The sequence below is a fragment of the Bombina bombina genome, chromosome 8, assembly GCF_027579735.1.
Source record: "Bombina bombina isolate aBomBom1 chromosome 8, aBomBom1.pri, whole genome shotgun sequence".
NCBI classification, from domain to species: domain Eukaryota; kingdom Metazoa; phylum Chordata; class Amphibia; order Anura; family Bombinatoridae; genus Bombina; species Bombina bombina.
The window spans coordinates 265,236,305-265,308,393 of record NC_069506.1 but is presented as its reverse complement, the minus strand read 5'-3'; the positions used below and the strand labels follow the sequence as shown (position 1 = coordinate 265,308,393).

Below are 72,089 nucleotides of genomic sequence, written 5' to 3'. Positions count from 1 at the left end.
TTGAGTTTGGGTAGCGATGACCAAATTCCTTACACAAAGATGCTGCAGATAATTTATTTAGAGGCCTTAAGGGCTGTATATATTTTTTACTTGTTTAATACCCATAGATTTATGTTTCTAAAAACGCCCAGGGGCACAAATTCAGGTTTAGGCAGAGTTGCAGGATACACTCTGTATGTTGTTTTTCTCTCTAAACAGCTTTTTTGAGTTGTGGCAACCTTGTTTAACCCTTTTCTATAAATCCCCAAAGCACCCATTTTTAGTTCTAATTTTTCTCCAGGGGCCACAAAGTCTAATGCAGAGGGCCACATGTGGCCTAAGGGCTGTCAGTTGGTCATCCTTGAGTTAGGGCATTCTTTGAGCTGTCAGAAGGTCTGTAGATAAGGATATGTAGTTTTGGGTGTAAATAGGTATTTCTGGGTTGGATTTATGACTTTATTAGGGGAATAGAGGACAGCACAACTGACTCACAAACCAAGCTGCATATGGTTTGCATACAGAATATAATCATGTGAACTCATAAAAATATTATTATTAGCCTTTCAGAACAGTCCGGGGTTACACTCTTTTTAAACCCAATTGTGTATGTTTAACTGGCATCCTTCCTCTGGCCTATCAGAGGCCATATGTAAATGAGCTTGTGCATCACTCTAAGCAATCACTGAGTAGTACCAGGGTCAGGTAAACTGCAGCATATTAACCCTTTCGTGACAGGGTTCAAGTGCCTACATCGGAACAACTGTTGTTCAACGATGTAGACAAATTGAAACTACGCGATCGTACATACGATCGCGAGATTTCAATTATTGGATCGCATCTGGGGGGCGTCCCTACAATCCTAGGAACGCCCTCCAGACCTTGATTAAATCCTTGAAGCACAGAAGGCTTCAGGACAGCCGTTAGCTATGACATTCTATTCCGTCATAACGGCTTTAAAAGGTTAAAATATACTAGACAACTTGCTGAGGTAAATACAGGAAACCCAAGCAAAACAAATAACACAATCACACTGTGTTATCACTAGGAGATTAACTCACTGTGGAGACATAGAAAGAGGAAGGAGCAGAGATAGGACAGGAATAAAGAGGAAGTGACATCAGAGACTGGTGGGTGAAGGAGAGGGAAAATAGCTAGAGAAAGGAGAGAGACCTTTGTGGCAGGAAGGAAGAACCCAAGCTTGAAGGAGAAAGTAGATGGTTGACAGAAGAGAGGCTGTTTGGGGAAAGGGAGAGTGAGCGAGAGGGGAAAAGTGTTATTGAAAGGACAGACAGCCAGGAAGGTGTCAGCCATGAAAAGAACAATAAGCCAATCAGAGAAGGGGGTGAGAGACGGGAAGATGCGTAAAGAGAATCAGTAAAGCCGCAATACAACCAGATGCAGGAGAGACTCTAGTAATGCTCAGCAATTTCAGAAAACATTTTTGAGAAACTGTTTATGAACTTTCTAAGAAATGTATTTAGGTGCCTGGCTGTGCAATACTGTTGTGTTTCTCACCTTACTCTCTTCTCTTTGTTATTATAATATCCCAAGTCATGTAATGTTAATATCCCAAGTCATGTAATGTTAATATCCCAAGTCATGTAATGTTAATATCCCAAGTCAAGTAATGTTAATATCCCAAGTCAAGTAATGTTAATATCCCAAGTCATGTAATGTTAATATCCCAAGTCAAGTAATGTTAATATCCCAAGTCAAGTAATGTTAATATCCCAAGTCATGTAATGTTAATATCCCAAGTCAAGTAATGTTAATATCCCAAGTCAAGTAATGTTAATATCCCAAGTCATGTAATGTTAATATCCCAAGTCAAGTAATGTTAATATCCCAAGTCATGTAATGTTAATATCCCAAGTCATGTAATGTTAATATCCCAAGTCAAGTAATGTCCTGTCTCTTCTTCCCTTGATGTCTTACACTCTGGTTCTCCTCCTTCCCTTCTTGTACCTCCCACAGCTTGTGACTCCTCAGTCCATCTTCTCTTTTATGCTCCTTATGCGCATCTCCTCCTCATCTCTTCTGCCAGTTAGTGACTCCCTCCTATGCACCCCCTCTTCTTTCATTACCCTCTATGTTATCCCAATGGCCTGTTTTATCCTTTGTGTTCTCATTCCCCACTTCCCTAGTTTTGCTTTTCTGCCCTTCCACTTCTCACCCTAGCTATATTTCCACTACCCGTCCCTTCCATTGTCAGTGTGTCTAACCCCCTTCTTATTTTATCCCATATTTATTATCCCCATGTCTGTGTTTTCATCCTCTAATCTGTCTTCCCTTCCAGTCTCTTCCACTGTACTCACAATTTATCTTCCTCTCCACACTCTTTCCTTCCCGTCTCTTACTGTCTCTCTCACTATCTTCTTGTGCGAAACAGAAGTAAAGTAAATATTTATAACTTTTATTACATATCTGTACATTTTTGTTCCTCATTTTTATAAAACAGGAAGATAAATGACATTGGGGAAATGTTGTCTTTGGCAAACAGACCTTGTTCAGTGCTAACAGGTGCCTGAAAGTATCAATACTTAACTGATTTGTGCTTTATTGCCCTGGTAATATCAATGTTACTGATCACCCCACAAAGTATCACTGTGCTATTTCATTGTACTGACCAAGCTCATTGGTATCTTAATACCCTGGCATTATCTGTGCACCATGTAACTTGTGTGACCATCTTCTGGGGGTCCAAATGCCCTGGCATTATCAATGTCATGCTACTGGTGCCCTGCAGCCGTCTAGCAGATTCAGTGCCAATTGACAACCATGACTAACCCCTTTGACCCAGACACACAAAGTACTGATTCAATCCTTCCTGCCAGTCACACAGAAAGTTGTTTCCTGCCAGGCGAATATAGAGCAGTAATTAACCCCTTCGTACCATGCATAATCAGAGCACTGATTAACCCCTTCTAAATGACATACAGAGAAATTATTAACTTCTCTCTTTCATACAGAACATTAATCAACCTCTTCCATAGAGCGGTACTTGGTACTTTCTTAGCAGAGATTATCCGTGTATGATCAAGGTACTAACTAAATAGTAAATATATAAAACACAGGGTTTAGCTTTGTGCAGTGGTTGCAGTCTGATTATTTATATCATACGTAAGATAGATCACTAATTAAACATGTTATCATTTATTTATTTTTTGCAAATGTTTTTGAAAATGAAGAGCATGTTTGTGCACAATTCATTGCGAAGAATAGATTGCTCACAATCTGTAAAAGGACAGATCTACTGGTGGAAAACAATACACCCCTCAAACATAAAAACAAAATCTTTCTTTTTTTTATACCATCTTATCAAAAATGACAAACACTTTAATTTGTTTTGAATTCTCTTCTGATAAAGATCAGTAAAAAGCAGTGTGACTGGGCTACAGAATGTTTTTCTTTAAGAAACCATTTAAATGTTGTGCTGATTACAGATTATGGTGTAGACCAGTGGATACAAAAATGAGTGGGAACAAAGGACTGTATATATTGTAGTATTAACCATTTGAGTGCTAGGCTGGATTTATTTATTTTTTTGTTTCCCCCCCCCCCAGATCCCCATGACCTATACTGTTGGTTAGGCGATTACCGTTCCAACGGTGGGTCTTGGGAGTCTGTAGCTGCTTAGATTACTGAGATACAGATTCTAAGCAGCATGCCCCCTTTCCCTATCCTGTCCATTGTAATTTTTTAATAAAGTTGTGCGGTGATGTCATCACATCATTGCGCGTCACGTCACCACACGTAACAGGAAGCGATACAGGCCCGATTGCCGGGGTGGGAGTTGATGGGAGCCCCCAGATTGCTCTGAGCCGTTGTTAGCACTCAAGGGGTTTTAAAGGGACACTGAACCCAAATTTTTATCATTCATGATTCATATAGCGCATGCAATTTTAAGCAACTTTCTAATTTACTATTATCATATTTTCTTCATTCTCTTGGTATCTTTATTTGAAAAGCAAGAATGTAAGTTTAGATGCCGGCCCATTTTTGGTAAACAACCTCAGTTGTTCTTGCTGATTGGTGGATAAATTCACCCACCAATAAACAAGTGCTGTCCATGGACTGAACCATACATTGGCTGGCTCCTTAGCTTAGATGCCTTCTTTTTCAAATAAAGATAGCAAGAGAACAAAGAAAAATTGATAATAGGAGTAAATTAGAAAATGCTCTATCTGAATCACGAAAGAAAAAAATTTGGGTTCAGTGTCCCTTTAAGGCATTGCAGCAGAATATTCCACACTTTTGTAGCTTCCTCCTTTTTAGAGTATGATTCACTATGCATTTAAATAATGGTGTCACAAAGAGAAAGTAAAGTCAAAATGAAAGATATCTAGAGAACAAAGCAAATTTGATAACGGAAGTAAACTGGAAATAACATGCTCTATCCGAATCATGAAGGTTTAATTTTGACTTTACTGTCCCTTTAAAGGGACATTGTACAGCATTTTCTTCTCCAAAGGGACATAAAACCCCAACATTTTCTTTGTATGATTCAGATAGAGCATACAGTTTTAAACAACTTGCCAATTTACTTAGTTTTCCTGTTATCCTTTGTTGAAAAGCAGGGATGCAAGTTTAGGAGTGTGCACATGTCTGCAGTACTATATGGCAGCAGGTTTGCAACTATGTTATACATTAACAAGAGAGCTAGATGGCAGCACTAGTTCCTGTTGTGTAGTTCCTTAGGCATGTACACGCTACCTACCTAGGCATCTCTTCAACAAAGAATAACATGAGAACGAAGCAAATTTGATCATAGAAGTAAACTGGAAAGTTTTTTTAAATTGTATTATCTATTTGAATCATGAAAGAAAAAATTGGGTTTAATGTCCCTTTAAACGTGGTCCAAATTATCCGTCTTACTTGTTGTAGTGCATTACATTGTTTACAAATAGCTCCATTACCTCATTGCAACTGGCTGCTTTTGACTGTTGTAAACAGCACCTATACTGAAGTTTATTCTCTATAGAAAAGCTATCTGAGGCAGCAGCAGAAGTCTGTGAATAGTCTCAGTGCTGTGAATACAATAAACTCGTATCAGCTCCTTGTTCATTTAGTACATTGTCCCTTTAATGTTTCCCATTGCATTGTTATACCAGCCACATGTATTGGAAGTCACACAAATATTGGTTTTGTATATATAGAGATAAAGTAAGCTGGTTTGCTCTTCCTGCAGGCTCAGCCCATTTCAATTGGCATGTTGTTGGGGACAATAGATTGTGGTTTCAATGAGCTAAATAGCTTTTTTAAAGGGACAGTCTAGCGCAAAAATAAAATGTAATGATTTAGATGGGGCATGCAATTTTAAACAACTGTCAAATGTACTTTTATTATCAATTTAGCTTTGTTCTCTTGGTATTCTTAGTTGAAAGCTAAGCCTAAGTAGGCTTATATGCTAATTCCTTGAAGACTGCCTCTTATCTGAATGCATTTTGTCATTTTTTTTCACAACTAGAGGGCATTAGTTCACGTGTGCCATATTGATAATATTGTGCTCACGCCTGTGATGTTACCTAGGAGTCAGCTCTGATTGGCTAAAACGCAAGAACTGAGATAAGGAGGCAGGCAGCAGAAACTTAGATACAAGGTAATTACAGAGGTAAAAAGTATATTTATATAACAGTGTTGGTTATGCAAAATTGGGGAATGGGTAATAAAGGGATTATATATCCTTTTAAAATATAGAAATTATTATCGGTTATTTGTAGAGGGCCAACAGATTTGCAGCGCTAAATTCTAGAGTAGGCTGTCCCTTTTACAGTAAAGGGCTGCAGAATCAGTGGTTTTATCTGGTGTGGGTAAGTGGCTGGCAAATTGGTTGAAGGCCCAAGAGTCTGATCTAAAGTGGGGTCCTATTGAAGTTGTGAAGCGAGTATAGGGCTGAAAGTAGCTGCATCTTTAGGTGATGTGGGCATGTGACTTACAATGGAACTATAGCGCCAGGGAACTTTTCTTAAGGTATTTTGTGAGCATGTGGCTTACAGATGGGTTGTAAGGCCAAAGGGTCGGATGAGGGGTCTTATCTGCTCATGTGGTTGAGAGAGGGGCTACCAGGTCATGTTGTCTGATCTAAGATCTGATGCTGACAGCTGGCCTGGGGTCTGATCTGAGATCATATGTAGACATGTGGCTGATGTAAAGGCTGGACATTCCAGAGTCTGATATCATGTTGAATCACAACCCTATATGCCATCACCTACTGGTGCTCTAGTGTTTATTGAGGACAGCTAGTGGCTCTGCATAGAGCTAGCTACATCCGTGTGCCACACCACAACAGGAAATCAACCACTGGATGTATAAAAATTAGCAATATCAGAGTGCCATTCTACTGCTGTGGTAGTGTTGCCAGCTGACCCACGAGCACATAGCTCCTGCCATCCATATGTTATTGTGCCCTTACATCAAACCACACTGCTTGCAGCCCCTCTCAGTTATATGCCCATATCACAACTTCAGGCCAGTAACTGCATATCAGATATATGCCCATCTCATACCCAATCAATTAAGAGTCCAGATTTTTACATTTAATTTTACTGGACAGACAATACTGGACACCAGCTGAACACAGCGTAGATCAACTCCTGGGCACCTTTGTAGACTTGCAATGTCAATGTACCATACTACTGCAGTGCTCTAATTCCTTGGTACCATACCTTAGCAGTGTAAATGTACCATATTACTGCTCTAAGATCGTAAGTATCTTATTGCCCTTGCAGTGCCATGGTTCCATCAAAACCCTGAATATAATCATAAGTAATAATAATTACCTGCTTAAAGGGACAGTATACACTCATTTTCATATAACTGCATGTAATAGACACTACTATAAAGAATAAGATGCACAGATACTGATATAAAAATCCAGTATAAAACTGTTTAAAAACTTACTTAGAAGCTGTCAGTTTGGCTCTGTTGAAAAGGTAGCTGGAAAGCCCACTGCAAGTGGGAAATAAGACACTCCCCCCTCCCCCTTCTTTTGCATATGAAAAGACCCTTTACACAAACAGGAGCAAGCTGGAGAAGGTAGCTGACGGTATTCACATAAAACTTTGGGGCTTGGTTAGGAGTCTGAAAATCAGAGCAATGTTATTTAAAAATAAGCAAAACTATACATTATTTAAAAAAAACAACTTTATGGGCTATATAAATAGATCATCTAAAAAACATTTATGCAAAGAAAAAATGTGTATAATGTCCCTTTAAATGCAATTGTAACTTCCCACTCCTCTGACACTAAATGCAGCTACTACTTTGCTGGTCATATTTAGGGTATCATTTTTCATGGCACTTACTATAAATACATGCAGTGCTCACGGTACAGCACATGGATACATACACAAAATACACAGATCTCATAGAGGAAGTGATTTTATGGGGTTTAATACAGGACCATTTCCTGCATGTCACAACATGTCTAAGCCTCTCATGCAAGTGTTTACCTTCAGTAATTACTTAAATACTTAAAGGGACAGTCAACACCAGAATTTTTGTTGTTTAAAAAGTTAGATAATCCCTTTATTACCCAATCCCCAGTTTTGCAAAACCAACACAGTTATATTAATACACTTTTTACTTCTGTGACTAACTTGTATCTAAGCATCTTCTGACCGCCCCTAATCACATGACTTTTAGTTATTATCTATTGACTTGCATTTTAGCCAATTAGTGCAGTGTCTGCCACTAGCCACGGTGTGATTACAATGTTATCTATATGGCTGACATGAACTAGCTCTCCCCTGCTGTGAAAAGGTAATAAAAAAGAGGCAGCCTTCAAGGGCTTAAAAATTATCATATAAGCCTTCCTAGGTTTGCTTTCAACTAGAATACCAAGAGAACAAAGCAAAATTGTTGATACACGTAAATTGGAAAGTTGTTTAAAATTGCATGCCCTATTTGAAAAATGAAAGTTTTTTTTGGACTTGACTGTCCCTTTAAATGAACTATGTATGAGTTTTCTTTCCTATTTGAGTGTGTTTCCTAGTATGAGTGTCTGTGGGGGAATGGGGGTGAAGTTTAAGGGGGTATTTGCACACATTTGAAGTCTGAATAAAGTAGTTAATAATTCTCCCTTTCAACCTGGAGGATGCATGAGACCCCTTATTTGAGTCTTGGGGGGCAAATTGACTCTTACTGTCATTGTGTTGATTTCAAACAACAACAAAAAACAGTCTGCAAGGCAATAAGACAACTGTGGAAGGCCTCAGAGTTTTAGAAGTATACTGATGTATACAGAGTTCATATTGCTTCTGTTTGTGTAAAGCGTTTTTTTTATAATAATTTTTATTAAGGTTCAATAGAAACTTTACAGAAAAATAGATAGTCAGCGATAGTCATACAATGGGTTACAAGATAATACGCCATGACAAAAAATAAATCACAATCGATATAGGATACATACATATTTGGCAAATGTATACATTGTGAACCTTATATTTTTCTTTTTCAATAGAATATCAACAAATTCCCTACATAGTCGCTAGCCACACTCTGGCTGTTGATTAAAAAAAATAGGATAATATTCTGTAGTAATGCTAGTTTGATATATGCTATAGCCGATAGATATAAATTGAAAGGGGAATAGGGACTATAAGCTTGAAAATCGGTATAAAATGCAGCAAATAGTAGTTTTAGGGATAGGTTTACTAGGATAGAATTCCTTTGGCTTACTGAGTAAGCTAAATAGTTGGGAGGGCGGAGCATAAGTTGGTAGAGTATAGTTGAGAGGTTTTTATAAATCTTGTATTATGGATAGGCCGAATTATGTAGAGGTTATATGAGTAGTCTACGCATAAGGGCAATATCTAGGGTATGGAAGGGAGTTAACACTAACCATAGTCCATGCAAGATTACAAACTAGGATCTAGGACGCTGACTGGGTTACCACCATGTAATAGAGGCCTATGTTGGGGTGGCTAAATTACGCAAGCACATACCAGCAGTTCAAAGACCTTAATAAAATTAAGTTCGGGACTCTATTTGTATAAATTTATAGACAGAGCTAGTAGTGTATATAAGATATAGAACAAACAAAATATTACATTGACACAGCACTCATATAGATATATAACTGAAAGTAAGACCCTAGAATGTAGTATATTAGAGGTAAAATTTTGTAAAATACCTATAGAATTATCCCTCTACTGGTCAGAGTCTAGTAAATATGTGTTACAATATCTAATAACAGGAATATGCTAGTAAACTAGCAGATATCCTAGAAGTGTTTGTAGGGTCAAACTGTATATTAACTAGGGACTTAACCCCTATTCATATATATGGCTAAAGGGGCATATCAACCAATATCACTAAGTAGTAGATGAGCAAAGTACCGGTAACAAACTATGTGGTCTCAATTATTACAGTGAGATACTTCAGATGTTAATGATTTGGGAATGGACTAGAAAACATTGTGTCCTGTCACCTCGGCCGCAAGCGGCAAAACAGGAGGAGCAATCCCATAAGCTTTTCTCCCAATAAAACACAAATAGTATTAGACAATACCAATATGGAAATAAACAACTGTCACATGACACCCTGATATTGGTATATTTCTGTTATGGACTATTATTTCTATACATGGAAGTCAACATATCATTAGTGGGATTAAGGTCCTATTAATGATACATCTCAAATAGCTTAAATGGGCTTAGTAATGAAGGTCAGCATTAGTAATCTAATAGATATATGGCTACCTTGGGGGGGAAAGAATAGTAATATAAGGATAATTTCTAAATATAGATATATGCAAAGCAAGCAACTGAAGCAATGAGTATTAAAATGAACAGGAGTTATAAGGTATCTAACCTAGACTAGAGGAATCGTCTAGTCAAGAGATTCTGAAAGTGTACATAACATAAGAGCTTAGCAGGTTTAAACATTAAGTATTCTGCCTATATTAGTCTATCAACTTTGAACTGCAGTGATTAATGCTCCCTTAAAGATGTTGACTATAATATGGGAATAATAATATTACAGACATATACATTCATATTACAGTATTAGCATTAGTCAAGTTGGTGTAGAGACATTGAGAAAAATACATAGTGAACTTGTAATTCTAGAGACACCCTTAGCATTTTAGGTTAACTTCAGTGCAACAGCTGACTTCAGAGAAGCTAAAAAGTCCTGTATATAGATAACAGTCTTAGGCATCATATATCTCTGTTTTCAGCAGTGATTTCAAATACTAGAGGATGGTGTACTAGAATGATAGCCGGATAAAGTGGCACATCAGAGGGGTAATATCTGCACTGTCCGGTATTATAAAATATCCTACCCCACACCAGTAGTCTCATGCTCTTGCCCCATGCACATTATATAAGGTACTCTTGTATCCTACAGAAATAATCCATCGCTCTACTGGGAACAAAACTCTTTTGTAATGACCGAGCTGTTGAATTCCTTTAGGTCTGGTATAGGTATAGCAATCCCCGCATTTGGGACCATCCGGTCACCCCAGTATGGATATGTAGCCAAGCAGCTAGGGCACTCGCTGCCGGCCTCTTCCCGGTAACCACATTTACTGGAGTGTCCCGTAAATCTCTCTCGGGAGCTACTGCACCGTCTGGTAGGTGGCTTAAGCAGATATTGATCCGGCCCCTGAGATCGGCCGTGTCCCATGAGGCATGTTCCAACTTCGATAGCTCCATATTCTTCTCAGTTTGGCTTTGGTGTGCCCTAGACTCTGACGCAGCTCCTCTGGGTGTAAGTTTTGCAGAATAGCGTTGCAGTCATTAAGCACTGCCGCTTCAAAATCATCCAAGAGGGCATGTAACAGTTGTGAGATTTGCATCATGATAGCTTCTAGCTTAATTTCCTGGGGGGTATAGGAGTCTAAAATCTATTAGGCTCTAGTATCCGGCCTGAACACTTAGGTCTCACTACATGGAAAACCCTCTTAGTAGTCGTTAGTTGTGGTTGAAGAACATAAAGCAGGGGGGGGGGGGGGTTGAAGAGTATGCTCCAATAGTACTATTGCTATGTGCACACTTATATAAAGTTGGCAATATAGCACTTGAAATATTGAATAAAGTAAGGAGCTCTTCTAACCCACGTCCTGTCGCTCCGCCCCCCCATGTAAAGCGTTTTTTGAATATTGCGGGGGAGAGGGGAGTGTCTGCTGTTTTTGCTATAGAACCCCTTTCAGTGGGTGTTCCATCTAACATTTTTAACAGTGCTAAAGTGGGAGCTTCTAAGTAAGTTTTTAAAATTATTCTTTATAGTAGTGTCTATTACATGTAGTTATATGAAAATTTGTGTATACTGTCCTTTTAACCATACATATGTTAGATCAGGCTCACAACCATACAGCCGGTCTGGCTCACAACCATAAAAAAATAAAGCTACCATCAAATCTAAAGTTAATAAGTTGCCCAAACATATTTATTAAAGGGACATGAGACCCAAAAAAATGTTCTTCATGATTCAGACAGAACTTGTGATTTTAACAACTTTCTGATTTACTTCCATTATCTAATTTGTTTTGCACTCATGATATCCTTTGTTGAAACGGATACTTAGGTAGACCCAGGAGCTCCTGATTGGTGGCTGCACATAGATGCCTCATCTTATTGGCTCACCCAGAGCATTCAACTAGCTCCCAGTAGTTCATTGCTGCTTCTTCAACAAATGATACCAAGAGAATGGAGCAAATTATATAAGTAAACTGGAAAGTTGTTTAAAATTGTTTTCTCTATCTGAGTCATAAAAGAAAAATTTTGGGATTTATGTCCATCATTAAATTAAACAATCAAATTAACTGAAACCCTGTAACTGATTTGAAAGTTTAAAAAAAATAATAATAATTTGGGTTCTATAAATATCAATGTTTCATAAAAAACAGTTTGTATATATAGTTCCCACCCTGTATTTGAAGTACTGTCCTGTTTATTTTAGTTTACCTTAAAGATATCATATTATAACTTTCAATATCTCTTGTTTGGATTTATGTTAGTGCTGGGGTTCCAATGATATTCTGAGCTCTGAACCTAGTATCAGATGGAATGATTTGCATATCTAATGATGTCACAGAAAAGGCAGCCTCTTTTTAGTGCAAAAAGAAACGTGTGTGTGTTAGAACATTCTATTATTTATTCACTGTTACTTGCATAACCCCTGCAGTGGGGTTAAAGACATGTCCGCTTTAGTGCAGTAATGCACTAGTGGGAGCTAGCATGAATATACCTGTTGAGCCTATGACAAGAGGCATATGTTCATAGCCACCAATCAGCACCTAGCTCCCAGTGGTGCATTGTTGCTCCTAAGCCTCCCTAGGTCTATTTTGCAACAAAGGATACCAATAGAACAAGCAAACAAAGTACATTTTATAATAGCAGTACATTTAAAAGTTTGTTTAAAATACATGCTCTATCTGAACCATAAAGGTTTACTTTTGACTTTTCATGTCCTTTTTAATTAATTGGAAACCGGGCTCATTTTGCTAACATGCATAAGTAATTAAATGCCCTATCCTCCTGGCTTGCTGTAATAACATAAGAGTCATAGAACTGACTCAACCATAACTATATAACAATAATAACTTATTTATAACTTCAAATAAATAAACACAAACACAAAGTGTGGGAAAAGACCCGTGGGTCACGTTTATTGTAGAACAAGAGAACCAGCTGGAATCAACAAGGCCAACTATAACAGGTGGCGGCAATCTAGCTAGGAGAGTAAGCAAGCCCCTGCTAGGAAGAAGGGCTGCGCCCATGAATGCCTACACAAGCAGAGCTTAGCTGCACGCAGAAGGCTTAGGGAGTTCTCGGCATCTTTAGAATGGGGGAGGGACCTGCGCCTGCAGAGACCACCCTCCCCTGCGCAGCCATCACTCTACCTCTGATGGCAAACTGGGGCGCGGACCAACCGCCTAACCAGGGTGTAAAACAAAGAACTCCGAACCAGTAGGACCAGGTGTGACTAGGCGCGTGTGCATTCCACTACCTGGGGAGCCAAAAAACTACCGTCCTTGGACTTAAGGAAACGAGCCGCGTAGCCCTCATCCTGCCTCAGACACCCTACTGAAACACCATAGTGATGCCCAGCCTAAAGATTGCCGCAGTATGGAATTGAAGGGAGGGAGGGAAGCTGTGAAGATGAGCTGGAAAGAGGGTTTGGGGCCTGTAACCTGACTTCTTAAAGGTAAGCTAAACCCCACCCACACTAATGCAACATTGTTGCCACTTCACAGCAGCACACTCCTAAGGGCCTTAATTCTTATGTTTGTTCCGGGCTATGCTGCCCTCCACTGTCTGACCTGCAATCATTTACAAAATGCCTTCTGGAATTGTGGACCTAATATTCAAAGATTCTCCAGCTTGGAGAGATATTGTAGTTCATTCTTCACAAATGCGGAACTTACTGAATTTTTAAAAGACAAAGGGTTGAACTCTCCAGCACTGCGAGATCTCTCTCATTTCTATAAGAAGAGATAAGCCTAGTGCAATATAGATAGCACTGCATGATATGAGTTTTGTTACACTTACACTTTGTGCTTTGTATTTTATATTACATTATTATTATATATACATTTCAGTTTGGTTCCTTTAAGTATTATTGCATTTAAGCTTTGTCATTTATATTTTAATACATTTAAATTGTGATCCACCAGTGATTTTACATATTCTGATTATGCTTTAAAAGTTTCTGTGTTTCTTTAATAACATAGGGTCATACTTTGTATATTTATGTGTATCTTTTACAAATTACTTTGCACTTTGTATTTTCCCATTGTAAACTGACAGTTTCAGAAAGTGGGAGGAACAGGGCAATACCCTAGGCTGAACAGGGGAGTTACCAGGGTATGTCTGAAGCTCTCTCACCAGTCTTGTGAAATTTTCTAAGCATTTTAAACAAGCTGGCCTTACTGATTTATCTCTCCAGCTGTATGCAGGTGAGGTTTGTTCAAATTCCACAATACACTTGTTTTAACTAACAGAAAAGTAATATATACTAAAACATAGGCAAAAGTAAGTTAAATTGTAGTGAAAACATTTCAGTTTATTTGACGTAAACAGAGCCTTTATATCATTTCCAGGTTTTTTCCAGTTAACTTCTCTCTAACATGTGAAATTTTGTATCCCAGAGAGCTTGATTACTTTCTGTAAAAGGCATCTCTCATATCCCAGGTTCCTGCACTATTCTTAGAAAATTCAGCCCCTGTGAAGTCAACACTATTTTTAATTTAGAGTGGATAGAGCGCTGGAACTATAGAATCCCAAACTCCCTATCTATATAAGCTCCTTCCAACTTATATATATGTAAGATATTTAAAAGGATTTTGTCAATATAGGGGCGTGGTACACTTAAGGGATGTGATTTATTTTTATCGAATTTTCTAAAATTGGTACAAATTATTTTCCAATTGTGGCTTTATAATAAGAATATTGATGGATCCATTGACCAGTGTTTGCATGTGTAGAGAAATAATTGTGTATAGTGATGATATTATATCAAATAGTGCTTTTTGTGATACTAATTATCTTCAATGTGTAAGTGAAAAAAATGATATTAATAGTGCATATATAATTGTATTCTATTGTTTGTATCTGCATTTAGCCTTATAGAAAAAACTAAGTGATTTAAGGTGGTAGTGTTTCCAATATTAAGGGTGCAATAATTTTGTGAATCTTCAATATTCTAGAATTTTTTAAAAGCAAGTGCGTGATGATGTGCTAATTTCCTATAAAGAACTTCTGTGTAAATGTAGGTGTTGTGTTTAGGTGACTGATTAATTGGTAGAATTGTGTCAAGAGACCGGTGACAAAAAATATAATAATAAATGAGTCTAACTGATATAATCAAAAGAATATGATATTTATTTAAAAAATTGTTATTAGAATCTCTTATATTTGGTAGTTACCACTAAATGTCAGAATTTCTCTGGGACGTCTCCCAGATGTACTATGAATATTCAGATGACCATATAAAAGAACTCAATATGTGTCAAGATTATTATAAACAATATATAATAAACACAAAATCAAAGTAAAAAATCAACAATAAAAAAAGTCCGTTTTTTTATATAAAACTTGAGATAGGGTTCCAAATATCTCTTTGTATTATTTGGTGAATTCAAAACAGGTTGTTGTATTATTTGCTTCTTATATTACTTAGTACCGCTCTTAGTGCTATGCACGCGGCAAGAAAAACAGAGAAGTAACTTATGTATGTCCAAAAGCAAGGCTGAATTTTTAGCTGTTACAAACACTCTTGCTTGGAGCTTAATCAATATATAATCCCAGACAATTTAGCTTTCATGTACCGCTCTTAGTGCTGTGCATGCGGTAATTCCAGCGCCTTATTGTATCCTTCAAAGAGGTTTAGGATTACTTTATATTCACCTTTCAAGTGTGGTTATCAACTTTGTTGTACTCACAGTTCTTTAGTGTTATGGCAGACCGCTTACTGCTTCTCCATGTTGTTCTTTCACTCCGTTGTCCGTTCTCGGCGTCTGACGTCACACTCCTCCGTGGGAGGTCGTCTTTCAGTGGCAGTGAAATCGCTATTATGTATACGGTCACTTTTTGTTAAGAATGAAAACTGCACTTAGTGCTATGCACGCAGTTGGTGAAAGAGATACTTTGTAATTCCCCAATTGGTGGTGTAATAGAATTGTAAAAATAAAAATAATAACCCGGGTTATTTTTATATCAGATAAAATATGAATATAAGTTCATAGATAAAATGAGTCACACAGCTCGACGCGTTTCGCTCTTACCAGAGCTTTATCAAGATGCTGGTGACTATTAGATTCTCTCCTTTTAAATGTCCTACTTGATCCTTATTGGTTGTCTCTTAATTCTCTGTAAAGGTGGATCATTCAGCCTTTTCATTGTTACTTCATTGTTGTACCTGTTATTTCCATATGAATAAGTTATTTAACTTCGTTCTTTTACACCTTTTTATGTGTTTATCTGGTAAATTTTGGAACCCTATTAGTTATGGATAGGCAGAAACTCAATATTTCCCATTTTTTTCACATTTGGAATTTGTATTCAGAGCATTATTTCTTTAAGGTGGTATTACAAAATATCACTTTATAGTATCGATATTCCTTATTACATGTAACAAAAAATTCTTTATCTAGCTATCTTAAAGGGCTTTACAAATTGTCAATTTGTTCTCATTGTTTGTATAAGCAGAACTACTTTCTCAGACTTTTATGTAGTTAATATCTAAATGGAATTTGAATTCCCTTCTTTTCTTAATATGATATATATTTGTATTCCTAAATCTAATATTGAATTGTTATGGTCCTTATTGTGGATATTTATCCATGTATTCATGCCCTAATTTCTAAGTGACTTAAAATTATATTTATCCATTTTTTAGGAGGTGTATTAGGATGTATATGTGCCACTATCTGGAATTATGTATGAGTCAATAAGGATTATTTCTTATTTTATATGTGTGTTTGAATGGAGGAGGGTTGTGTCATGTTTTTTATGGGATATGTGTTATGTTTCAAAAATTTATAACTCAAAAAGGAATGGAGACAGATCTAGTTCAGAATTTAAACCTAGTGGAGACAGGGTGTTATATAGATATATCAGCTCAGCTTCTTTTATTAACAACTTTTTTTCCATATTCCCTCCTCTCCAGTGTCTTTGTACTTTTTTTATGCCCCAATATGTTAGGTCTTTGTTGTTTCCTTTGTGTACATTCTTAAAATGTTTGTATAAGTATGTGTTATCCATTCCATTTTTTATATTATTTAGATGCTCTCTAATTTGATCTTTTAGCATTCTTTTGGTTTCCCCAAAATAAAATAGATTGCATGAACATTTTAGGATATATATTACATTTTTTGTTGTACATCTAATAATCTCTTTAATTTGAAAAGTTTCTTCTGAATCATTTATTTTTAAATTGGTAATTTTTTTACTATGATTACAGGCCTTACAGGTGTAACAAGGGAAGAAGCCTCTTACATTTTTACCCATTAGATCTTTCTGTATTTTTTGGCCTATCCTTGGTTGTTTAAGATCACTTGGGGCCAGAATAGATTTTAAATTATTCGCTTTTTTGAATATAAACTTTGGGTTTTCTGAAATTTTATCCCCCAGGATTTCATCCTCCCTTATTATGTGCCAGTACTTTTTAATGATTTTTTTAATGATATTATGGTCTGCGTTATACTCTGTTATAAACGGTATTTCAATTTTTTCTTCTGCATTTTTTGGTGATTTCTCTTTATATGTGAGTAATTCATCCCTTTTTGTATTCTTGGCTTTATTTAATGCCTTTTTAGTGGTTTCTGATTTATACCCTCTGGCCAGGAATTTATTTTCTAGCTTTTCCGCCTGTTCTTCAAAGTCAAAAGGTCTCGAGCAGTTCTTTTTTATACGGAGAAATTGACCTAATGGGATATTCTGTTTCCATAGGTCTAAATGGCAGCTTTTTGAATGTACATAATTGTTTGCGTCAGTTTTTTTGAAATGAGTTTTTGTCTCTATTTTGTTTTCTATGACCATTATTTCTAAGTCTAGAAAGATTATTGTTTCCTGGCTATAGTTTGAGGTAAATTTTAGGCCCCAGGTGTTATTGTTCATATTATCTAGCATGTTTGTTAATCCTTCTTGTGTCCCTTCCCATATAATTAACAGGTCGTCTATATACCTCCTGTAGAGCACAAGGTTTGCGCCATAGTTATTCTTACTGAAGAAATCATCTTCCCAAGACCCCATAAATAGGTTTGCATAACTTGGCGCAAACCTTGTGCCCATAGCTGTACCCTCTATCTGGAGGTAAAATTGTTTTTCAAAGGCAAAATAATTATTTTCCAGTATATATCTCATACTTTTTATGATGAAATTTCTATGTTGATCTGTCATAAGTTTGTCTGTTTTTAGGAAGGATTCTGCTGCTAGTAGTCCTTTAGAATGGTTAATAGTGGTGTATAATGAAGTTACATCTGCCGTGGCCAGGATCATCTTATCATTCCATTTTATAGACTCTAGAGTGTTTAGTACTTGTGTTGAGTCTCTGAGGTATGATTTTAAAGTTTTTACATGGGTTTGTAAGAAATTGTCTACATATTTTGATAAATTGGCTGATGGGGAATCGATTCCAGAAATGATAGGTCTGCCAGGGGGATTAGTCGTACTCTTATGTATTTTTGGCAGAAAGTAAAAAATCGGAATTTTAGGATGTTTTGGTGTTAGAAATTCAAATTCTTTTTTGTTGAGTATTCCTGATTTTTCACCTTCTGCCAACAATTTATTAAGATTTTTCTTAAACTTTTCTGTCGGATCAGACTCCAGTTTTTTGTATGTGTTAGTGTCCCCTAATAATCTGTGTGCTTCTTTCAGGTAGTTGTCAGTGTCCATAAGGACAATCCCTCCCCCTTTGTCCGCCATTTTAATCGTTATTTTTTCATTCTTTCTCAAGTTTTCCATCACTGTTTTTTCTTTAAGATTTATATTATAGTTTTTAATCTTTGGTAGATTATATTTTCTTACTTCTTTACAGGCTAATTTTTCGAATGTTTCTAGCAGATTTCCCTTGGCATGTATGGGATTAAACTTTGATTTGGCTTTAAGATCTGTATGTGTAATCATATCACTATTTACTGTCTTATGGTTTGTCTGTCTTTCTATGGGATTTTTTAGGAAGAATCTCTTTATGGTCAGGTTTCTTACAAATTTTTTTATATGAATGTGTGTATTGAACTTATTCATTCTAACTGTTGGGGCGAAGGTTAACCCTAGGCTCAGAACTCTTTTCTCTTCCTCCTTTAAAGTGGTGCTGCTTAAATTAAAAATCCCACTATGTGTATCTGTTATCTCCATCTTTTTGCTTCGTTTGGTATATCCTCGTCCTCTCTTTCCTCTTGATTTCTTCTCTTTCTTGGGTTTTGTTCTCTTTCTTGCCTGATTGTATCTCTTGAAGTGCCCTCCCTCAGAGGGCTCTTCTCTAAAAAAGTCACCTCTTCATTAGTCAATTTTTCTATCATAGGAATTGAATCTCTAGGAGTTTCAGGGTAATTATGTGTGGAGTCCCTTAGTTTTTCAAATCTATTATATGTTGGTGTAACCCATCTTTCCCTTTGTCTGTTATTGTCCCATCTTTGAGTTCTTCTGGGATATTCCCAGTTGGATCTATCATCTCTCTGATGGTGTGGTCTAAATGTATTATGTTGGAATTCGGATTGAAAATGTTCCTTATCCCTATATCTTGGGTACCATGGTCTATGATCTTGTGTATTTCTATTTTTAAATCTGTTATAATTATAACTATCATTAAATGTATTATAGTGTTGGTTGTAATTTCTCCTGTAGTCCTGTCTTTTATCTCTATTATAGAATCTGTTTTGCTCATAATTATCCTTATATGTATTCCGATTTCTTACAGTATACTCATATTCATTATGTGAATTTATTTTTTTATGTGTTTGTTCCTCTTTCTGTTCTTTTATATATGTGTTACTTGGTTTATTTCCTTTATCTTCATTTCCATTTAAATCTTCATTTATGTCCCTCTCCATTTTGCCCCATTTTGTTCTTAAGAGGTCTTTATTGAGATTTGCTAGTTTGTCAATGATGATTTTTTGTTTTTCTTTATATTCATTACTTTCTTTCTTCTCTTTTAGTTTTTCTTTTATCTCTAAAATGTTTGCTTCAATTTCTATGAGTGTTTCTTTCCTTATGGACACTGACAACTACCTGAAAGAAGCACACAGATTATTAGGGGACACTAACACATACAAAAAACTGGAGTCTGATCCGACAGAAAAGTTTAAGAAAAATCTTAATAAATTGTTGGCAGAAGGTGAAAAATCAGGAATACTCAACAAAAAAGAATTTGAATTTCTAACACCAAAACATCCTAAAATTCCGATTTTTTACTTTCTGCCAAAAATACATAAGAGTACGACTAATCCCCCTGGCAGACCTATCATTTCTGGAATCGATTCCCCATCAGCCAATTTATCAAAATATGTAGACAATTTCTTACAAACCCATGTAAAAACTTTAAAATCATACCTCAGAGACTCAACACAAGTACTAAACACTCTAGAGTCTATAAAATGGAATGATAAGATGATCCTGGCCACGGCAGATGTAACTTCATTATACACCACTATTAACCATTCTAAAGGACTACTAGCAGCAGAATCCTTCCTAAAAACAGACAAACTTATGACAGATCAACATAGAAATTTCATCATAAAAAGTATGAGATATATACTGGAAAATAATTATTTTGCCTTTGAAAAACAATTTTACCTCCAGATAGAGGGTACAGCTATGGGCACAAGGTTTGCGCCAAGTTATGCAAACCTATTTATGGGGTCTTGGGAAGATGATTTCTTCAGTAAGAATAACTATGGCGCAAACCTTGTGCTCTACAGGAGGTATATAGACGACCTGTTAATTATATGGGAAGGGACACAAGAAGGATTAACAAACATGCTAGATAATATGAACAATAACACCTGGGGCCTAAAATTTACCTCAAACTATAGCCAGGAAACAATAATCTTTCTAGACTTAGAAATAATGGTCATAGAAAACAAAATAGAGACAAAAACTCATTTAAAAAAAACTGACGCAAACAATTACGTACATTCAAAAAGCTGCCATTTAGACCTATGGAAACAGAATATCCCATTAGGTCAATTTCTCCGTATAAAAAAGAACTGCTCGAGACCTTTTGACTTTGAAGAACAGGCGGAAAAGCTAGAAAATAAATTCCTGGCCAGAGGGTATAAATCAGAAACCACTAAAAAGGCATTAAATAAAGCCAAGAATACAAAAAGGGATGAATTACTCACATATAAAGAGAAATCACCAAAAAATACAGAAGAAAAAATTGAAATACCGTTTATAACAGAGTATAACGCAGACCATAATATCATTAAAAAAATCATTAAAAAGTACTGGCACATAATAAGGGAGGATGAAATCCTGGGGGATAAAATTTCAGAAAACCCAAAGTTTATATTCAAAAAAGCGAATAATTTAAAATCTATTCTGGCCCCAAGTGATCTTAAACAACCAAGGATAGGCCAAAAAATACAGAAAGATCTAATGGGTAAAAATGTAAGAGGCTTCTTCCCTTGTTACACCTGTAAGGCCTGTAATCATAGTAAAAAAATTACCAATTTAAAAATAAATGATTCAGAAGAAACTTTTCAAATTAAAGAGATTATTAGATGTACAACAAAAAATGTAATATATATCCTAAAATGTTCATGCAATCTATTTTATTTTGGGGAAACCAAAAGAATGCTAAAAGATCGAATTAGAGAGCATCTAAATAATATAAAAAATGGAATGGATAACACATACTTATACAAACATTTTAAGAATGTACACAAAGGAAACAACAAAGACCTAACATATTGGGGCATAAAAAAAGTACAAAGACACTGGAGAGGAGGGAATATGGAAAAAAAGTTGTTAATAAAAGAAGCTGAGCTGATATATCTATATAACACCCTGTCTCCACTAGGTTTAAATTCTGAACTAGATCTGTCTCCATTCCTTTTTGAGTTATAAATTTTTGAAACATAACACATATCCCATAAAAAACATGACACAACCCTCCTCCATTCAAACACACATATAAAATAAGAAATAATCCTTATTGACTCATACATAATTCCAGATAGTGGCACATATACATCCTAATACACCTCCTAAAAAATGGATAAATATAATGTTAAGTCACTTAGAAATTAGGGCATGAATACATGGATAAATATCCACAATAAGGACCATAACAATTCAATATTAGATTTAGGAATACAAATATATATCATATTAAGAAAAGAAGGGAATTCAAATTCCATTTAGATATTAACTACATAAAAGTCTGAGAAAGTAGTTCTGCTTATACAAACAATGAGAACAAATTGACAATTTGTAAAGCCCTTTAAGATAGCTAGATAAAGAATTTTTTGTTACATGTAATAAGGAATATCGATACTATAAAGTGATATTTTGTAATACCACCTTAAAGAAATAATGCTCTGAATACAAATTCCAAATGTGAAAAAAATGGGAAATATTGAGTTTCTGCCTATCCATAACTAATAGGGTTCCAAAATTTACCAGATAAACACATAAAAAGGTGTAAAAGAACGAAGTTAAATAACTTATTCATATGGAAATAACAGGTACAACAATGAAGTAACAATGAAAAGGCTGAATGATCCACCTTTACAGAGAATTAAGAGACAACCAATAAGGATCAAGTAGGACATTTAAAAGGAGAGAATCTAATAGTCACCAGCATCTTGATAAAGCTCTGGTAAGAGCGAAACGCGTCGAGCTGTGTGACTCTCATTTTATCTATGAACTTATATTCATATTTTATCTGATATAAAAATAACCCGGGTTATTATTTTTATTTTTACAATTCTATTACACCACCAATTGGGGAATTACAAAGTATCTCTTTCACCAACTGCGTGCATAGCACTAAGTGCAGTTTTCATTCTTAACAAAAAGTGACCGTATACATAATAGCGATTTCACTGCCACTGAAAGACGACCTCCCACGGAGGAGTGTGACGTCAGACGCCGAGAACGGACAACGGAGTGAAAGAACAACATGGAGAAGCAGTAAGCGGTCTGCCATAACACTAAAGAACTGTGAGTACAACAAAGTTGATAACCACACTTGAAAGGTGAATATAAAGTAATCCTAAACCTCTTTGAAGGATACAATAAGGCGCTGGAATTACCGCATGCACAGCACTAAGAGCGGTACATGAAAGCTAAATTGTCTGGGATTATATATTGATTAAGCTCCAAGCAAGAGTGTTTGTAACAGCTAAAAATTCAGCCTTGCTTTTGGACATACATAAGTTACTTCTCTGTTTTTCTTGCCGCGTGCATAGCACTAAGAGCGGTACTAAGTAATATAAGAAGCAAATAATACAACAACCTGTTTTGAATTCACCAAATAATACAAAGAGATATTTGGAACCCTATCTCAAGTTTTATATAAAAAAACGGACTTTTTTTATTGTTGATTTTTTATTTTTTATTGTTGATTTTTGACTTTGATTTTGTGTTTATTATATATTGTTTATAATAATCTTGACACATATTGAGTTCTTTTATATGGTCATCTGAATATTCATAGTACATCTGGGAGACGTCCCAGAGAAATTCTGACATTTAGTGGTAACTACCAAATATAAGAGATTCTAATAACAATTTTTTAAATAAATATCATATTCTTTTGATTATATCAGTTAGAGTCATTTATTATTATATTTTTTGTCACCGGTCTCTTGACACAATTCTACCAATTAATCAGTCACCTAAACACAACACCTACATTTACACAGAAGTTCTTTATAGGAAATTAGCACATCATCACGCACTTGCTTTTAAAAAATTCTAGAATATTGAAGATTCACAAAATTATTGCACCCTTAATATTGGAAACACTACCACCTTAAATCACTTAGTTTTTTCTATAAGGCTAAATGCAGATACAAACAATAGAATAAAATTATATATGCACTATTAATATCATTTTTTTCACTTACACATTGAAGATAATTAGTATCACAAAAAGCACTATTTGATATAATATCATCACTATACACAATTATTTCTCTACACATGCAAACACTGGTCAATGGATCCATCAATATTCTTATTATAAAGCCACAATTGGAAAATAATTTGTACCAATTTTAGAAAATTCGATAAAAATAAATCACATCCCTTAAGTGTACCACGCCCCTATATTGACAAAATCCTTTTAAAAGTCAGCACTATATTATCTCTCCAAACTAGAAAATGTTTGAATATCTAGTCCTTTAAAAGTAATGACGCTCTCTGGGAAACTGAAGCTGACAGTTTTTCAGTTTTATTTTAAATAAAAGAAATGCAAAATGCAATCTAATTTGTAAAAACAGACACATAAATATACAAAGTATAAGACTAATTTGTCACTTCCTGTGGGAGGAGCGTGCAAGAGGTGCACACGCTAGGGCTCTGTGAGAGAGAGCCGAGTTCCAGCATACCCCGCCTTGAAGTCTCCTATTGCCGGGAGTGAGAGACCCGCTTGGGGAGCATGTACACTGCGACAGAAGTCTCCATACCGCTACCGGGCTACCTGGTAATAGCCACGGTCACACGCACAACCCCAACCCCAGCAGTCGCACTGGAGAGAGGCTGAGGCCGGAAGGCAGAAGACCCCCAACAGAAAATAGAGAGCACACACTCGGACCGCACCACTCCGGAACACCCCTTTGAAAGGGAGCTGCATGTGGCATTCGTCCACCCGACCTGCCTAGGAACAGACGGGAGGTGTCTCGCCTGGATCCTAGCAAGCGGAGGATAAAAGTACACGGCAGCAGGACGGCAGACAAGCAGCTGGTCACGCAAGCATTGCCTCTGCAAGAGCGGGTAAAGTAGCGTCTGTGTGTCAGCATATGAAAGTGGAGAGATCAGTGGTGCCTAAGAAGTGTGTTAAAAGGGGGGCCGAAGAGAGATCGGTCTGGCTGCTTGGGGGTACTAATGCACATTATAGTGGAGGGGTAGCTGGAGAATAAAACCTGCTAAAAATCAAGCCATAAAGCATGGAGTGGGTAAAAGTTTGTAAGCCCTGAAAGCGGTGCGCACTAACTGTAACAAGTCACAAACAGAGCAGAGAAGTGGCAAGTCTTTTTTAAATAAGGAACTGCGGGCACATTCTGCAAATCGGACAAAGCCCCGCTGAGCCATAATAAGCAAATTTGGAGGGCAGTGAGTGGGGGCTACTGGGACTGGCCTTGTTGATATCTCCTTGGAGGAGAAAGTGGCATTTACACAGATAGCAGGAGGTTTCGCCTAACTGTTTATAGGCAGCTGATGCTCATAAAAGATAAAGGAAATCTGACTGAGAAGCAAGGAACTGGCTGGTGTGTCGGTACAGCCCGATTTCTATTTTTTTGTGTATAACTGTTCAGGTTCGCCTCTCTTTCCTGGGAACCATTAGCAAAAACAGGAAGCTGTGGTGGAGGAGAACTGTGTTTTGTTTTGTTTTTGTTTTTTCTTTGGAAAAACCTTCATATTGGCACTTTATGAGGGGAGGCCAAACAGTTAAGCACTTAATTGGACAGTGGACTGGGTTGACAGGAAAATACCAGAACAATTATGATGATATATAAAAAGCAGTGGATTAATTGTGCTGCTATTTGATGTTTACTGCTGGGACATTTTTTTCTATCTTGCAAGTCTCAAAATGTATAGTGTTTTTATCTTCTCTTACTTTGTTTCTTCTCTTCTCTTCTCTCTCCCCCACCACAGTATATCTTGCATATGTGACTTTTGTTTGCAATAATATTGATGTGAAGAGGTTCTTTTTACAGCATATGTAGATAAGAGCCCCCTGGAGCTAAGATAGGTAACAAGGTGGATAAAAATTTTTGTCTAGATATTCCATAGACAGTAAGAAAGGAGAAGAGGAAGGGTAGCGAGGAGGAGGAGAGAGAGGGAGGAGAATAGAGAGGGGAGAGGGGAAAGAAAGGGGAAGAAATAACACCAGCAGGTCAAGACAAGGAAAAGGGGAAAGTAGATGAGGAAAGTTATCTATGCTGACTGGATAGGTGCAAGGGAGTCACGGTATAGGATAACAGATGTAAAGAGTGTATAAATAACTTGTTTAGAGAAACCCTAGAAATACGAATTGATAGAAATATTTTGTAAAAGGACGCAAGGGGGGGCACCCAATTTGTCTTAGTTTGTGTTAATTACCCAGGGGAGAGGACACGCAGAGAGACAGTCAGACCCTGTCTAAATATACTGAACACTTTATTTTTTTTTTATAAAAAAAAAAAGAAAATTTTTCTCACTTTCACTTATTCTTATAGATAACACAGGCTCTAGATAGCCTCACTTGGGCTCCTTAGGAGGAGCACCATACATATTTTTTGTTTGTTTTAGGTATTAGTGTAATTATAGTTTCACATGTAGCACCATTAGTTAAAAGGTGCACCCGATCCACGCCGGATTAGCGGAAGAGTGGTGTATTTCTCTTCCGTTTTTTTTCATTTTTTTATTATTCATTTACTTATTTTTTTTTCTCCTTAAAACACAAATTAAAGTTTTCACACTAATACACCACTACACATCACTACACACCTCATGGAAAGGTATATTCCTAACTTAAAAGTCAGGTCCCCTGCGATGCCCCCCAAGAGAGACAAAAAGTCCAAGTCAGCACAGGAGATAGGCTTGGAGGATAACATGGACCCCCAGCTAGCAGGCACTGAAAAACAGCTGACACTTAATCAACTGGCAGAAATGCTGTTACCCCAATTCGATTCAGTTAAAAAGGAGATAGCTACTCTCTCTACTGAGATTAGGTCTTTTTCGAATAGAATATTAGAAGTAGAGCAAAGAATCTCAGCGGTTGAGGATAGACAAATTGCACATGACACTAATTGGGTCAATTATGAGAGCAAAATAAAAGCGATGCAATCTAAAATAGAGGACCTGGAAGACAGGTCGTGTAGGAATAACATCCGTATAATTGGACTACCAGAGTCAATCGAATTTCAAGATCTAACTTTATTTGCTTCTGTTACCTTACCACAATTGTTAGGAATGCAGCTGACAGAAAAAATACATGTAGAAAGAGCACATAGAACAGGAACAGCTAGGGAGTCACAGGAAGGTAACTTGCGCCCCAGAATGGTGATAATTAAATACTTAAATTTCCAACATAAGGTACAGATTATGCAACATTATAGGAAAACTCAGGGGTTCAAGATAGGTACGCGACCTGTCTTCCTGTTCCAAGATTTCTCAGCAGAGACCTCCTCAAAGAGGAAGATAATGGCACCTTACTGTTCTAGCTTAATCAAGGCAGGGATCCAGGCTAATATGAGGTACCCAGCCAAAATAGTAATTTTTTCAGAAGGGAATTTGACTGTTTTAAATACAGCAATAGATGCTAAAAAATATTGCTCTGAAAAAGGCATAGAGATTCGATAGGAAGTCCATATTCAATCATTAACCTGAAATAATGAAGATGTATAATTTGTTGATTACTTATTTTAGTTGCAGAAAGGGGGGAGGCTTGGCCGGGGTGGAGACTTTCTTGTTTTTTTTCTCTTTTTTTTTTTTTTTTTTTTCCTCTTTCGTCCTTTTCCCCTCCTTTTTATATCTTTCTGTCCACTTTTCTATTGAGTGAGCTCAGAATCTTGAGAAAGTTATGTTTTGAATGGCAGGTATACCGCCATTCGGCCTTGAACACCCGATCCCGTATGATCTCGGAAGTGGAACAGGGCTGGACCTGGTCAGTACCGGGATGGGCGACCGCCGGGGAACCCCAGGAGCGGTAGGCATATATGTAGTAATGATAATCAGATTAGATCCCTTCTCTGGATTGAGAGGAAGGAAGGTAACTATATTAGATAAAGGTTTTTATTATAAAATCGTAGGTTTTTATTTTTGTTGTTTTATTATGACTATAGATATTAAATGCTGAAGTGTGTATCATGGAATGTGGGAGGTGTCACATCCCCTATTAAAAGGAAAAATGTGCTTAAAATGTTAAAACGCCAAAAGCCTGACGTCATTTTTTTGCAAGAGTTGCATTTGAAGGCAGCAGAACTACAAAAATTACAAACTAACTGGATAGCGGAAATAATAGCAACGCCATGTAATTGTAGGAAACGCGGAGTAGCTTTAATGTTTAATAGGAATTTGACATATACGATAAAAAATCAAATATTAGATTCGAGTGGGAGGTTTATGCTTGTTCAAGCTGAAATCAATAATAGACTGTGGACGTTTTGTAACATTTATGGTCCCAATGAAATTGAGATAGAATTCTGGGAAATGATAAAAAATAAATTGGTAAAATACTTAGGCCAAAACATAGTGGTAGCGGGAGACTTTAATGCGACAATGAATCCAGAGATTGATAGGCTAAAATCAGGGGCCTCCAGGAAACATAATAGAGAGGCCAAGATTTTGCGAGGTTTAGCAAAGATATTAAAGCTAAAAGATATTTGGCGTCTGCAGCATCCAGACGAGCGGGCCTTTTTGTGCGAATCTAAAACATTTAAAAATTTCTCACGAATAGACATGTTTTTGATAGAAGAGAGGCTATTGACAATGGGAATAGAAACACATATCGATGAGATAGTTATCTCAGATCATGCAATAATCAGCCTGAAATTCGAAGATAAGGAGATCAAAAATAGAAGTAGCAATACGTTTAGCTTCCCGAAATATATGTTTTTAGATGAAAAGTTTCGAAAATTTTTATCTGATAGATGGAAGGTTTATTTCAGACAGAGCAGACAGGATGTGAGTAGCCCAGAAGTACTCTGGGAAGCAGGGAAAGCAGTAATGCGAGGGGAGATCAAGAACTATATGATCATAAGAAAGCGGAAGGTAACAGAGAGGGAGACTCAACTAGCAAACCAACTGAAAAACTCATATAGGAGATATGTAGCTAACCCAAATAGATCTACCTGGAACCGGTACAAAGTAGCCAAATCAGAGCGTGGGACTTTTTTCAGAGAAAAATGGGCAAAGGAGGATATCCGAATCAGGGCATTTTGCCAAGGATATCAGGGGATTGCCTCCAAGTATCTAGCAAAATTAATAAATCACAGAAAAAAAAAGAACCTAATTCCACTTATCAAAGAGGGACAGAAAATGCTTACTCAACCGACAGAGATTAGAGAGGCCTTCCATAGATATTATCAGGGATTGTATGCGTGTAAGGATATAGATAAGACAAAAATGTCCGAATTTTGGCAACAGATCAGTCTCCCAACAATAGACAAAAAAGAATTTTGTCAGAATTCTATAAAATTATCAAAAATGAAATCTCGGGAATATTAGTAGAACTATATAACAGCTATTTTATACATGGGAATCTGAAATCACTCTATTTCACTGACTCTACAGTGACCTTAATTCATAAGAAAGGGAAAGCTACAGAGGAACTGGGGTCATACCGTCCAATTTCGCTCCTGAACCAAGACTATAAAATCTTAACGGCTATTATTTCAGACAGATTAAAAAAAGGGATGGAAAAACTGATACACAATGACCAATCTGGATTTATTCCAGGGAGAAACCCGGTCCGGAATATGCGTAGGGTGCTGGTTAATCTAGATTATTATTATAACATCACACAGTTGTCAAACAAAAAATCACAAATGGATATGGCAATGCTTACGATCGACGCAGAAAAAGCGTTTGACGCTATAATCTGGGATCATTTATTTATGTCACTTAAGAAATTTGGTTTTGAAGGAAATCTGATTCAGTTAATTAAAAAGATTTATACCAATCCTAGGTCCCAATTGTTGGTTAATGGTGAACTTTCGCAATTTATAACACTGCAAAGAGGTACCAGACAGGGGTGTCCACTGTCACCCCTGCTATTTGATTTAGCACTAGAACCATTGGCAGTTCAACTCAGGAAAGAACTAAAGGGAATAGAAGTTGGGGAACATAATGTTGTAATCTCATTATACGCAGACGACATGATGCTGTTCTTACAACAGACAAAAAAAAAACATTCCTAAATGTCTGTCAATTATCAACAATTTTACCTCATTCTCTGGATATAAAATTAACAAGGAAAAGTCAGAGTTGCTCTGGATTAATCAAACCAGAGAGAGCTTGTTACAACATGGGTTTAAAGAAGTAAAATCGTTAAACTATTTAGGTATTAAAATAAGTAAAAACCCCAAAGAATGGTATAATATGAATTTTTCTGAGTTTTTTGAGAGTCTAGAAGGAAGTCTAAGAAAGTGGAACATACAATTTCTATCACTTTCTGCAAAAATAGCTGTGATAAAAACAATTGTTTTTCCACGCATATTGTTCCTAATGAAAAACTTGCCTCTATTGATCAACAAACGAGACATAGCAAGATATAACTAAACATGCGCACAATTTATATGGGGAAAGAAAAAAAGCCGTATAGCTATCGAGAAACTTGTTCAAAACAAAAGATATGCAGGGCTCGCCCTGCCGGACATTGCAAAATATAACTTAGTGGCTTTAACGAAATTTGGAGTAGATTGGTTAACGGAAGCCAATAGTGTGACCTACTATGACATGGAAGCTACACTGCTAAAACCCTTTGATCTTAAGGCAATTTTACACCATCCTTTCAGGAGGTTGCCCAGCAATGTCAGCACGCTTTTAACTTTTGCTAATGTAGTTCGTGCATGGCAGAAATTCTGTGGTTCAGTTGGTCAAGAGTTTTACATTTCTAAATATCTGCCATTTATCGGTACTCCCGATTTCATATCTGGGATAAACAATAATGCGGCCTTTAAAATTTGGTCACAGAAAGGGTTATGTTATTTTTTCCAGTTAGTTCAGGGTGAAGGACAAGTGTTACAAACATTTGAAACATTATCCGAACAGTATCAGTTACCCAAACATACATTCTTTGCTTATCTACAAGCCCGAAGCTATCTCCTAAAAATCTTGCAAACATGTAGAATGGTCTGGGATCCAGGAATTGATTCAGGAGTGAAGTTGTACGCGGCGGGGAAAAGATCCATATCATATTGGTATAAATTATTATTAAATATATCAGGGAAAGAACAAATTAAGAAAAGGAAAGTGTTTCTTACTAAATATATCACTTCAGTGCAAGGTGAAAATATTGAAAGAAGCATTAAACTAGCAGACGCTGCAACGAGAGTAGTAAGCTGGAAAGAATCGCAGTTTAAGCTTTTAAATAATTTCTATCTAACCCCAAGGATTTTGAGTAAATGGGACCAAAATGGGGATAAAAGGAATTGTTTTAAATGCCAGAAAGAAGGAGTGGATTTGCAACACTGTATTTGGGACTGCCCTAAAATCCGACAATTTTGGAATAGAATACAATTCTGGGTGAACAAGTTTGTACAAGAGGAATGTGCCCTCCAATTAAGTTATATCTTTCTTTTAAAGGAATATGGGCGATATAAAGGGGAGGGACAATTAATCAACATGGTTATTCTGGCAGCTCGTCATCTGATATTTTGCAAATGGGGAGCTCGTGAAGCCCCCACGGTAAACGAACTTGTCAACACTATTAAGCTACAAATGATTATCGAACGACAATTTCTAGTTGGGGGATCGGAAAAGGCTTTCAGGCTCTTCTTTGATAAGTGGAAGAGGGTAATTATCTCTTGGCCCCAACAGGCCCAGATTCAATTTGTCTCACCCTTAAAGAATAATGATCACTTTATGATGATGGTGGCTAATGAGGCTCTCCCTGCACTCTGGCTGTAAAAAGCTAAAACTCTGAGCGGGCTCATTTCGGTGTCTTCTTGGTGGTGGTACTTCCGCCCCCCCCCCCTTTTTTTTTTTTTTCTTCTCTCTCTCTCTCCCTCCCCCCCCCCCCATTTAGGAATACTGAGAAGGTTAATGTATGTATGTAGGAATAGGTGTCATAAGATGCTCTGATTATAAGACTCGGCACAAGCATTGGAAGCGGTGGCTTCCAATCTATTTGGATAATATGATTTATACATGTAAAAATGGCTGATTTGATTTGGTTGTTGTGATGTGTGAAGTTCTCAATAATAAAAAAATAATGATTTAAAAAAAAAAAAAAAAAGACTAATTTGTTAAAGTTACACAGAAACTGTGAAGGCATACTCAGAATTTGTGAAATCACAATCTTAAATACACTGCTGTATACAAAATAAAATACAAAATAGAAAGTGCAAAGTTTAAATGTAATAAAATGTAATCTGAAGTATTAAGTAATATAGAATACTAAGCACAAAGTGTAAATGCAGCAAAACTGTCATGTCATGCAGTGCTATATTGCACTGGTCTTGTCTCTCCTTCACATACAGAAATGCAGGGAATGTCCCTTGGAGAAGTGAAGCAAAATCCGTCTTTTGAAAAATTCACTAGGGATCTTGAAGTGCTGGAGGATAATTTGAGATGATCTCACCTGAGCAGAGAGGGTTTGAATGTCTGGGAGTTTGTGAGTCAGACTTGTGGGTGGAGTCATGGGATTTTGTGGGCAGAGCCATGACCAAAGGAGTGCTGTGTGGGTGAGGTTTGGTGAAGTCAGGCCAGGCTGAGGACAGAGTTGGAGCTGTAATGCTCACAGGATATTTCCCTATCAGACCAAACTTGGCCAGTAGTCGTCTTATACCGGCGTCAAGTGGAAGGATAAGGAAATATCCCAGAACAAAGTGAGTTTAAGAAATGAGGTAAGCAGGGTAGTCCTTCACGGCAATAAGGATAAGGCAGAGAATGGTTAGAGACAGGCAATGTTCGGCAACAGAAAGGCAATCCAGCAGTGCACGGGTTAACCAGTACAATAGTCAGTGACAGGCAGAGTTCGGCAACAGAAAGGCAATCCAGCAGTTCAGGGGTTAACCAGTAGAATGGTCAGAAACAGGCAGAGGTCAGCAACAATAAGGCAATCCAGCAGTTCAGCAGTTCAGGGGTAAACCAGTAGAATGGTCAGGAACAGGCAGAGGTCAGCAACAATAAGGTAAAACCAGCAGTTCAGGGGTAAACCAGTAGAATGGTCAGGAACAGGCAGAGGTCAGCAACAAAAAGGCAATCAGCAGTTCAGGGTTAAGCATTAGAGTAGTCTTGAAACAGGCAGAGTTCAGTAACGATAAGGCAAACAGCAGTTCTGCAAAATATAAGCACCCAGGAGCACAAACAGTAACACCTATACTTGGGCAAAGATGTAAGCAACTGAGCTACTTACATAGGAGCAGGATTCATGTCAAGGAGAGCACAGGTGAGATCCGGACCGGCATCAGGGGAAGACATGGGGTGCGCCAATGATGTCAACCACCTTTGTCCATGATAACGGATCAGGGCGGCGGCCGGGACCTGAGAGTAGAGGAGAGGAGTGAAATAGCCCCCCCACACAGGGGTTCCCTCCGAGAACCAGAGTCGGTTTAAAGGATGAGCAGCATGAAATTTAGAGACCAAAGATGGAGCATGCACATCACGGGCAGGGACCCAGGAACGATCCGCCAGTAACCCTTCCAGTGAACAAGGTATTGGAGCTGCCTGCGTTTAATTCTGGAGTCCAGGATCCTAGCAACCTAATACTCCGGCTCCCCTTAAATCATGAGTGGAGAAGGAGCACGTCTGAGTCGAGTATATTTACTTGTGATGTAGGGTTTGAGCAGGAAGATGTGAAGGAGGACCGGGTGAATGTGTAAGGCCTTAGGCAAGACCACTTTGTAGACAACAGGAGAAAGTCTCTTGAGAACTGTATAAGGACCAATATACCGAGGCCCTAATTTGTGACAAGGTTGACGTAAGCGTATATGTCGGTAGAGACCCAGACACGATCACCTGCAGAAAAGGCACAAATAGCAGCTCGATGCTGGTCAGCAAAGCTCTTGTATCTGGAGACAGCTGAGCTTAATTGAGAGCATATTCATTGCCAATGGGTAGTCAGATCAGTGAAGTGACATTCTGCACCAGGAACTCCTGTAGACTGAGCAGAAAGAGGAAAAACATGAGGTTGATAACCAGCTGCGACTTGGAAAGGAGAGTATTGTAGAGAAGAATGCCAATGAGTATTCTTTGCGAGTTCAGCTAGGGGTAACAACCCAGACCAATTAGTATGCTGTGAATTGACATATGTTCTGAGATAAGCTTCAAGATCCTGATTGGTTATCTTCGTCTGCCCGTTAGTCTGGGGGTGATAACCAGAAGACAAAGAAACAGTAGTTCCAAGCAATTTGCAGAAGCTTCTCCAAAAAGTGGAAATAAATTGAGGTCCTCTGTCAGAGACCATATTTACGAGTATAACATGGAGGTGTACCACGTTTAACAGAAAAAGAGTGGAGAATTCTTGGGCTGTAGGTAACTTAGGTAAAGGTACAAAATGAGCAAGTTTGGAGAACCGATCCACCACCACCCATATGACTGTATGATGGTCAGAAGGAGGAAGGTCTACAACAAAATCCATAGCTATGTGTGTCCATGGTTGTTTAGGTATGGACAATGGTTAAAGTAGGCCATGAGCTAGGGAACGGGGCTCTTATTAACAGCACAAGTCTGACAAGCCTTGACATAATCCTGAGAGTCCGACTTCATGGTAGGCCACCACATGTGTTGGGAAAGGAGTTTAAAGGTTCTTGTCAAACCAGGATGACTTGACAGCTTGCTGTCATGAGCCCAGGATAGAACAGGAGAACAAAGGTTTGAAGGAACATAAAGAATCTCAGGATCCACAGGGGCTTCAGAAGGTTTTCTTCACTGGGCACGTTGCAGTCTTTGAAGAAGAGAGGTGTTGAGCTGAGCAACCACACAGGAGGGAGGTATGATGTGTTCGATAGGAGCTTCAGAAGAGTCGTTAGACTGAGGAAACTTACGGGAAAGGGCATCAGCCTTTTTATTCTTGGTCCCAGGAAGTTAAGAGACTATAAAGTCTAAACGGGAAAAGAATAAGGCCCACCTGGCCTGTCGATGATTGAGTCGATGAGCAGTCTCTAAGTATGTCAGGTTCTTGTGGTCAGTGAGAATCTGAATGGGGTTGGCGGTACACTCTAGCCAATGACGTCATTTAGTCAGGGCCATCTTAATGGCTAAGAGTTCACGATTACCCACATCGTAATTCATCTCTGCAGGAGTAAAAACCGTTTGGAAAAAAAGGCTACAGGGTGCAAATTGGAGGTTAAAGGGTCCCTTTGGATTAAGACTGCACCAGCTCCCATCTCGGAGGCATCAACCTCTAGAGTGAACTGTAGGTCAGGATGGCGGAGCACAGGAGCAGAACAAAATACCTTTTTCAGATGAGAGAACGCATCCACAGCTACAGGAAGCCAATTCTTGCAGTCTCTGTTTCGTTTAGTCAGCTTAGTGAGTGGAGCAACGATTTGGGAGAAGTTCTTTATAAACTTAGTTGGAAAACCCCAAGAATTTCTGTAGTTCCTTCAATGAGGTGGGTTAAGGGCATTCCAGAACTGTGGTTAGCTTTGTAGGATCTATGGCAAAACCCTCATTTGAGATGACATATCCTAGGAACTGGATCTGGACTTGATCAAACTCATATTTCTCCAGCTTGGATGCCAGAGAATTGTTTCTGAGGCGAAGAAGTACCTGTTTTACATGCTCATGATGCTCCTCAAGGGTGGAGGAGAATATGAGGATGTCATCCAAATAGACGATGACAGTGTGAGTAAGGAGGTCACGGAAGACATCATTGACGAATGCTTGGAAGACAGCAGGGGCATTGCACAACCCAAAAAGGCATTACAAGGTATTCGTAATGCCCTGATCTCGTGTTGAAGGCAGTCTTCCACTCATGTCCGGGGAAGATACGAATGAGATTGTACGCCCCACGTAGATCCAACTTTGTGAAGTAGCAAGCATTTTGGAGCAAATCATATAATTCAGTGATCAAAGAAATAGGATAACGGTTCTTGATTGTAATGTTGTTTAGGGCTCTGTAGTCTATACAGGGTCTGAGACCACTATCCTTTTTACTGCCAAAAAAGAAACCAGCCCCGGCAGGAGAGAAGAAAGGGCAAATAAAGCCTTTAGCTAGGTTCTCTTGGGTATATTCATCCATGGCCTTGGTTTCAGCTTTGGAGAGCAGATAAGTCCTCCCTTTAGGAAGTGGGGCTCCAGGAAAGAGGTCAATTTTGCAGTTGTAAGGACGGTGAGTTGGCAGCACATCAGCTGCTTTCTTTTCAAAGACATCCATAAATTCTGCATATACTGAGGGAAGATTAGAAGGCTGACTATAGGGATGTGATGCAGCGGAGTAACCTTAGCCTGGCAGGAGTGAAAACAGGGTTTACCCCAGGAGGCCTGCAAAAAATAGAAAGAAGACAGGAGCGCAAGGGACTAGTATTAGAGAATAGTATTAAACACTTTTTTAATTGCACACGATAAAAATACACTCACACTCTTTAACCTCAAGTGTATGAGGTATATAAACAGCACATCAATAGGTCGACCAATGCAGCACGATTTCTCTGTGTACAGACCCAGAGTCCCAATCTTTTTTCCCGGATCTTCCTGGTTGGCGTGTCAGCAGGGACAGCTATGCTGCTCACCTTCGTATTTGTATCTCTGTGGTGATAATGCAAGGAAATGGCACAAACTCCAAGTCTCTGGCTGCTTACAATGTGCACTTCAAATTGTCACTCAAAATACACAAAAGTGTAAGGACCGCAAACTCCCACCAGACTACTACAGTCATTCACAAGCTGGCTAGAACGCTGTGTGTCTGCTAGTTTCAAGCATCCGTCAATGTGGGCGTACCCCAGGAGGCCAACTGTCCCTCAGTCCAGTCGAATTGAGGATTGTGTTTACGTAGCCAATGCAGACCAAGGATAACTGGTTGTACAGGAGAATGAATGACATTAAACTACAACTGTTTGGTATGTAGGAATCCCACAGTCAGGGTTAGGGGTGCTGATTTGAAATGGATTAAACCTGATCCAAGGGGAGTGCCATCCAGATTGGTTATTTTAAGAAATTGTTTTTTCTGAAGAAGAGGCAACCCTGCGTGAATCATGAAACGGTGATCTAGGAAATTTCCAGCTGTCCCTGAATCAATAAAGGCTTGAGCGTCGACAGAATTCTGAAGACGATTGAGGGGAATTAGTAGTTGCCAGGCTTAGAGGTACCCCACTGTTATCCTCTAAGTCCTGGTTTCTCAACAGCCGGGCCGTGGCCCAGTACCGGGCCGTGATAGCCCTGCTGGTGGGCCCCGACCTGTCATGCCCCCACTGCACACCAGGGGCAGACTGAGACCAATCAAGGCCCCAGGAACACTGTCTCACACTGACTAAAATGTATTACATTTTATGCAAATGAACATGGTAGCCTCCCTGCCCTGCCCCCAACAGGCCCCTTAACCTCCAGAGCCAGGACCCACAACATTAAGGTCCAGAGAAAGGGCACCCAACCTCCAGGGCAGACCCCACACTCCATGGCCCTCACAGCGACAGACCCCTGCCAGGGCCCCCACTAAACCCACACTTTTTTGCTTAGTTACTGATAGGGCAACTGAAAACTCCAGCTTAAGGAATGCACCAGGATCCGTGGAGATGCCATTTGTGGGCCCCCCTACTTGATGGTCCCTCGGCCCAGGTCCTATTTGCCTGGCTGATCAGCCCGCCCCTGCTGCTCACTTTATATATGTGTATATATATATATAACTACCGGGCCCTGGACATGTCTAGCTAAAATTTACCGGGCCTTGAGGTCACTTTGGTTGAGAACCACTGCTCTAAGTGATGGCTTTTCCCGACAGTCTATCACAATTCTTGAGCTGGTGTGAATTAGAACCACAATAGAAACACAGTCTTAATCTCCTTCTTCTCTGTCTTTCAGATTTAGAGGGCTTAAGAGAAGAGAGATCCATGGGCTCTTATTCAGAGGTAACTGGAGGTGCTGAAGGGGTAGAGGATAATCTAGTGACTGGACAGGTTGGAGGATGAGAGGGAAGGATTCTGCGAGTTCTCTCTCTCAGCTTGTCTCTCCTGAAAGCGAGAATCCAGACTGATGCAAAGTGTTATGAATTCATCCAGGAAGATGGATCCAGTGAGCTTATCCTTGATGCGCTCATGCAGGCCTCTCCTGAAGGCCGCTTTGAGAGCACTGCCATCACAACTGGCCCTCCCCAGCTGTGCCTGTTTGCCTACCCCTCCTGATGTGGCCCCGCCCACAAAATTGTAGGGAACCACTGCCCACAAGCTCTTTAACAGTTGCATCCTGAAATCAGAAGTAGTGACATGAAGTAGAGATCCCAAACTGTGACCCACCCCATATATGTAAAAGTTGCGCGCTCTGCAATGTTGTTTTATAATGGAAATAAATAGTAGCTCTTATATACATATTTTGTTGCTTAGATGTACTAGGACTATCTCAGACACTTTGCCTGTACAACCAGAATCTAAAGAACGGATTGACAAGGTGGAAACTTGTTGCTGATGGTATTGTGAGTTATTGAGATGGCACTGAAGAAAACTTACATGATATTTTTTCTTAGATTTATAATTATTATCTGTAGTATGACACAGAAATAAGACCCAGTGTGTCACGCCTTGTATCAGTGTAACTGGACTGGACAGCTCTGAAGTGCTCTTTTGTTCTCTAATCACGCTACTGTACACCATACACTGAATTCAAAATTGAACGCTCATGATTCAGATAGAGCATGCAATTTTAAACAACTTTCCAATTTACTTCCATTAACAAAATTTGCACATTCATTTTATATTTAAACTTTTTGAATCACTAACTCCTTCTGAGCATGTGCAGGAATTAACAGAATTTACGTATATGCATATGTGTGATTGGCTGATGGGTATCACATGTTATAGAAGGAATGGAAATAGACATAACTTTGAAAATTGTCAGAAAACAAATCTTACTACTCATTTGACGTTCAGACTATGAACTCGATTTTTCAATCCATGGCGGACAGGGGCGTACATACACTCCCTGTCCGCCCGAGCTCTCCTCTGGTGGGCAGCAATCCACTGCCGGAATTTAACATTGCAAGCGAGCGCTCCTTAGCACTCGCGTGCAACCCTGCCCGCGCACACCCAATATCACGCGCAGGCAGAAGCTGTCAAACTCCCCAGTAGGACGAGACTGGTGAGATTGAAATTCTCCACCTTAGAGGCGAGGTTTGTGTGAACCTGTAGTCAAAGGCAGGAGAAGGGCTTGAAGACCTAAGTGCTATTGCATTGTCTTGTTATTATGCATTTGTTGATTAGGCAAATCTACTGTATTTACAGGTCCTTAAACCTCCACTAAGTAAATCAGAGAAGTCCAAATATCTTTTAAAGTCTCCTGTAATATAAACATTTGGGACACATTCTAGTGTTTTTCCATGAAAAAAAGAACATTCAACGTGCAAAAACGGCAGTTGCACACATTTTCTCTCTAGTATCTATGACTAGGAGGCTGAGTGTGCAATCAGGACAGCCTGTGGTTGGTGGCTTGTGGCTAGGGGCCAAAAGTGGTTCAGGGTAGGAGTGGCAGAGGTGGGTATACTATGAGTGTATCACAGAGATCTGTCTAAGTGATCCCGGACTCAATTTGTGAAACTGGGGCATCTAAAGGGAAGGAAGTTGCTTTACGGGAGACAGTAGGACAGCGTAAGATGCACAGATGTGGGGAGCCCTGGAAATGCACAGAGCAGAAACATTTTTTTATTATGTGCAGTAGGTCATAGCTGAACCAGTGCACAGGTGAAGTTATCAGCTGATCAGTAACCATGGTTACTAACCTGCTCTCACCTATCAGCTGATTATTTCACCTGTGCACTGGTTCAGCTTTAATTAAAACCTGGCCTGTTGGGGGTACTTGAGGACCGTGGTAAAGAAACACTGCAGGGATCACATGCAGGAGGGTCTCCTTCATCTCAAGCATCCTCTGAGTGCTGGGAGCGATGCATTTATGACATCATCAGGAGATATGCAAATACATTTATCCTGTCTATTGCACATCTGAGTTATAGCAAAGCCTATAACTTTTACTAGATGTATTTTTGCAAAATGCTACTGAGCATTTCCAGTTTCACATGTATGCCTTTCTAGAGGACATATGTTTCTCAGAACCTCAGTTTTAGTATCTGTATCTATCCTGCAGTGTTAACTTGTAGTTGTCTTTATGTTACACTAGTTGATAAGCCTGCACAGAGGGCAGTCTATGTGTTAAAAATGTAACCCCCAAGCTGCAAAAAATAAAACAGTAAAAACACAGAAAAAAATAAACAAAGCTATCCAAAATAATAAAATTTAACCTAAACTAATAACCCTATAAAAATAAAAAATCCCCCTCAAAATAAAAACACCCCCTAATCTAATACTAAACTACCAATAGCCATTCAAAGTGTTTTTTGTAGTGCATTGCCCTAAAGAAATGAGCTATTTTACATTAAAAATAAAATAAAAAAAGTTCCCCCTAACAGTAAAACCCCCCACCCACCAAATCCCCCAAAATAAAATAAAAACTAACACTAATTAACCTAAACTACCCATTGCCCCTAAAGGGGCATTTGTATGGGCATTGCCCTTAAAAGGGCATTCAGCTCTTTTTCACTGCCCTTAAAAGGGCATTCAGCTCTCTTTGAAATTGCCCAATGAACCCTAATCTAACACTAAAGCCCCAAATAGGTCTTCACGGTTTCAGAAGTCTGGCGGAGAAGGTCTTCTTCCAGGCGGGTCCATCATCTTCATCCACAGCGAAGGCGGCTCAGAGGTCCGGAGCGGTCTTCCCAGATGTGGCGATCCTCGTGGTGGTCATCTGTGGCAGCGTTGGCGGTCCTCACGGCGGTGGTGGTCCTCGGCGGCACGGAGGCTCCTTGAATTCAATCTTCAGTGTGCGGCAGACGATCGCATAATGAGGAACCTCCACGCCTTCGGTCGCCACCGATGACCGCCGCTGAGGATCGCCACATCTGGGAAGACCGCTCCCGACCTCCGCTCCGCGCACATCTGGGAAGACCGCCACATCTGGGAAGACTTCGCACCGCCTTCGCTGTGGATGAAGATGATGGACCCGCCTAGAAGAAGACCTTCTCCACCGGACTTCTGAAACCGTGAGTACCTATTTGGGGCTTTAGTGTGTTTTTATTTTGGAGGGGCTTCTTTATTTTCGTAGGGATTAGGTTTATTTTTTTTATTTTGGATAGTGTTGTTTATTATTTTTTGTAATGTTAGCCTTTTTTTATTTTCTGTAATTTTAGATTATTTTCTGTAATTTTAGATTGTCATTTTTTAATTTTAATTGTAATGTAGTATTTTTTTATGTAATTAAGGGGTTAATTTAGGGGGTGTTAGGTTAGGGGGCTTAGTCATTAAATTAGTTTTTTGCGTTGTGGGGGTTGGCGGTTTAGGAGTTAATAGGTAAATTAGGTTTAATGCGTTGTGGGCGGTTGGTGGATTAGGGGTTAATAGATGTATTCGGTAGTTTATTTTTTTCTTAATAGTTCGTACGGGCGGTTCGTTTTTGTTTTTTTAAATACTTATTGTTGGCGGTTAGTTTTTTTTTTTTTTTTTAAATATTGTTGGTGGTTAGTTTTTTTTTTTTATTACTTATTGTGGACAGTTAGGTGTTTGTTTTTTTTACTTATTGCGGGCGGTTTTTATTTTTTTTGTAATGCTCTGCTTGCCTTCCTGGTGGATTCCGAAAATGGCAGGGTGGTGAAAGAATCCACCTGCCATTTTTTGGAATCCACCTTTGCTTTGCTGCATCCAGGTGAATTCTTTTGGCTGTGCGCGCAGCCAACATTCTGTTGGCTGCCACGCGCTGCCAACATTCTTTTGAGGATGCGTGCACAACTGCCGACTGCTATGGACGCATTACAAACGCGATTATAGTGTAGATACAATCAAGTGCTTAGAAATATGGAGAATTGTTTGTTGTGTGCAGTTAAAGGGACATAATACTCATATGCTAAATCACTTAAAAGTGAAAGCTGACATGAAAATATCACCTGAACATCTCTATGTAAAAAGGGAAGATACTTTACCTCAAAATGTCTTCAGCTCACCAGAGTAAGTGCTCTATGAACAGTTATACTTCAGCTGCTGACCTGCTGCAAGTTGAAAAAAAAAAAATACAATAGCCAATCAGCATTAGCACTGCTGAACCCATCCTTTGCTTTAATCTCATGAAATTTAAAGAGACAGTCTGCTCCCTGTTATATATGCCGCATGTTCAAATGTATTCAGCTAGCTCCCAGTAGTGCATTGCTGCTGCTTTTTCAACAAAGGATACCAAAAGAATGAAGCAAATTAGATAATAGAAGCAAATTGGAAAGTTGCTTAAAATTGTATGCTCTACTATCTGAACCGTAAAGGAAAAATGTTGGGTTTCATGTTCATTTAAAGGGACAGTCTAGTTAAAATTAAACTTTCATTATTCAGATAGGACATGTAAATTAAATAAACTTTCCAATTTACTTGTATCATCAAATTTGCTTTTTTCTCTTGGTATTCTTAGTTTAAACTAAACCTAGGTAGGCTCATATGCTAATTTCTAAGCCCTGCCTCTTATCACATGCTTTGTAAATCTCTTTTCAACACAAAGAGACAGAATGTACACGTGGCTATATAGATAACACTGTGGTCAGGCACAGAAAGTTACTTAAGATCTAGCACAATACAATGCTAAATTTAAGACAATAGATAATAAACAGTCACAGTCATGTGATCAGGGGGATGGAAGAAGGTTCCTAGATACAAGGTAATCACAGAGGTAAAAAGTGTATTATTATAACTGTGTTTATTAATGATTATGCAAAACTGGGTAATGGGTAATAAAGGGATTATCTATCTTTTAAAACAATAACAATTTTGTGGTAGACTGTCCCTTTTACCCCTTAAAAACATGTTGAGATCTGTGCATATTATAAAAGGGTTAATTAAGAAAAAATAGTTTGCATAAACACATTTTTTAAAAATTGCTGGAAAGTATTTTAAAATAATTTTCAAAAATAAGCAAAATGACTTACATAGCTGTGCTTTCTGGAGTAAACCGATCCCCCCCTTATCAGTGTTTAGCATCAGAAACACAGGCATTGTATTTAACTGAGTTCACAACAGCTTATTTGCTTCTAGGCATGCTCCAGCAGATTATGACTGTTAAAGTCTTGCATTCTACCATATCAATGGTGGATATATATGCAGCCATAAAAGGAATTGTGTGGGGGGAGTTAGAGCTGTACAATTCAGACACTTAAAATAAAGTGTTAATGACAAGGCACTGCAGTATATATTTGCAGGTAAAGTAATTAAAGTACATATTATTATATTTTGTCTCTATCCCAACTTGTTTTATGTCCCTTTAAGGACCAAGGACGTACAGGGTACGTCCTACAAAAACTGTCACTTAACAACCAAGGACGTACCCTGTACGTCCTCAGGGGTTTCAAGCGGTGGAAGCGATCGTGATCGCTTCCAGCCGCTTTAAAGGTATTGCAGTGATGCCTCGATATTGAGGCATCACTGCAATACCTTTTTTTACCCACCGATACAGAGAGAGACACTCTGTTGCCCTCTTTGCATCGGCCAGCTATAGTGCCGATCGTTGGTGGGTGGGAGCCATTGCAGGGAGGCAGGTGGGTGACCCATCGCTGGAGAACGTCGGGCCACAACTTGCGGGTGTGCACATGAGAGGCGGGTCGTGTGTGCGCGCTCACTAACCAAGAAGTGGTGGGAGATGAAGGTGGGAGAGCGAGGTGGAAATAATGTTGAGAAAGGGATCTGGGAGGAGAGGGGGGTAGGGTATTCAGGGGGGTAGCTACACTACAGAAAAAGTGGGATTTATAAACAAAAATGGCAAATTTTATTGCAAAGTGGGTACTGGAAGACAGCTGCCAGTACCCAAAATGGTGGCAAATAGTTAGAGATGGGAGGGTTAGAGAGCTGTTTGGGGGGCTCAGGGATAAGGGGGGATCATATATATATTTTTAAAAACAAACAAACAAAAACTTTTTATTTTTATACTGGCAGACTGTCTGCCAGTACTAAAGATAGCGGTAACAATTGTGAGATGGGGGAGGGAAGAGAGCTGTTTGAGAGTGGCCAGGGAGGGATCAAGGGTTGGGATGTGTCAGGTGGGAGGCTGATCTCTACATTAAAGCTAAAATTAACCCTTCAAGCTCCCTACTAGCTACCTAATTAACCCCTTCACTGCTGGGCATAATACAAGTGTGGTGCACAGCGGCATTTAGCGGCCTTCTAATTACCAAAAAGTAATGCCAAAGCCATATATGTCTGCTATTTCTGAACAAAGGGGATCCCAAAGAAGCATTTACAACCAGTTAGTGAAAAAGTTAACAATCTTTTTTATTTGATCGCATTTGGCAGTGAAATAGTAGCATGAAATATATCAAAATGGGCCTAGATCAATACTTTGGGTTGTCTACTACACTACAGCTAAAATTAACCCTACAAGCTCCCTACAAGCTACCTAATTAACCCCTTCACTGCTGGGCATAATACAAGTGTGGTGCGCAGTGGGATTTAGTTGCCTTCTAATTACCAATAAGTAATGCCAAAGCCACAAAATGTCTGCTATTTCTGAACAAAGGGGATCCCAGAGAAACATTTACATTTGATCGCATTTGTCGGTGAAACGGTGGCGTGAAATATACCAAAATGGGCCTAGATCAATACTTTAGGTTGTCTACTAAAAAAAATATATACATGTGAAGGGTTATTCAGGGATTCCTGACAGATATCAGATATAAAATGTAACTTATGCAAATTTTGAAAAAAAAAATGGTTTGGAAATAGGAAAGTGCTACTTGTACTTATTGCTCTATAACAAAATTTAGAAACTATTTAGCATTGGTATTTTATGGTGGTTGTAGATGTGTAAGAGATTTTAGGGGTCAAAGTTAGAAAAAGTGTGTTTTTTTCCATTTTTTCATCATATTTTATATTTTCTTACAGTAAATTATAAGATATGATGAAAATAATGGTATCTTTAGAAAGTCCATTTAATGGCGAGAAAAACGGTATATAATATGTGTGGGTACAGTAAATGAGTAAGAGGAAAATTACACAAACACTGCAGAAATGTAAAAATAGCCCTGGTCCCAAACGGTAAGAAAATTGAAAAGTGCTGTGGTCACTAAGGGGTTAATCAAATGTGTTAGGGTTATTTCGATATGCACCATAACGTCACCATGGTTTGAGAAGGTGGCCCCTGCATGGTGGGTACTATGTGCACCAGTAAGCAGGAGTATAGTATATCATAGTGTGGTAAAAGAATATAAAAGTGATTGTGACAAAGTTACCAAAGCCAGTGTTCACTAATTTAACTTTTAGGTTTAAGATAAGGTCATTAGTCATATTTTATTATATAAAGCACTGTGTACTTCAGCATCACCTTAAAGCTGGCAGAATATGGTACAGAATACCATCTGGGCACAATCTGGGGCTAAGAGTGAGAAGTCCACAGTCACTTTAGAATGGGATCAGATTATTACATTAAAGCAACAGACCCCTGGGATAAAACACAAGAGGGGATGTGAATACAAACATGCCTTGACATGCAAGAACCTTTCCCAGTCTTACTACACTTTTTCACTCAGTGAATGAGACTGCGCTCTAGAGACGGGCATAGACCTCCTATGAGTGAGACTGAAGTGCAGTGTCTCATTGGACAGCAGTCTAATTTATTGTAGTACTGCACTTCATTAGAGACCTGGCTTTCTGTTTAGGGATAGTTATTTTAGAGCACTCTCATTAAAGGGACAATAAAGTCAAAACTAAACTTTAATGATTTTGGATAGAGCATGTAGTTTTAAACAACTTTCCAATTTACTTCTGTTATCAAATGTGCTTTGTTCTCTTGGTATCTTTTATTGAAGAGTAAAACTAGGTAGGCTCATCAGAGCTCAGGAGTGTGCACGTGTCTTTAGTACTCTATGGCAGCAGTGTATCGCTACATTATTTGTAGCTTTGTTATGCAATGTTGCTAAACACTGCTGCCATAGAGTAGTAAAGACACGTGCACACTCCTGAGCTCTTATGAGCCTACCTAGTTTTACCCTTCAATAAAAAATACCAAGGGAACGAAGCAAATTTGATAACAGAGGTAAATTGGAATGTTTAAAATGTAGTGGGTGTCTTAATTTACTGTAAAACACTTATTTAAGAAAAGTTGTTGATTAAGAGGAAATGACAATTATATAAAGGCCGACTTAATCATTCGGGGAGAGAGCTGCTTATTGCAGAGCAGTTTAGTTTACTTAAAGGGACAGTAATTAAAGGGACGTGAAACCCCAAATTCTTCTTTCATGATTCAGATAGAAAATACAATTTTAAACAACTTTCTAATTTACTTCTATTATCTAATGTGTTTCATTCTCTTGGTATCATTTGTTGAAGGAGCAGCAGTGCACTACTGGTTTCTAACTGGACACATGAGTGAGCCAATGACAATCGGTATATATCTGCAGTCACAAATCAGCAGCTAGAACCTAGGTTCTTTGCTGCACCTGAGCTTGCCAAGATAAACCTTTCAGCAAAGGATAACAAGAGAATGAAACAGAATAGATAATAGAAGTAAATTGGAAAGTTGTTTAAAATTGTATTCTGTATCTGAATCATGAAAGAAAAATTTTGGGTTTCATGTCCCTTTAATGTTACATAATTCTGCACTATGTGCCGAATAATGTAAAGTTAACCCAGTGACACTTATAAAAATATATGGCATTTTAAAGATTTAACCTCCCAAAACTGTACTTACCTTACCTTCCTCGCCAGTCTCTTTTGCTTCTCTTTTTTTTCCCCCAAAGCTTGTCACAGGTGTGCTGTCTAATCACAGGATCCTTGATCGCGTCATTGAACTAATTGGTAGCATGCTCCCGTGCTGGGTATAGCAGCCATCAGCTTTACCCAGATCCGGAGCTCGCTACATTAATATATACGTTTACTGTCCCTTTAAAGGGACATGAAAAAAAAAATCATGGTTCAGATATAGTATACGATTTTAAACAACTTTCCTTTTTACTTCTTTTATCAATGTATCTTTATTTTCTTGGAATCTTTTATTGTAGGAGAATCACTGCACTACTGGGAGTTATTTGAACACATGGGTAAGCCAGTGATAACAGGTATATACAGTATGTGCAGCCACCAACCAGCAGCTAGCTCACAGCTCCTGAGCCTACCAAGGTATGCTTATCAACAAAGGATGCCTAGAGAACAAAGCAAATTAGATAATAGAAGTAAATTGGAAAGTCTATCTCAAGCATGAAAGAAAAATGTGGGGTTTCATGTCCCTTTAACCCCTTAGAGGAGCACTCAAGTCAAAATAAAATGTTCATGATTCAGACAGAGCATGCAATTTTAAACAGCTTTCTATTTTTCTTCCATTAGCAGCGCATGCCGAAATGAAGGGGAGGGTGCCCTACGCTACAGAAAAGAAATGATTAGGAGAGAGGGAGGGCCACACGGTAAACTAGTTTATGAAAGGGCCTTCCCTTTATAGGGATAGAAAGACAAAAATGTAAATGTGCATGGATGCATTTCAGTTTTAAATAGAGGCATTTTTGCAATATACTTCCATTAACAAAAATGCTTCTAGGATTCAAATACTACATCCTCTCTGAGAGTCAGCAGTGGCTTGTATGACACAAATTAAGTTTTTACAGACACAGTATATACCACCCGCCTGCTCTCTGAGCTTGAATACTGGTGCAGAGGCCTTTGCAGCATATGTGTGTATGCTGCTTAAAAACAGTAATACATTGTACCAGACATGTTTGCTAATGGAGTTATATGCACGCATGCATGATAGGGGTATACAAAGATTTGTGATAAAATACAAAACATAACAAAACTAAACAAATCTAGTACAGGAGGAAGAGGGCCCTACTCCGGAGAACTCACAGTCTACAGGTTTAGGGTGCAGACCATAAGGTTGGGGTAGCTTGTTACATTGGTTGTAGTTGCAGCAGTAAGTCAGGCAGTTCATGTATTAGTTTGGTTCGGATGAGGGATGGAGGAGAGATGGTAAGCCTCTCTGAATAGGTGAGTTTTCAAGGAGCGTCTGAAGCTATACAAGGTTGGAGACAGTCTTATGGAGCGGGGTAGAGAGTTCCAGAGGACAGGAGAAGCACGTGCGAAGTCTTGGAGGCGGGAGTGGGACGTAGAGATAACAGGAGTGTAGAGACGTAGGTCAGAGGTTGATCGAAGAGGACGGGATGGGGAATATTTCACAATGAGAGAGGAAATATAGTTGGGAGTTAGACTGTTGAGTGCTTTGTAAGTTAGAGTTAATACTTTAAATTGTATTCTGGAGTGTATGGGGAGCCAGTGTAAAGACTGGCAGAGCGAAGCAGCTGATGTAGATCCGCCACTTAGGTGGATGAGTCTAGCAGAAGCATTTATAATAGATTGGAGGGAGGAGAGGCGGTGTTTTGGAAGGCCATTTAGGAGTAGATTGCAATAATCAATGCGTGACAAAATGAGGGAATGAATGAGTATTTTTGTAGTTGTTTGAGTAAGGAAGGGACGAATTCTGGAAATGTTGCGTAGGTGTGAACGGCAGGATTTGGTAAACGCTTGTATATGTGGGCTGAATGTGAGTTCTGAGTCTAGTGTGACCCCAAGGCAACGGACCTGGGGTGAGGTGTTGAGAATAGAGTCTCCAACCATCAGAGAAATGTCAGGTGTTGGATGTCTTGAAGAGGGGGGGATAAGAAGCAGCTCAGTTTTGGACAGATTGAGTTGGTAGGTAGTGTGAAGACATCTAAGAGGAGATTGCAGAGAGGCAGTCAGAAATCTGGTTGAGTAAAGAGGGAGAGATATCGGGAGAGGAAAGATAAATTTGGGTATCATCAGCATACAAGTGGTACTGGAATCCAAAGGAGGCTATAAGTTTTCCAAGGCAGGATGTATAGAGAGAGAAAAGCAAGGGGCCCAAGACAGAGCCTTGCGGTACTCCAACTGAGAGAGGCATAGGATCACAAGATATGTTGTTAAAGGAAACTGAAAACGAGCAGTTTGACAGATATGGTGCAAACCAGGAGAGAGCTGTGTCTTGGATGCCAAATGAATGTAGTATTTTTAGGAGGAGACGCTGGTCAACTGCGTCAAAAGCTGCGGACAGGTCAAGAAGAATTAGTAAGGAGTAATGGCCTTTTGCTTTAGCTGATAACAGGTCATTTGTTACTTTAGCAAGAGCGGTTTCTGTTGAGTGTTTAGGGCGGAAACGAGATTGTAGTGGATCAAGTAAGGAATTAGTTGTGAGAAATTGAGTTAGCCGATTATAGACTAGTCGTTCCAATAATTTTGAACCAAAGGGAAGTAAGGAGACCGGTCGATAGTTAGAAGGGGTCGAGCGAGGGCTTTTTTAGGATTGGTATGATTGACGCATGCTTGAATGTGTCAGGAAATGTGCCAGCAGTGAGAGATTGGTTAAAGAGATGACTTAGGGTAGGGGTTAATGAAGCAGAGAGAGAGGGAATAAGTCATGAAGGAATAGGGTCAAGTGGGCAGGTTGTGAGATGTGCCAAGAATAGGAGTGCAGAGACTTTTTCCTCTGTTACAGGTGGGAAGTAGCATAGATTTTTGTTAATAGAAGGGGTGGGTAGGATTGCTGGGTTTGAGGGGTGTGAGATGCAGATCTCTTTTCTAATGGTGTCAATTTTATTTTTGAAGTGATCAGCAATAATTTGAGCAGTGAGGTTGGTAGTGGGCGGGCAGACGTAGAAGGGAGTTAAAGGTTGAGAACAGCTTTCTGGGTTTGGATGCGTGAGATGACACAAGGGAGGAGAAATAGACTTGTCTGGTCAGGCTAAGCGCAGAGTTGTAGGACTTAAGGGTGAATTTATAATGCTGGAAATCAGCACAGGTGCGTAATTTCCTCCACTGCCGTTCAGCAGCCCGTGAGCATCGCTGAATATATCTGATCTTTTTAGCATGCCACGGTTGCCGTTGCGTGATTGATGTAGGTTGAAGAGTGGAGGGTGCAGTTTTGTCAAGTGTTGATTTTAGTGCCGAATTATACTGTAGAGTCACGAGGTTTGGACAAGAGAGGGATGAAATATCAGAGAGCAGAGCACTCAGTTGAGTGGAAAAGTCTGTGAGATCCAAATCATTTAAATTCCTGTAAGGTAGCAGTTTTTTGGGGGCTTGCAAAGATGTAGCAGGTAGAGTAAGAGAGAACGTTAGTAGATGGTGGTCAGAGAGAGGAAAGGGGAGGTTAAGGGAGTTGGAAACAGCACAGAGATTTGTGAAGACCAGGTCTATGGAGTTGCCTTCACAGTGGGTTGGAGATGTTGTCCATTGGGACAGGCCTAAAGAGAAGGTAAAGGATAGACGTTTAGAGGCAGCAGGCATGTTAGGATTATCAAGGGGTATGTTGAAGTCTTTTTATATTTAAACTGTTTGAGACTTTGAGTCACCAGCTCCTACTGAGCATGTGCAAGAACTCACAGGATAAACGTGTATGCGTTTGTGATTGGCTGATGTCATACCATGATGGTATATGGGGATTGGTATGACATCAGATGGTATATGGGGAGTGGAAATAGACATAACTTTTGAAACTGTCAGAAAAAAATCTACTACACATTTGAAGTTCAAATGCATAATCAACAAATGCAAGATAACAAGACAATGCAGTAGCACTTAGTCTGAATTTCAAATGTGTAGTAGATTTTTTTTCTGACAGTTTCAAAAGTTATGTCTATTTCCACTCCCCATGTACCATGTGACAGCCATCAGCCAATCACAAACACATACACGTTTATCCTGTGAGTTCTTGCACATGCTCAGTAGGAGCTGGTGACTCAAAGGCTCAAACAGTTTAAATATAAAAAGACTGTGCACATTTTCTTAATGGAAGTAAATTGGAAAGTTGTTTAAAATTGCATGTTCTATCTGAATCATAAAAGTTAAATTTTTACTTGAGTGTCACTTTAAGTGAATAGACTAGATAAACAGGGAGTAAGATTTGCTCATGCTCAGAACTGCAGTAATGTTCCACTCTTATCACACTGGGGGCAGGGTCTACAGTGAGAAATTCTAAGTATTAATTTTGCAAGAAAACAAGTTGTTGTTTTTAAATTTTTTTTACACAAACCGATTTGTTTTTACCAAAGGAGCAGTGTTTAAAGGGACAGTCTACTCCAGAATGTTTATGCTTTAAAAAAATAGATAATCCCTTAATTACCCAAGCCATTCCCCAGTTTTGCATAACCAACACGGTTATAGTAATATACTTTTTACCTCTGTGATTACCTTGTATCTAAGCCTCTGCAGACTGCCTCCTTATATTTCAGTTATTTTGACAGACTTACATTTTAGCAAATCAGTGCTTACTCATAAATAACGCCACGGGAGTGAGCACAATGTTATCTATATGGCAAATACACTGAGCTAAGAGGCAGCCTTCAAGGGCTTAGAGTTTAGCATATGAGCCTACCTAGGTTTAGCTTTCAACAAAGAATGCCAAGAGAACAAAGCAATATTGATGATAAAAGTAAATTGGAAAGTTGTTTCAAATTGCATGCCCTGGATCATGAAAGTTTAATTTTGACACTGTCCCTTTAATATCCCTTTAAAAAGAAGTCTTACTCAGAGAGCAGTCTCACAGTACAAGCAGTAAGCAAAATCACTTATTGATTGGAATGGAAATGTCACTCATTTAATAACTGTCACACTCACTAAAATTCAGTCTAATTAATTGACTGAGAAAGGTTCCTGCATGTCAGGACATGTCTAGTTTCAAATACCCTCTTGTGTCATATCCCAGGGGTCTAATTTTTGTTATCCCTTCCTTGATCTCCTCCCAGTTTAACATGAGTGCAAATTTATTTTCTTCCTCTCTCTCTAATCCAACTGTGCCCAGATGGGACTTGGTATTTGGGCTTAGTTTGTATCACACTCACATATCTCTAAAAAGGTTAAACTTGAAGGACCTTTGACTTTTTAATCTCTATACGTTACATTCAGAAGCATATGTTGTCAGTTGATAGAGGCACCTTAGAGTGGTGAAATATTCTGTTAGTTTGCTGTAATATAATAAAGGGCATGTTTTATACTATACTCAAGACCTGTGAGCGACTGTTTTCACCTTTAAGACAGTTTTGTAAAACAGAAGTTTTACATGACGTTCTGTGCTGTACTGTACTGTAGCATTTGTGTGTCTCTTAGGGTTGTGCTGTAGGATGTATAAGTCACTTTCTGTGCTATCAGATTTGTATCTCTGAGGGTTGTGTTGTAGGATGTATAAGTCACTTTCTGTGCTATCAGATGTGTGTCTCTGTGTTGTGCGGTAGGATGTATGTCACTTTCTGTGCTATCACATGTGTGTCTCTCAGTGTTGTGTTGTAGGATGTATAAGTCACTTTCTGTGCTATCAGATGTGTGTCTCTCAGTGTTGTGCTGTAGGATATATAAGTCACTTTCTGTGCTATCAGATGTGTGTCTCTGTGTTGTGCGGTAGGATGTATAAGTCACTTTCTGTGCTATCACATGTGTGTCTCTCATTGTTGTGCTGTAAGGTGTATAAGTCACTTTCTGTGCTATCAGATGTGTGTCTCTCAGTGTTGTGCTATAGGATGTATAAGTCACTTTCTGTGCCATAATATGTGTGTCCAGGACCGTTTTTAACACAGGGCAAAAGGGGCAGCTGCCCAGGGCCCAGTCTCTGTTGAGGGGCCCAAGAGTCCTAAAAAAAAAAATGGTTTATACCAGACTGTTGATGTGACATGGGGAACACACACATTCAGTCCTAATACTGTCACAGTCAAAAGTACTCTGCTTATACAGGGAGTGCAGAATTATTAGGCAAATTAGTATTTTGACCACATCATCCTCTTTATGCATGTTGTCTTACTCCAAGCTGTATAGGCTCGAAAGCCTACTACCAATTAAGCATATTAGGGGATGTGCATCTCTGTAATGAGAAGGGGTGTGGTCTAATGACATCAACAACCTATATCAGGTGTGCATAATTATTAGGCAACTTCCTTTCCTTTGGCAAAATGGGTCAAAAGAAGGACTTGACAGGCTCAGAAAAGTCAAAAATAGTGAGATATCTTGCGGAGGGATGCAGCACTCTTAAAATTGCAAAGCTTCTGAAGCGTGATCATCGAACAATCAAGCGTTTCATTCAAAATAGTCAACAGGGTCGCAAGAAGCGTGTGGAAAAACCAAGGCGCAAAATAACTGCCCATGAACTGAGAAAAGTCAAGCGTGCAGCTGCCAAGATGCCACTTGCCACCAGTTTGGCCATATTTCAGAGCTGCAACATCATTGGAGTGCCCAAAAGCACAAGGTGTGCAATACTCAGAGACATGGCCAAGGTAAGAAAGGCTGAAAGACGACCACCACTGAACAAGACACACAAGCTGAAACGTCAAGACTGGGCCAAGAAATATCTCAAGACTGATTTTTCTAAGGTTTTATGGACTGATGAAATGAGAGTGAGCCTTGATGGGCCAGATGGATGGGCTGGCTGGATTGGTAAAGGGCAGAGAGCTCCAGTCCGACTCAGACGCAAGCAAGGTGGAGGTGGAGTACTGGTTTGGGCTGGTATCATCAAAGATGAGCTTGTGGGGCCTTTTCGGGTTGAGGATGGAGTCAAGCTCAACTCCCAGTCCTACTGCCAGTTTCTGGAAGACACCTTCTTCAAGCAGTGGTACAGGAAGAAGTCTGCATCCTTCAAGAAAAACATGATTTTCATGCAGGACAATGCTCCATCACACGCGTCCAAGTACTCCACAGCGTGGCTGGCAAGAAAGGGTATAAAAGAAGAAAATCTAATGACATGGCCTCCTTGTTCACCTGATCTGAACCCCATTGAGAACATGTGGTCCATCTTTAAATGTGAGATTTACAAGGAGGGAAAACAGTACACCTCTCTGAACAGTGTCTGGGAGGCTGTGGTTGCTGCTGCACGCAATGTTGATGGTGAACAGATCAAAACACTGACAGAATCCATGGATGGCAGGCTTTTGAGTGTCCTTGCAAAGAAAGGTGGCTATATTGGTCACTGATTTGTTTTTGTTTTGTTTTTGAATGTCAGAAATGTATATTTGTGAATGTTGAGATGTTATATTGGTTTCACTGGTAAAAATAAATAATTGAAATGGGTATATATTTGTTTTTTGTTAAGTTGCCTAATAATTATGCACAGTAATAGTCACCTGCACACACAGATATCCCCCTAAAATAGCTATAACTAAAAACAAACTAAAAACTACTTCCAAAACTATTCAGCTTTGATATTAATGAGTTTTTTGGGTTCATTGAGAACATGGTTGTTGTTCAATAATAAAATTAATCCTCAAAAATACAACTTGCCTAATAATTCTGCACTCCCTGTATATATTTTTTTTTTAAAAACTGTGCCAGACCTTGCCGGTGTCATGTGACATGCCAAGCTATTGCCATGTGCACTGTGCAGCACTGAATGCAAAGCCCTAACTCGGCATCCAGCCATTCCCACCGCATCAGAAAAGGTCCTACTGGGGTTTCCACTGTTACCAGGTAACTGTTCTGGTGGTGGCGATTGTTTCTGGGTAGGGCTGACTGTAGGCGCATGCAGCAGAAAGCTGGAGCGGCAGGCACGTGAGGATTTGAGCATCTGTGCAGTTGCATACACTGCTCTCTTCAGTCTTGAGGCTGAGTGACTCATCTCACACTGTATCCATGCAGCCTTGGACAGACAGCATCCATTCTGCTGGTCCCCTTAGCCCTGCTCTTTCTTCTATGGCCCTAAGATCAACTAACTGAAGTTTGTTAGGGGAACAGTGCTTTGTAGAAAGGTGTCAGTGGGAAGAATAAGTGAGTGCACACACGCCCCTCCCTATGCAGCATTGTCTAGTGCAGGGTGAGAGGGAACTTGTTCCTAGCAAAGAAGTGACATGTGCTGCTGTGGCTGATGTATAGTGTCATGCTGATACTTCACACATTAATGTAAGGTTTATTTTCATAGTTTTTATTTTCTCTCTGTCTCAGATTTTACAGCTTCCCATAGTAGTTCTGCTGTTCTAGTCAGTAAACTTATATTTGTCTGCACCTCTATGCTTCCTCCTCAGTCTTTACCTTGCTTTGCTCCTGTTGGCTGTCCTAAATCTCTTTAACCAGCTAACCTTACATCAGAATCACATTTAAAAGAATATTAAATGAATCCACAGTGGAGGAATTTATATATTTATTTACTTATTAGTACTGCTTAGGTCCAGTTTCACATACTGCAATTTTTTTCATTTTTTTTAAAATGATTAGCCCAGCAGTGGATGATCCACGGCTGGGCTAATGATTAAAAAATAAAAAATAAATTGATTTAGTTGTTTTTTGGGATGTTGGGGTGGAGAGCGAAATTGCATGGGGTAGGGGCCCAAGAAAATTTTTGCCCAGGGTACAGTCAATATTAAAGACGGCCCTGTGTGTGTCTCTCAGTGTTGTGTTGTAGGATGTATGTCACTCAGTTCTATCGTGTGTCTCTCAGTGTTGTGCTGTAAGATGCATAAGTCACTTTCTGTGCTATCAGATGTGTGTCTCTCAGTGTTGTGCTGTAAGATGTATAAGTCACTTTATGTGCTATCAGATGTGTGTCTCTGTGTTGTGCTGTAGGATGTATGTCACTTTCTGTGCTATCAGATGTGTTTCTCTCAGTGTTGTGTTGTAGGATGTATAAGTCGCTCAAATCTATCACATGCGTGTCTCTCAGTGTTGTGCTGTAAGATGCATAAGTCACTTTCTGTGCTATCAGATGTGTGTCTCTCAGTGTTGTGCTACAGGATGTATAAGTCACTTTCTGTGCTATCAGATGTGTGTCTCTCAGTGTTGTGCTACAGTATGTATAAGTCACTTTCTGTGCTATCAGATGTGTGTCTCAGTGTTGTGTTGTAGGATGTATGTCACTCAGTTCTGTCACGTGTGTCTCTCAGTGTTATGCTGTAGGATGTATGTCACTTTCTGTTCTATCAGATGTGTGTCTCAGTGTTGTGTTGTAGGATGTATGTCACTCAGTTCTATCACATGTGTGTCTCTGTGTTATGCTGTAGGATGTATAAGTCACTTTCTGTGCTATCAGATGTGTGTCTCTCAGTGTTGTGCTACAGTATGTATAAGTCACTTTCTGTGCTATCAGATGTGTGTCTCAGTGTTGTGCTGTAGGATGTATAAGTCACTTTCTGTGCTATCAGATGTGTGTCTCTCAGTGTTGTGCTACAGTATGTATAAGTCACTTTCTGTGCTATCAGATGTGTGTCTCTGTGTTGTGCTACAGGATGTATGTCACTTTCTGTGCTATCAGATGTGTGTCTCTGTGTTGTGCTACAGGATGTATAAGTCACTTTCTGTATCAGATGTGTGTCTCTCAGTGTTGTGCTACAGTATGTATAAGTCACTTTCTGTATCAGATGTGTGTCTCTCAGTGTTGTGCTACAGTATGTATAAGTCACTTTCAGTGCTATCAGATGTGTGTCTCAGTGTTGTGCTGTAGGATGTATAAGTCACTTTCTGTGCTATCAGATGTGTGTCTCTGTGTTGTGCTACAGTATGTATAAGTCACTTTCAGTGCTATCAGATGTGTGTCTCAGTGTTGTGCTACAGGATGTATAAGTCACTCTCTGTGCTATCAGATGTGTGTCTCTCAGTGTTGTGCTACAGGATGTATAAGTCACTTTCTGTATCAGATGTGTGTCTCTCAGTGTTGTGCTACAGTATGTATAAGTCACTTTCTGTGCTATCAGATGTGTGTCTCAGTGTTGTGTTGTAGGATGTATGTCACTCAGTTCTGTCACGTGTGTCTCTCAGTGTTATGCTGTAGGATGTAAAAGTCACTTTCTGTGTTATCAGATGTGTGTCTCTCAGTGTTGTGCTGTAAGTCACTCTCAGTGTTGTCGGATGTGTGTCTCAGTGTTGTGTTGTAGGATGTATAAGTCACTCTCAGTGTTTTCGGGTGTGCGTCTCACTGTATTGTGTTTTGGGTAGTAAAAGTCACTCTCCGTGTTTTCGGATGTGTGTCTCTCAGTGTTGTGTTTTGGGTTGTATAAGTCACTCACACTGTTGTCGGATTTGTCTCTGTTTTGTGTTTTGAGTTGTAAAAGTCACCCTCAGTGTTGTCGGATGTGTCTCTGTATTGTGTTTTGGGTTGTAAAAGTCACTCTCCGTGTTGTCGGATGTGTTAGTGCCTCTCAGCCATAGGCTGCACATGTGTGAGAGTTGGGAGGGGACTGGGAGTGGTTGTCCTATCCCCACCCTACTGATGACAGCAGAGGAGGAGCTCTGAATCCTCTGAGCAGTGAGGGCTGGAGATCGCTCTGTGAGGAGGGACAGCTCCGCTAGTCCGGAGTGCCTGAGACTTGAGTGAGCAGGGATATATACCTGAGTGAAGGAGGGGGCATACCTGAGTGAGCAGAGTTCCAGAGATAAGTGAGCAGGGGCATAGAACTGAGTTACAGGGCATGTAAGTTAGTGACCGGTGTAGATCACTGGGGCAAGAGGAATATATAAGGGATGTACCTGTGTTAGGTTAAGTACAGGTATGGGAACAGATAGCTGACTGAGGAACACAACATTAAACTGGGTGACAAAACAATTCAGGGACAAATATTTATGTGCACGAAATTGGATGAAGAAGGAAAGGAGTAACCGAGACAGATATAGATGAGTGAAGTGACTAGAGGTGCGGAGCTGGAGAGCGGAACCCGCTAAGTGAGGGTACGGACAAGGAGAGCTAAGTTAAGGGGCGCACTCTGTTGAATTTGAGGGTCAGAGCCTGGACTCGTTTGCAGCATAGTGAGTGGGGGCTGCTGCGGTCCGTATGAGGGATTTACACCCCACAGAATCCCGTCTCTATTTATGGAATGTTGCTGGTAATTCTGCTCCTGCTGTGTGCACTAAATCCAGGTAAGTGAACACCAGGCGCGATCTATAACTTAATATGTGAGTGACCCCTCACTATTGTGTCACATAATATGCACCTCGTAGTGTGGGTTACAACTCAACATACAGCAGGGTCATAATTGGCAAATCAGTATGAGAGCCCCCTCAGTTTGTAACACATAGTTTGTCAGTGACGATGAATCTCACATTTTTTTTTTTTTTTTGTGAACACTCAAAATGTAACATAGCCCTAAATATATGATTGGCCATTCAGTATATATCAGACAGCAAGCATGGTGTGAGTGAGCACTCAGATTAAACCACATGCACTTATATTTGTGAGCAATCTAGAATGCTCAATCCTAGTGCTGCCTATCTGATCTTGTATTGCTTGTTTAACCAATGTGCTGGTGATTATCTGACTGCTGGGGAATTGCAGATTTGCATAAAGTGAGTACACGGATGTATTATTAAAAAGAGAGAGCGCTAGAGAGCAAAAGAGATAACTAATGTGTGTGTCTGTCTCTCTATCTATCTATCTATCTATCTCTCTCTCTCTCATCTATATATATATATGTATGTGTATGTATATTTATATCCATGCATGCATAATATATATCAGCTGAATGATAATGGATATTTTAATGCAAACATACAAAATGGCTTTACAATTTGTGATCATGTGTTTATACAATAGGAGTATATTTTGAGAGCTATAGATAAACATATTTGCATACATGCATAATTGAATATGGGGGTAAACACATTACATCCACTTGCATAATGCATAAAACATAAATATGACTACACAGTAATCTCTCAAACTATGTACATGTTTGTGTTTGTTAATTGTTTTATCTATCTATCTATCTATCTATCTATCTATCTATCTATCTATCTATCTATCTATCCTCCAAAGATAGACTTATGATGGAGGCTGTTTAAGCTTAATTGAGTTAAATACAAAGGAAACGTGTCTTGCAGTTAATCATTTTGATCTCCTACAAAAGGACAGTCCTGAATGTAAAATAGAGATTTTTCCCAACGGGAACAAAAGATAACCCCAGAGACATATATTGGAGTTTTTGGGTCATGTTATTGAGCTGATGCTTATCAAAGCTTCAAATACTTCAGCACTGTCTAGATGCAGTGAGCAAGGGTTACTTTTGTACTGCTATACAGTCTTTTACAAGATACTGAAGGCTAAGCTGCATGTAAATGGCACATATTGTTCTGGGGGACTAAGGTACAGTCTCTCAGCACTATGGAAAACTTTCACATGAAACACCATTTTTTTTTTAATTCAGTTTAAAGGGACTGTCCAGTGGTAAAGCAAATCCCAGAGATGTTCATCAATGTAGTAGTGCTGATCTATCTGCTACAATTACACCATAACCTGGGATTGTCCAAGCCAAATGTGGCTAACAGGGCTTATATTAAAAAAAATAATAATAATAAAAAAAAAAATTACATTATTTTCTAACTAAAGCTAAAAAAAACCCCTCTCCTTTTCACAATATTTTTAGTTTAGTCGTAATAAAATGGTTTGTTAGTATTTTTAGGGTATTTTAATTATGAATAGTTCTAGATACAAATGTAATGTGAGTATTTTTTCCCAACTCCATTCTGATAGTTTTTATGTAAATGTAGCGAGCAAGCAGTAAATGACAAATGCATGTCTGTTTAGAGATACATAATGTGACCTGCCCTCCAATGTGTTTTATTGTCAAATTTACCACTGAATTCAGTATATGGGAAATATTTTTGTCACTGCTTTAATCTCTTATTAGGAATATTCCTTTTCATGTACAAAACCAAATCTTCACGACTGAATATGTGACAAAAATGTGGGGTCCTTTATTCTTGTATTACTATAACCTAGTTTCATCACTGCACCCTGTTGTCAAACAAACATTGGTGCTTGTGCAACTACTTTTATGTCTAGATAAAGAATCCATTTATAAGTTGCTTATATACAGTTATATTTTTGTTCTGAATACTAAAGTTCCTGAAACTTTCCTTGCAAAAAAACCCAAAAACACTCCAACGTGGACACCTTATTTCCTTACTTAGGTATGGCACCTGCAGTCTAAAGCAGAGACAACACTCTAAATTCTTCATCTGAGAGTCTGACATTCTCATTAAGTATGCAAATGACCCTTAGGGATTTGTCTCTAAGCGTTATAGGGTAATTCTGACATGCACTAGTTGCTTGTTGTGGCTAGAGATCAGCTATAGCACTGTAACGAGGCCAGCTAAGGCTGTAGTGCATGCATAGGGTTAGCTGTCTCTCTTTTCCGGAGCATTGCATGTTATTTCTAAGGGAGACTGGAGTTCTAAACCTTATTTCATATTAGGCTAAATCAAACATGGTCCCCTTGCTCACTGTACCATGAGAAATCAGCTGCAGTTCATTATATACATCAAACACTTCTATATTATGTATGCAATGCATGCTTTTATATAATATTTATACACTATGCACACATAAATACATATTCATTTGCACATACACCCTCTCACACTTGTACAAATATCTGTTTATCGAATAAAATATGTAATTTTCTTATAATGTTTGCCACGTTAGTATAAGCAAGCTGATAATGACTGTATAGTAGTGCCACTTATGAGGGTCCCGGGTTTTTGACCTGGCATAACCCTAGAATAAATCAGTACACAACACAATATTCACTCATGTATTTATATATGTATTTAAATCATTCAAACAAACATATTGCTCTTTATCTTTTCAGAAACCCTCATTAATCGCTTTGTGTTTTTAGCTCCTTTATATTTCCTTACATAGTGGTGTGTGAGACGCCATATTTATGAGACTGATAAGAAATATAGGCTCATGTTGGTTTTTTATGATTTGTTTATATTTTTGAAGAATTAAATATGATTAACCATCCCTTATTCAGGAGTTTGGAGATATTCAGATTTCTGTTTAGGTGTGTGGTGTTAAACAAGTGTATACAGCTGCTGCTATATACATTTTGGGGTGATTTCAGTTGGAGTTTAACCATAGTGGGAAGATAGGATGACCCATTACATATACAATGTGTGTGTTTTTGGTTGAGAGGTCATAGTCTACTTGTCCCTTAATATCTCAGTGGCAACAGTTTATTATGGAGCAATGCTCTGCTGCACTTGCAGTGCACTGCGCATGTTTGTGATGTGCAGAGCAGTGATGTGCAAATAAATGCTCATACAGCATAGCTGTGATTATCTAGATAGAATTATATATTTAGATTTTGTTTCCTTGACATGCTCAAAGGATTTTCCTCAGTAGTGTGTAGATCCTATATAATGTTTAGAACAGTGCAGTATCACCCTGTAAGATGCAGACTGCAGCTGGACATTGTTTAATTTATTTTTTCTCAATATATCTTTCCCACTGTCTGTCTGCTGTTTGGAAGTTACCTGTCTTGTGTGTAATGTCTTTGTTTGCAAACCCCCGCCCTTTAGCTTTCCAGTGACAATCTGGCCGTTGGTTTGTGTTGCCAGGAGTAAGATACAAACACAGCAGGTAGAGAGGACAGCAGAGCTGATATCGGTAACCTGGGACAAGCCCAGACCTGAGGCTCACAGGTTTATGTAGTGGGTGGGACATGTTCTTCTTTCAGAGAATTGATTTGACTTGCACTGTGCAATCTCTGCACATTTTATGATAAAAATTAGATTAATATCATGTTTGACCCCCTACTCACGCTAAAGTGAGTTAGGTCTGCTTCACGTATGTACCTCCATGTGCTTACTAGAACAGATCCTTCCACCCACGTATAAGACTTTAACCCCCATCAAAGCTGCATTTTTCCAAACTGGACTTCATCCACTTAGGTCACAACTACTTTCCCTTAAATAAAACCTGCCTGCAAGGTCAGACTTTACTTCAGATCCGCACTTATTCAGATACACTACCTAGATTTGCCTCGCCTAGATAGACCTTTATCACCATACAAATCAGTTCTGTTCCCCCAATATTCAAACCCACCCCCTCACGGTCAAACCATCTACTGCAGATGCAATCTGCACCACCCCAGATCCCTCCAATCTGTCTTTATCTTCCATGCTGTAGAATTGTAATCTTGTTTTATCTGCGGCACTGCTCTTAATTGCGTATTTTGGACTTTTATTGAAATAGCATAAAAAATATTTGGCAATTTGAATTAAATGAAAGAAAAAAAATTACACATACAGCTTAATGAACCCTGAACTTCAGTTCCATCTAGGAAAGATTGTGTGTTTTTGACATTCATCTCGCTTTCTAACACAATTTTCTGTGGATTTACTATTTATTGGTTGTTTAATTGGCTTTTCAAAATGATCTGATTTGTGTTTTTTTGTTTTGTTTTTTTCTCGCTGGCATAACGATCAGTGTCTATTGGCAAGCATTATTAGTGTCAAATGTCTTGTTAATTAATAACAATTAGATCTCTATCCAGTATTAATCCATTATATGTTGAAGACATATAAGGCTAAAAAATGTTATTGCTGTGGTTATTTCTATTTAACAATATATAATTTTCATATTTTTAAGCGGTTTTAGCAATATTCTTTAAATTTAGAAGCTCCACAAAAGCATTTGAAGAGGGGAAGGCTTCATCTTCCATATTTTTTTTACTGAAATGGCAGCATATTACAGCTTTTCGAACAAAATTAACCTTTTTTTCACGTTTATATTGTTTTCAGCTGTTTAAAATTTTGAATGATTTTTTTACACTTACTACAAATTTCAGTGTAGATTCTGGTAGATTCTGTTATAGAATGTATTTGCCCAAATAATCACAGACATTAAAATAGAATTTTATAGGAAAAAAATGTTTAACAGCTTTTCAACTAATCCTACAAAATCTGCGTGATGATCCCAAACACATTAGACTGTATTTAATGGAATCCTTAGCTTGATATCTGCGTCAAACATGGAAGTCCTTTTTTGAGATTATAGCCACTGGGAAACCATTCCATCCATTATCCATTTTTTGGGTGAAGGATGGGATAAAAAAATGTATTTTTTATTTTAGATATCACTTTACTGCTTTGAACAAATATGCTGAACATTGATCCCAATATTCTATAGCTAATCTGTTGAGCTTGCAATCTAAAACCTTTGTCTTTGCCATTAGATAAACATCTGCCTGTTTATAAACCTCAGTTTTATATTTGTCATGGAACAAGACAAGCGAGCACTGTCACATTCTGCAGAATCTACACAAATATTTATACCACCCATTAGCTGGGTGGGTGGGGGCATTGTTTAATTTCTCATGTGCTTGGCATTTTGTGGGGTGATCATTCCTTAACCCTTCCTGTGTTGGAGAGTGGTTGTGTGGGTCTATTTCTGGTGACACTAGACAGGAGGCGCATGAATACATGTGCATGTCAGAAAGATGTTTGTGTATATATAATTAAATTCCTATAATGAGCTCTGCATACAGAGCTCCCTTCCTGCTCTGATAGTCGAGCTGCTGCACAAACCCCATTATTTTACATAAACAAATCAGACACATATTCCATCTGTCAGTAAAATCTTTCTCTTATGCAGCCTAGATTATGCACTGTGTGGGATCCCTGAGCTGTAGAGCTTGCTATCTTTTTAAGGGTTTCTTAGATGTGTCTTGTCAGTGTTCTCAGGTTTGCGGCTATGAATAAATAATTGTTACATATTTGAATATTCATGTACCTTGATATGCGTGTGGTGTGCGTACGTTCATAGATACACAAGAAGGGGGAGGCATGCGGCAGATGGGGAGAGAAAATTCTGGGTGTAACTTGAAACAGACTGAAAGCTGATGTGTAGTTTATTAATGTGTTGTTGCTGTGTCTTGGGTTTTACCATTTGTTTGTCATGTTAGATCATAGGGTCGATGTACGAGTATTTGAATGCTAAAGTGCATTATAGGGTTAGTGAATATGTGTTTCTGTAGTGTGGTGAATTGTGTGTCTGTGCTGTAAGACTGGTGTGTGTCAGGATGTGTATAAGCTGTAGTGGTCATTGTGTGTGTTTGTGATTCTCCATATCACAAAGTCACACATAAGGCATAGGGAGAGGTGGCAAACTTTCTTTTGAGATTGTGTGCCAAATTGCGATCATGTGCTAAAACTTTTTTTTTTGAGTGGGAAAAATACATTTTTTTAAGCACTTCAATCACAGTGAAACAAAGCAGTAATCGAGCAAATGTATGCCACCATGGGTACTTGTGCCATAGGTTGGCCACCACTAGTGTATGGTTAGGCTGTAAAGTAGTTTTCATGACCTGTATTGTCTGTGTATTTGAACTTTTGTTCTAGTGTGTGTGTGTGTATGTTGTGTTGTCAGCTGTGATTATGAGTTGTAGTTTCAATGAATGTTCGTGACCATGTGTGACAGAGCTAATAGAGGAAGTGTTCAGGGGCGGAACTACCATTGGTGCAGCAGGTGCAGTGGCACCAGGGCCCAAGTGCTTGGGGTGCACATAGCAGCCAGTCTAAACATAGGTGTGTGTATGCAGCATGTGTACAATTCTATTGGAGGGGAGCATTATATTTGTGTAGGTTAGGATCTATCCTTTAAAATCATTATACAGAGTAGCATGTAGGAACTCATCTGTTTAACTTGTGTAAACAGTCATTGACAGCACTACTGGGGAGTGAGTGTTTAGTCCCTACATAGGATCTGAAAAGTGCCAGGACGAATGAGATATAAATCTTTTTGGATTTAATTTAAAGCCAGAATACTTATTGGTCCTACCTGATTCCATAAGGGCAATCACTAACTGAACAAGAATTCCCAGGCCCTGGTTATTTGCTCATGGTGTATATGTCCTGCACGATGCAATATAATTTTACACGTTTTCAAGTATTCTTGTCTTGACAGTTTCTGTGGGTTCAGTTTGATTATCTGTCTTGGTCATGTGATGCTTTAATTGCTTCAGTTAGCCACATGTCCCTGCTAATGGCCTTGCCTGCTTGAGTGGTATTAAAATTCATTGGTGCCTACTGAAATATATGTTTCTCTTACCCTCTGGATTCCACTAATCCATCTTTCCTTAGTGGCAATACTCTTGCCTTTGGCAACCAGCATTATAATTTATAATCTGCAGGCATTTTGCTTGTATCAGTATGTGTTCTGGATCTGTTATATTGTTAATGTTTGGTTTGTGATAAATTGTGTGATTAAGTGTGTATGAGCTGTAGGGTCGATGTGTGTATGAGTTGTAAGATCAGTGCGTGTGTATGAGTTGTAAGATCAGTGCGTGTGTATGAGTTGTAAGATCAGTGCGTGTGTATGAGTTGTAAGATCAGTGCGTGTGTGTGAGCTGTAAGATCAGTGCGTGTGTGTGAGCTGTAAGATCAGTGCGTGTGTGTGAGCTGTAAGATCAGTGCGTGTGTGTGTGAGCTGTAAGATCAGTGCGTGTGTGTGTGTGAGCTGTAAGATCAGTGCGTGTGTGTGTGTGAGCTGTAAGATCAGTGCGTGTGTGTGTGTGAGCTGTAAGATCAATTCGTGTGTGTGTGTGAGCTGTAAGATCAGTGCGTGTGTGTGTGAGCTGTAAGATCAATTCGTGTGTGTGTGTGAGCTGTAAGATCAATTCGTGTGTGTGTGTGAGCTGTAAGATCAGTGCGTGTGTGTGTGTGAGCTGTAAGATCAGTGCGTGTGTGTGTGTGTGAGCTGTAAGATCAGTGCGTGTGTGTGTGTGAGCTGTAAGATCAGTGCGTGTGTGTGTGTGAGCTGTAAGATCAGTGCGTGTGTGTGTGTGAGCTGTAAGATCCGTGTGTGTGTGTGAGCTGTAAGATCAGTGCGTGTGTGTGTGTGAGCTGTAAGATCAGTGCGTGTGTGAGCTGTAAGATCAGTGCGTGCGTGTGTGTGTGTGAGCTGTAAGATCAGTGCGTGTGTGTGTGTGAGCTGTAAGATCAGTGCGTGTGTGTGTGTGTGTGTGAGCTGTAAGATCAGTGCGTGTGTGTGTGAACTGTAAGATCAGTGTGTGTGTGTGTGTGTGTGTGTGTGTGATCTGTAGGATCAGTGTGTTTGAGCTATAGGATCAGCATCTATGTGTGGTGTGTGTATGACCTGTAGGATCTGTATGTGTGGTGTGTATTTGACCTGTAGGATCTGTATGTGTGGTGTTTATGGCCTGTAGGATTAGTGTGTATGACCTGCAGGATCTGTGTGTGTATATGTATGATCTGATGGGTCAGTATGTGTATAATTTGTAGGGTCAGTTAAGTGCTGTTTGGGACCATGTGTCTGAAATACATTTTTAAAAAGGTGGTTAAACCTCTAGAATTTTTAATGGGCTTTAGGACCAAAGGTGAGTCTTATTTGGAGCTTGATTAGGCTGATTAACACTTTCATGCCTCCGCTCTCATTACACATCTTCCTCTGCAGAACTGTTTTATTAATATACGTTGATGATATTCTACTAATTATACCTCTACCCATGGTTCATTAACTCCTCCATTGCTGGAAGAAGTGGGGGTGGGGATGTAAAAGATGCTCTAGCATGATCACATACAGATGCATTGGAGCGTGTATACACACATTCTGCTAGCTTGTCAAAGACTGTAAGGATTTAGGGGCAATAAGCCCCCTTCCCTGAAAGATGCAGCATTATATTTACACTGACCATCTTCCATGCAGAAATCATAACATTTTCGGGCATTAATGCTTCTCATTGTGTGTGATTGTGTTTGCACTTCTAAATATAATCCTTTTGTGAAGCTTTAAATGAGCTACTTGATTTTTGACAATAATATTCAGAGTGTCCCCCTTTATGCAGGAAAAGCTCTCATATCTAAAGGTATGTGTATTTAGCATCTCTGTGGGGCAGTGGGTTAAATATTCAAGGACTTTTTTCTGGAGTTTGATTTTCAAGGGGATAATTTAGTAAATCAATTTTGCAGTCCCAACACTTAAAGAACAATAATACACACATCACAAGGAGGTGTAGGCATTAGTTCCTGACCTGTACGAGGTGATGGTATTGGTGAAGGGAGAGGGTGGGTGGTCTGTAAGTGTTAATGGTCACAGGGGATTTACATGGAGAGGATGGGTGACCTGTAAGAAATAATTAACTCTACAGAGGGGCAAGGAGAGGTTGCATGATGTTTATTGGGTGATAATCTTTGTGGAGACTCAGAGACAGAGTTTATAAGGTTTAAGAGGGTATGGTCTGTAACAGGTGAAGGCCTCTGTGGAGGTGCAGGGAGAGGGTGGATGTCCTGTAATTAGGTATGGTCTCTGCGTAGAGACAAAAGCGGTTGGATGTTGTGTAATTAGGGAGGGTCTCTGGGGGGATGTAGGGAGAGTGTGGATGTCCTGTAATTAGGGATGATCTCTAGAGAGAAGCAGGGAGGGGGTGGAATGGCTGATAAAGTCCGACGATCTCTGGTGAATGCAGGGAGAGCGTGGATGGTCTCTAAATGGTGATGGTCTCTGGGGAGATGCAGGCAGAGGATGGATTATATGTAAGTGGTGATGATCTTTGGGTAGGTTCAGAGAAAGAAGTTATATAATCTGTCAGAGGGAGAGAGTGCATGACCTGCAAGAATGGGTAATTTCTTGGTAAGTTTAGGGAGAAGGTGGGTCATGTCAATTATCTCAAGTGTGGTGCAGGTAGAGGGTAGATGGTCTGTAAGAGGGAATGAGGAGATGGTCTCTGAGAAGGTGCAGGAATAGAATGTGCTATGTGTAATGGGTGATGGTCTCTGAGACGGAGCAGGGAAAGGGTGGGTGGGTCTGTATGAGCTGGTGGCCTCTGGGGATGTGCAGGAAAAAAACATAATTTATGTAAGAACTTACCTGATAAATTAATTTCTTTCATATTGGCAAGAGTCCATGAGCTAGTGACATATGGGATATACAATCCTGCCAGGAGGGGCAAAGTTTCCCAAACCTCAAAATGCCTATAAATACACCCCTCACCACACCCACAATTCAGTTTAATGAATAACCAAGTAGTGGGGTGATAAAGAAAGGAGTAAAAAGCATCAACAAAGGAATTTGGAAATAATTGTGCTTTATACAAAAAAATCATAACCACCATAAAAAAGGGTGGGCCTCATGGACTCTTGCCAATATGAAAGAAACGAATTTATCAGGTAAGTTCTTACATAAATTATGTTTTCTTTCATGTAATTGGCAAGAGTCCATGAGCTAGTGACGTATGGGATAGCAATACCCAAGATGTGGAACTCACGCAAGAGTCACTATAGAGGGAGGGATAAAAATAAAAACAGCCATTTTTTGCTGAAAACATTAATCCACAACCCAAAATATAAGTTTATTCTCATGAAATGAAAAGAAAAAACTTAAAACATAAGCAGAAGAATCAAACTGAAACAGCTGCCTAAAGAACTTTTCTACCAAAAACTGCTTCCAAAGAAGCGAATACATCAAAACGGTAGAATTTAGTAAATGTATGCAAAGAAGACCAAGTTGCTGCTTTTCAAATCTGAAAAAAAAACTGAGGCTTCATTCTTAAAAGCCCACAAAGTGGAGACTGATCTAGTAGAATGAGCTGTAATTCTCTGTAAATAAGCTTGATAAATCAAAAGCTTTAACCACGATGCCAAGGAAACGGCAGAAGCCTTCTGACCTTTCCTAGAACCAGAAAAGATAACAAATAGACTAGAAGTCTTCCTGAAATCTTTAGTAGCTTCAACATAATATTTACTACATCCAAAGAATGTAAGGATTTCTTCAAAGAATTCTTAGGATTAGGACACAAGGAAGGGACAACAATTTCTCTATTAATGTTGTTAGAATTCACAACCTTAGGTAAGAATTTAAATGAAGTCCGCAAAACCACCTTATCCTGATGAAAAATCAGAAAAGTAGATTCACAAGAAAGAGCAGATAATTCAGAAACTCTTCTAGCAGAAGAGATGGCCAAAAGGAACAACACTTTCCAAGAAAGTAGTTTAATGTCCAAATAATGCATAGGCTCAAATGAAGGAGCCTGTAAAGCCTTCAAAACCAAATTAAGACTCCAAGGAGGAGAGACTGATTTAATGACAGGCTTGATACGAACCAAAGCCTGTACAAAACAGTGAATATCAGGAAGCTTAGCAATCTTTCTGTGAAATAAAACAGAGCAGAGATTTGTCCCTTCAAGGAACTTGCAGACAAGCCATTATCCAAACCATCCTGAAAAAACTGTAAAATTCTAGGAATTCTGAAAGAATGCCAAGAAAATTTATGAGAACACCATGAAATATAAATCTTCCTAACTCGATAATCTTTCTAGAAACAGATTTACGAGCCTGTAACATAGTATTAATCACTGAGTCAGAGAAACCTCTATGACTAAGCACTAGGCGTTCAATTTCCATACCTTCAAACTTAATGATTTGAGATCCTGATGGAAAAACGGACCTTGAGACAGAAGGTCCGGCCTTAATAGAAGAGGCCAAGGTTGGCAACTGGACATCCGAACAAGATCCACATACCAAAACCTGTGAGGCCATGCTGGAGCTACCAGCAACACAAACGATTGTGCCATGATGATTTTGGAGATCACTCTTGGAAGAAGAACTAGAGGCGGAAAAAAATAAGCAGGTTGGTAACACCAAGTAGGTGTCAACGCATCCACTGCTTCCGCCTGAAGATCCCTGGACCTGGACAGGTACCTGGGAAGTTTCTTATTTAGATGAGAAGCCATCAGATCTATTTCTGGAATACCCCACATCTGAACAATCTGAGAAAACACATCTGGATGGAGGGACCACTCCCCCGGATGTAAAGTCTGACGGCTGAGATAATCCGCTTCCCAATTGTCTACACCTGGGATATGTACCGCAGAAATTAGACAAGAGCTGGATTCTGCCCAAGAAAGTATTCAAGATACTTCTTTCATAGCTAGGGGACTGTGAGTCCCACCCTGATGATTGACATATGCCACAGTTGTGATATTGTCTGTCTGAAAGCAATCTCAGAAACTGATAATAATCTGGATAAATCGAAATATGAAGATATGCATCCTGTAAAACTGTTGTGGACATATAATGCCCTTGCTGAACAAAAGACAGAATAGTCCTTATAGTCACCATTTTGAAAGTTTGTACTCTTACATAACTATTCAACATTTTCAGATCCAGAACTGGTCTGAATGAATTTTCTTTCTTTGGGACAATGAATAGATTTGAATAAAACTTCAGACCCTGTTCCTGAAACGGAACTGGCATGATTACCCCTGAAAGCTCCAGGTCTGAAACACACTTCAGGAAAGCCTGAGCCTTTAAAGGATTTGGTGGAATGCGTGAGAGAAAATATCTTCTCACAGGAGGTCTTACTCTGAATCCTATTCGATACCCCTGAGAGACAATACTCAGAATCCATTGATTTTGAACAGAATTCGTCCAAATATCCTTGAAAAATCTTAATCTGCCCCCTACCAGCTGAGCTGGAATGAGGGCCGAACCTTCATGCGGACTTGGGGCCTGGATTTGGTTTCTTAAACGGCTTGGATTTATTCCAATTTGAAGAAGGTTTCCAATTGGAAACGGATTCCTTGGGGGAAGGATTAGGTTTCTGTTCCTTAATTTGTCAAAAGGAACGGAAACGGTTAGAAGCTTTAGAGTTACCCTTAGGTCTTTTATCCTGAGGCAAAAAAAACTCCCTTCCCCCCCAGTGACAGTTGAAAAAATCGAATCCAACTGAGAACCAAATAACTTATTACCTTGGAAAGAAAGAGATAGCAATCTAGACTTAGAAGTCATGTCAGCATTCCAAGATTTAAGCCACAAAGCTCTTCTAGCTAAAATAGTTAAAGACATAGATTTAACATCAATTTTGGTGATATAAAAAATGGCATCACCAATAAAATGATTAGCATGTTGTAGCAAGCGAACAATGCTAGACAAATCGGAATCCATTTCATGTTGCGCTAAATTTTCCATAAAAAAATTTGATGCAGCTGCAACATCAGCCAAAGAAATTGCAGACCTGAGAAGATGACCAGAATATAAATAGGCTTTCCTTAGATACGATTCAAGTTTCCTATCTAAAGGATCTCTAAAAGAAGTACTATCTTCCATAGGAATAGTAGTACGTTTAGCAAGAGTAGAGAGAGCCCCATCAACTTTGGGGATCTTTTCCCAAAACTCCAATGTAACTTCTGGCAAAGGATACAATTATTTAAACCTTGAAGAAGGAATAAAAGAAGTACCAGGCCTATTCCATTCCTTAGAAATCATATCAGAAATAGCATCAGGAACTGGAAAAACCTCTGGAGTAACCACAGGAGGTTTATAAACCAAATTTAAATGTTTACTAGTTTTAATATCAAGAGGACTAGTTTCCTCAATATCCAATGTAATCAACACTTCTTTTAACAAAGAACGAATGTACTCCATTTTAAATAAATAAGTAGATATGTCAGTGTCAATGTCTGAGGAAGGATCTTCTGAATCAGATAGATTCTTATCAGAGGAGGATAATTCAGTATGTTGTCGGTCATTTGAAATTTCATCAACTTTATGAGAAATTTTAAAAGATCTTTTACGTTTATTAAAAGACAGGATGGCAGACAAAGCCTTCTGAATAGAATCCGCAATAAAATCTTCAAAATTCACAGGTAAATCTTGTACATTAGATGTTGAAGGAACAACAACAGGCAATGCACTATTAATGATGGACACATTATCTGCATGTAAAAGTTTATGACAACTATTGCTTACCACAGCTGGAGAAATAATCTCCACAAGTTTACAACAAATGCACTTAGCTTTGGTAGAACTGTTATCAGGCAGCAGGGTTCCAACAGTGATTTCTGAGACAGGATCAGATTGAGACGTCTTGCAAATGTAAACAACATATAAAGCAAAATGATCAATTTCCTTATATTTCAGTTTTAGGAATGGGGAAAAAATGCAAACAGCATAGCCCTCTGATAGAGAAAAAAGGCAAGAGGCATATAGGAATGGGGTTTTAAAAAATGAAAATATTTGACGCCAAGTATGACGCACACAAACATAAAATTTTGGCGCTAACAACATCCGGAAATGAAACACTCGCGTCATCAAAGATGCAACCTTGTGAAAGGACTCGGTGTCGACTAAGAAGCCGGAAATGATAAATTTGCGTCATCGAACGTAATTTCGCTCCAAAAAAATCTTGCGCCAAAAATGAAGCAATATACTTTGGCATTTTGCACCCTCGCGAGCCTAATTTTGCCTGCAAATTAAAAAGAACAGTCAATTGAAAAAAGACTATACCCCAGGTAAGAAATGTTTTTCCTAAAAAATGCATTTCCCAGATATGAAACTGACAGTCTGCAAAAGGAAATATACTTAAACCATGGCAAATATAAGTACAATACATATATTTAGAACTTTATATAAATACATAAAGTGCCAAACCATAGCTGAGAGTGTCTTAAGTAATAAAAACATACTTACCAAAAGACACCCATCCACATATAGCAGATAGCCAAACCAGTACTGAAATGGTTATCAGTAGAGGTAATGGAATATGAGAGTATATCGTCGATCTGAAAAGGGAGGTAGGAGATGAATCTCTACGACCGATAACAGAGAACCTATGAAATTGATCTCCCGTGAGGAAAACCATTGAATTCAATAGGTGATACTCCCTTCACATCCCTCTGACATTCACTGTACTCAGAGGAATCGGGCTTCAAAATGCTGAGAAGCGCATATCAACGTAGAAATCTTAGCACAAACTTACTTCACCACCTCCATAGGAGGGTAAAGTTTGTAAAAACTGAGTTGTGGGTGTGGTGAGGGGTGTATTTATAGGCATTTTGAGGTTTGGGAAACTTTGCCCCTCCTGGTGGGATTGTATATCCCATACGTCACTAGCTCATGGACTCATGGATTGCCAATTACATGAAAGAAA

General features: G+C 38.9%; 1 protein-coding gene and 1 pseudogene across 1 annotated transcript in view; both read left to right on the top strand.

Moving 5' to 3' along the window:
* The first annotated feature begins 27,175 nt into the window (after positions 1 to 27,175).
* LOC128639338 (uncharacterized) lies at positions 27,176 to 27,292 on the top strand (annotated as a pseudogene).
* A 29,417-nt stretch (positions 27,293 to 56,709) lies between these two features.
* Positions 56,710 to 72,089, top strand: part of DSCAML1 (DS cell adhesion molecule like 1) — a 391,456-nt gene continuing 376,076 nt past the window's right edge. Inside the window, exon 1 of the mRNA XM_053691135.1 lies at positions 56,710 to 57,277. Coding sequence (XP_053547110.1) covers positions 57,235 to 57,277 — 43 coding nt within the window. The 5' untranslated portion in view covers positions 56,710 to 57,234. The remainder of the gene's footprint in view (positions 57,278 to 72,089) is intronic.